At 41.2% G+C, this 72,089-nt stretch overlaps 1 protein-coding gene and 1 long non-coding RNA gene across 2 annotated transcripts; both read right to left on the reverse strand.

Moving 5' to 3' along the window:
- Nucleotides 1-11,605: 11,605 nt before the first annotated feature.
- Nucleotides 11,606-45,905, reverse strand: PASD1 (PAS domain containing repressor 1). The gene is made up of 14 exons (XM_084789757.1): nucleotides 45,868-45,905; nucleotides 43,303-43,359; nucleotides 42,736-42,920; nucleotides 41,360-41,445; nucleotides 31,285-31,374; nucleotides 30,765-30,864; nucleotides 29,715-29,864; nucleotides 28,474-28,604; nucleotides 27,530-27,603; nucleotides 25,825-25,912; nucleotides 25,449-25,569; nucleotides 14,989-15,114; nucleotides 14,707-14,886; nucleotides 11,606-11,760 (listed from the first exon to the last, which is right to left on the reverse strand). The coding sequence occupies exons 2-14, from the start codon at nucleotides 43,332-43,334 to the stop codon at nucleotides 11,642-11,644; spliced, it is 1,482 nt and encodes a 493-aa protein (XP_084645883.1). The 5' UTR covers nucleotides 43,335-43,359; nucleotides 45,868-45,905; the 3' UTR covers nucleotides 11,606-11,641.
- LOC311601829 lies at nucleotides 19,063-19,487 on the reverse strand. The gene is made up of 2 exons (XR_014780660.1): nucleotides 19,284-19,487; nucleotides 19,063-19,240 (listed from the first exon to the last, which is right to left on the reverse strand). It is a non-coding gene; the product is annotated as an uncharacterized lncRNA (long non-coding RNA).
- Nucleotides 45,906-72,089: the final 26,184 nt, after the last annotated feature.

The following is a 72,089-nucleotide window of genomic DNA, read 5'->3' on the forward strand; positions in this document are numbered from 1 at the left end:
TAGATTTAAAACATTTTAAGGAATCTGTCATCAGGTATGGACTACATTCTGCTTTGGTCAAAGAAATGTTTGGACTACTGGGCCACGCAGCATAGACTTGTCCCCCAAGATTGGAAAAGTTTGGTTTCAGTGGTATTTGAGACTGCGCAACAACTGCAATGGTTATCATGGTGGCGAAGGGAGGCAGGGATAATAGAACAAGAAATTAAGAGAAGGGAGATAAATGTTAGTAAAGAACAAATACTTGGTGAAGGGCAATATGCTGACTTAAGACAAAAAGTCCAATATGGTGATACAGTGATCGACCAAGGTTGTGCTGCAGCCTTAAGAGCTTGGGACACGGTGGAGGAACCTGTTAAGATAACCGTTCCCTTTCCTAGGATATTTCAGGTGCCTGGGGAAGCCTTCACGGAAGTTGTGCAGAGTTTGGGATCAGTGCTAGGTAGAGCAATAGCAGATGCTGACACCAAACAGGCATTGAAATTCATCATGGCATATGAGGATGCTAACATGGAATGTAAGAGGGCAATTGAACCCTTAAAGAAAAGAGGAGCTCCATTAGATGAGTGGGTAATAGAAACGGTTAATATTAGCTTTCCAAAACATCTAAAGAGTATAGAAGGTCAAGCTGTGGCCAGAGGTCCAAGATACCATAACACCCAGTGCTTTAAGTGCGGCAGACCTGGTCACGTACAAAGAAACTGTAAGGTTAAAAGTTTCAGACCTCAAAATAGCAGGTGCACTCAATTTGGAGTAAATGATGCTCGTAGGGCAGAACAAGGAGCATCTGGCCATGATGATTATGAGGTGCTGAGACTTCCAGGGTATTGTAGCTGATGTGAGAAAGGAAAATCGTTAGGCTAGAGATTGTCAATGCAAAAGAGATGTGCAAGGTAATATCTTACTGGCAGGAAATGGCAGGAGGGCCCCCATTGGCTGGGGGCCCCATCACCAACAATATAAGCTGAATTCCATTGGCCAGTCCAGAAGTAATGGACTCGTAGGAAAACAGGAGTTAGGTATTAGTGATCTAATACCTGCTGCTGAAGGCAGCGCAGCCTTGGATCTGGCCTCAGATATATCTATTACATTATCTCCACAGGTTGACTGTTACAAACTGAGTACTGGTGTTTAGGGCCCTTTGCCTTTAGGGACAGTAGGAATGGTTCTGGGAAGAAGTGGGCTGACTTCTCAAGGTCTTATTGTGTGTCCCAGCATTGTAGATGTCGATTGCAAAGAGAAGATAAAAATCATGGCACGTGTAAAGAAGGAGATGCGAATTAATGCAGGGGACAGAATTGCTCAGCTATTACTGTTTCCCTACATTAAGGGCAAAGCTGCTCCAGTAGAGCGAACAGGTGCATTCAGAAGTACAGGGAAATGTGTGTTCTGGCAAACAATGGTTAATCATCAGAGACCTGAATTGATAATACAAATGAATGGTGTAGAATTACAAGGTTTGGTGGATTCCGGCGCGGACATCACGCTTATTTCAAACAAGTGTTGGAATCCAATTTGGCCACTTCAGAAGGTTTATATAGAAATTATAGTGATTGTTAAATCATCTCAAATACAACAAAGCTTATGGTGGTTTAAGTGTGTGGGACCAGAAGGGCAGACAGGGAAGCTGAGACCCTATGTGGCTCACATACCTGTAAATCTATGGGGAAGGGATCTCTTACAACAGTGGGGTACTCAGATTAATATTCCTGCAATTACAGATATAAACAATGATGAAGCTAGGGGTGAAATGGCGCAGGCTTCTGGGGAAGGTATTAAAATGAGTAATCAGGAGCAAACGCAAGCCATGGCCATTTGTCATGACCCCTCCAGTGGATTCTGTGTGACAAATACCACACGGCCTGAGGCCACGACCCCTGAGAAGGGGAGAGTCTCCTGGACTGGGGCTGATTTTTCTGCCATAAGAAATTGAATCACAGTTCTTTTCCCTCATTGTGCTGCAATCTATTCTTTTTTCTTAACTCTACTTCACTCCCAAATCAGGACTTTTCAGGCATGAACGCTGCTATGAGACGACCTTAACTTGGGACTGCAGCCAGGGACCATCCAGGTCCAGAGGAGTTCTGCTTCACTTCCACTTATTAAGTGAAACATGACTGAAAATTAATCATTATTTAATAAGTGATGTTATGGCTTACAAAGAAATGGAGCACTTCTAAAATCTTCAGATAGTGGCACTCAGATGTCAGAAAAAGGGAACTGAAAGAAAAAACTGTCTTGGCACACAGGTGCTGGGCATAAGTTCCGTTAGGGAGAGAATACTGACCCTGAAAGGGAGCACACGCATATCGATACCAAGCCAGTAACTTAGAAGTGATGACGTCTTTGCTGTGTGTTCTGTACCCTGTACTGTTTCATTTAAAGTTGTAGTTCAAAATATGACAACACGGTAACTTTGCATTCTGTACCTGTACCGTGTGTGCTAGATTACTCACTGACTTCCACGAATCTGCTCTGTGGGAAGATGTAACCGCTAGCCCTCCTGCTTTTGAAATGAGTGTTTAAAACCTTAGACTGCTTGGCTGAAAAATACACTCAGATGCAGACTTGATCTTGAATTTTGCCTCTGTTTGTCACTGCCTTATCTCTGTCTACCCACACTTCGAGAACTCCCAATCCCAAGGCCCTATCCCTGACTGTGCCGGTCCGTGGCACCCACTGTCCAAACTCAGACAGGTTGACCAGGTCCATTGGCACAAAGAAATGAGGAAATTGACCAATTATTAATAGGAAATGCTCTCAAAGCCTCAAAATTTCATGAGGAACATCATGTTAAACTGTAAGGGTTTGAAGAAAAGTTTCCTTATCACTTGGCAACGAGAGAGAGAGAGAGAGAGAGACAGAGAGAGAGAGAGAGAGAGAGAGAGAGAGAGAGAGAGAGAGAGAGAGACAGAGAGAGAGACAGAGAGACAGAGACAGAGAGAGAGAGAGAGAGAGAGAGAGAGAGAGAGAGAGAGAGAGAGGGAATTAATAGGTGTCCTACATGTTCGTTGTATAATCAAAATCCTTTACCTGATGGAGTTAACCCTAGGGGTACAAAAAGGAATGAAATCTGGCAGATGGATGTGTTTCATTTTGCATAATTTGGAAAACTAAACTGTGTACATCATACTATCTATATCTATTCGGGATTTAGATGGGCAATTGCCCTAAGTTCTGAAAAGGCTGATTGTGTAATTACTCATTAATTGGAAATAACGGCAATTATGGGAATACCTACACAAATAAAAACTGACAATGCTCCTGCATATGTGTCCCTTAAGATGAAGAAATTCTTTACATGTTATAATGTTAAACATATTACTGGTATACCACACACTCCAACAGGGCAGGCAGTTGTTGAAAGAGCTAATCGTACTTTAAAAGAGATGCTTATTAAACAAAAAGGAAGGGTAAAGAACCCCGGGGACAGATTAAATAATGCTTTGTTGACTTTAAATTCTGAATGTTGGTGATGAAAGGACAACAGCAGCTGAGAGACATTGGGTTATAGAAAAAACCGAGGAATTAGGACTACCAATATACTATAAAGATTTACTAAGCATGGACGGGAAACATGCAAAACTTTGGAGGTGGGGCCGGGGTTATGTCTATATTTCTACAGGGAGTGAAAATATATGATTGCCGACAAAACTTATAAAGATTCTATCTGACCAGGAAAGACCTCTTATTACATAATACATGAATGCGTTCGTATAGCAAGGGAATAATAAGGCATACCTGGTACTTATGACTTTCTTTCTTACAGCTTGGATATTACAGCTCAAACAGATTTATAACATTGATGGCTTACACCTGCTCCAAAATAGGACAGACGTTTATCTTTAAATAATATGTACGCCTTGAATATTCCACATATATACACGTGTGTGTGTAAGTACTTATACTAATATCTGTGAAAGTTTGCTTATCTTCAGAGCAAAAACAAACAAACAAACAAACAAAAAAACCAAAGATAATTATGAGGACAAAGCAGGTAGCCCATGTGAAACAACTTCAAAGACTGCTTCAGCTACTATTTCCTGAAGAAACTACATGCATATTGACTTTAAAAAGGACTATCCCCAAGGATCGATCCAAAGGAGACTGAACAAAACAGATACAGCTAGCTTTTGCAGCACTTGGCCAATATCTTATTTTTCTAAGGGTATCCAAAAGATGTTTTTCCCCAAACAGCAAAAAGTAATTATGAGAGAATGATGCCCCCATTCCCAACAGGTGGGGTGGCAGTTTTTGGTAGGTTATCAATGTTCATTTTTTCCTAGGGGGATTAGTTATAAAGTAATAAAAGTTTCATTTAAGGATTTCTTTCTTCTATCCTTCTTTCTCCCTTATATTTCTATCTTATCTAACATTAGGGAATAAGGGGGGAAGAAGGGAAGATATAAGGGAAGAATATAAGGGAGGGTATAGATTTATAGAATAAATAGTAGATTAATGGATCTACTAGCCTCGAATAATTTATATTGGTATTCAAATATTTCACATTGCTATTGTGGATTGATGGAAATGTAAGATATTTTTCCTCTTTCAACATTTACTTCATGTATTTTATATAGCATATTAATGAAAGCTTAAATTGTATATTGTATGTTGGTAGAAACTTAAGATCATTTTGTTTGACAATTTAAAAATGTATTATATGTGTACAACTTATTTGAAAAGGTGAAAAATAACTGTTATAACTTGTTCAGGATGGTCAGAGATAGAAATTGTTAGTTGGTCACTTATAAATTTGACAAGATACTAAATTACTTAATTATAGAATAAGCTTTATTTAGTTTTTTGTATATCTTTTCAAAGGAATAGACAGATGATGGATAGAGTAGATAGATGGTCTTCAAACAATTCAGAGATCCACAGAGAATGGTATTTAATAATAAAGGGCTTTTATGACAGAGAGACACATCTGTTCCTGGCAGCATCTCCAGTCTAATCACGAGGACATCCTATTGGGACTCTAGGAGAGAGAAGCATGGGAGAATGGGGAATCAGAAGAATCCAGAGGGTCCTAGAAACCTACAAGAAGAACATTATGACAGATGTGCCGATCTGGGGCCAGGGGTCCTGCTCAAACTATGGTACCAGCCAAGGACAATACGGGCAGTAAACTTGGAACCCCTACCCAGATTTAGCCAATGAACAGGACATTCTTCACAGTTGAGTGGAGAGTGGGGTCTGACTTTGACACAAACTCTGGTGCCCCATATCTGACCACGTCCCCTGGATGGGGAGGCCTGGTGGCACTCAGAGGAAGGATAGCAGGCTACCAAGAAGAGACTTGATACCCTATGAGCATATACAGGGGGAGGAGGCCCCCCTCAGTCACAGTCATAGGGGAGGGGAGTAAGGGGGAAATGGGAGGGAGGGAGGAATGGGAGGATACAAGGGACGGGATAACCATTGAGGTGTAATAAGAATAAATTAATTAAATATAAAAAAGAGCTGTGAAAATTGGAAATAAATGACATGCAAGTATAAAACAAGCAAAAAAAACAACAACAACAAAAAAGAAAAGATAGTATCAGATAGCCACTGGTCTGAGGAACATTGGTTACCTCTGCTGCTGATGACAGAATGACCGTCCACTATGATCAAGCTTGATACTGAGAAATTAGCTGCCCAGCCTTGCAGGGATTAGGTGGGCCAGTCCTTCAGGATTCCTGCTTCAGAGCAATCTGTGAGATGATTTGGGCTGGCTGGCTGAAGGCAGGATGCCCCGACGATGGAGAGGAACTTGTGATAGTCCAGCAGCAGTCTGTCAGATGCCTTGGCCCAGTTGGCTGAAGACTGGGATGCCCCAACAATGGAGAGGAACTTGTGACTGTCCAGACACTCAGCTCTGTGTCCTGTCAATACTTTTGGAAGTAGCTTGCCTGCACTTCCTTTGTATTAGATAGTTTTTCCTTCTGGGGTCTCTGATGGGGTTGAAGACTAGATAGCCACAGTATTAATATAGGTTTAGTTTGAAAAACTAAAACTTTAGATATTAGGATAAGAATCAGTAGCATAGGATGGATAGTGGAATAATTCCTTAAAAATTGTTAACTACAAATGGGACTGACTGCTCCTTGTAAATGTGATTTACTGGATAAATCTTATTTTGTTGCCTATAGCTTATTTTATTTAATAGAAAGGGGGAGATGAAGGAGAGAGAAAAACATGTTTTTGTTTAGATCCCAAGTGGGGGATATGAAAAAGACTTATGAAAAGCAGGTGATACTTATGCCCTTAGAACTCGAACCACCATGTGGGGAAGATTGGTTATTAACCAGCTGAAAGACATGCTTGAACAAATTCTGAGAGGAGGTATAAATGTAGGCAAAAAACGAGAGGTGGGGCCTTTGGAGACTTGGGGATAGTTTTGGCTGTTCATCTCTGTGCCTCAAGATGCTCCTAGAGAGGACTGTTGGAGGGAAGGCTTCGGGGCTCTGGGCTCCATTTGAGGCTCCAGGTTCTGGTTACCCCAAGTCTGCAGAAGAAATCCTGTCGATTATGCCAGGAGAATCATTCCTCAGAAATGATATCCTTATGGTTTCATTGTTGTATTCTTTAATCTTCTTTTCCTGCTGTTTAGGTTAGCCGGGTTATCAGTGAGGTACTCTCGCTTAATAAGTTCATAATAAAATATATACGCCAAGACAAGGGAGCATACAGGGAGGAGTCAGGCAGATATCATGGTGACCGAGAGAAGAACATACTGTGACTAGAGGAGGGAACCAAAAGAGAAGACCCAATTGGACCAGGAAAATAGAAGGGAAGATGGAACCAATTAGGAGGCTCTGGTCTCCTATCATGCTCATCCTTTCACAGGATCAGGGCTTGCTCTGTGCCTTCATAGGAGGCAGGAAGGAGCTGAAGTTTGACTTAGAGATGACTAACGTACGTTTCTTCACCTTTCCTTGTTATTAGGATCCTGGAGAGCGTCAGAGAGCAGATGAAGTCCCTGCTGTCAGCCAACTGTCTTAATCTTACCTTGTAAAGCCAGGCGTCAACAAAGGGATGGTCCAGGTAAAAAGTCAAAGTATTGTCTTGATTCTCCACCCTAAACCCCAGATGGACATGGCTGGACACTGGCCGTTGGCAGGTGAAGTGTGTGGAACAGAAAATCAACACTAAACCAGAAAACCACACCACCTTTCTCAAGGAATTTACTGTGCACAAGTACCCTCCATACACAGGCTTGCCCAGCAGACGGCATACCCAAAGCCTCAGGTTTAAATCATCCCATGATACCAGCTCTTTCCTAAAACCTAGAGGCTATTTCCTTGCTGAAGTCCTACCCCACTCCCAATCAGGTGAATTTCCATCTCCTCTTCCACTGACCTGCCCCACAGGCTGGAACTTAGATTACACAAACACTTGAATTCGCTATTCTAAATACTGCAATTTGCCTGTCCCCTCTGCTGACCTCTGCCTCTCTGTATTTGACATGTTTTGATTCTCTAGGGTGGTGGGTTTTGTTTCATCACCAAGGTGACTATGTGGTTAATTACCCTTTGACTTTTGGGGTCAGGGCCTCCATCTGGGCAGGAAACATCAATGACTCCAGAAGTTTCACCCTTTCATCACCCCCATGTCTCTGCAGTGTCAGGACTTGTGTGTGCCATGGAGGAATGTCCAGAGGCTAACTGGACCCACCACTTTGTTGGTAGTATATTGAGCTGTCTCATCCACCAAGTTTCATTAGCTCCCCTGTTTTATCAGACTGCAGCTGTGCCAGGGGCCAGATCTCTACTGGTAAGAGTGTCTCACTCCAAGGACAAAGCCTAAACCTGTTTACTGGTTAAGGTTCACAAGCTTAGGATGAGTTTACACTTGAGCCAGAATACTGAGCAGAGGTGGAATGCTGTCTTGCCTGATCCTCTCAGCTTCTGTGCAGTGCTGCCAGGCAGTCTTCATTTCCCACTTGCTCATGTCTCAAGCAACAGATTTTCTTTGGGCAATATTTTCCCGGGCACAAGCCATTCCCCTTGAATATTTGTGGAAAGCCAGTTCAGTTGTGCAAGACCCTGAGTTCTGGGAGTTCTGGGGACATCTATGACCTTCTCCAACCTCTATCCATCATGGGAGCAGTTTAGAAGAGCGCTGATGCTCATCTTGCAGGTGCCGAACAGAGTCAGGAATGCTCTAGGAGAGCAAGGGGCTCTTCCCACCTGGGACTTTTCCCACCTGGGGTTCTTCCCACCTGGAGCCCTTCCCACCTGGGGCCCTTTCCACCTGCATTGTGGGCAAAGATGCAGAGACAAAAGAGAACTTTGTGCTGCTCATGATATTGGCGATGCACGAGGGCAGCAAGTTGCAGAACCTTTGTATCATACCCAATGGTTCACCAAAGCTGAAGGCAGAGTGCATGCTGAGAGGAAAGAAACAACTACAGAGGGAAGGAAAAGATAGGACCAATAAGGGGGGACTGGGATTGCATTGCATAACAATAGATGATCATGCAGCAGAGCCTTGCTTACTGTTCCTGCTGAAAAGCCTAATCATTTAACATCCCCTGTGGCATAGTCAATCCAAACCTAGCTCTGAATCTGAGAGTTGATTTTTAATTTGGTGTTTGAGAATGAATAACATGTACTTTGATCAGTCTGTCCTTCTCCCTCTCCCCTAACTCCACACATAAGTTTTCCTACCACCACTCTCTGCCCACTGAATCTCTTCAGTGCAGCCAGTATGTGCACGGGTGTGGAGTCATTCACTGGGACACAGACAGCCCATGAGAGAGTCTATATTGCCAGAAAAACAACCCTCAATCTCCTTCTCCCAGCAGCCATTTGTTGTCACTGATGACCCGAGCTTGAGGTTAAAGTGTTGGGGCCACTCCATGGTGATGTGTAATTTGGGTGGCAAGAGTAGTCCTAGGTCAGTTAGTGCAAGGTGAGGCTTCTAGCCACACACATTAATCCTTCATCAGGCGAGCAGGCTCTTGCTTCAGTTAGTCAGAAGTCAAGTGCCAGAGAGCCTGAGGTGAGGGTTATCAGTGGGGTGTACAAATAGCACAGACTGTCCTCTGACAGGCTTAGAATCCCAGCAGGTAGCAGGAGTGAGGGGCTCCCTGGGAGTGCATCAGGGACTCAGGAGCAAGGATTCAGATGCCTTGACATCACAGTGGGAGGGACAGTAATTAACTTGGAACATGTCTCCAGCTCAGTTAGGGTGAACACTACCCATAGACTACAACAGGTCAAAGCTACTTTCCCCTTCATTGTCTCCAAGACAGACTTCAAAACATTGCTCAATACACAGCCCTGGCTGTTAGCTGCTACTGTGGCATGAAAAGATGTGGAGGAAGGGTGTGGACTGAAGCTGATAGTCTTAATAATGCTCTCCCCTTTTTTTATTATAAAATGCATTTGGGACTAAGAATCTTTGTAAATGTTTGATGCCACAGAAAACTCATGATTATGCAGCTATAAATTTATGTATATATAATATTCCATTATATATAAGCCAAGCCTTGTCCTTTCTATGTGGAAATGAGGAAGTGTACAAGTTAAATTGACCATGTCTGGAAGTTCTGGTGTGTTTCATCATTTCCCCTCCATGAGCCACACTGAGATGTAACTCCAGAGCTCTCCCTGGTGGGTGAATTGAACTTGGCCTCGTGCTGAAAAGGTAAACTAGTTCAAACTGACTCTACCACCCCATGTCTCCTCACTGGGTTATAGTGAGGTGCTTTCAGCTTGGGGCCAGTTTATTGACGTTGTTGCTGGAGTGGAGAAACACAGGAGAGGGTACAGAGCCACATGCTTTGAATTTTAGAGCTAATGACTACAGTGTTGAGGATGGAGAAGGCAGGCTAGGTCCCAGTGCTTACTTTCCAGGCTCTTCAATCTAGAAGGTTTTGCAGCTGTTCCGTGGTGTGGAAGAGAGGGACAGGGCTCCTGGGCTGCAGCTGTTGACTCCTGTGCTCCCACTCTCTGGAGAACTTCTCTGTGCCTCCACTTACCCGCAGATGACAGAGGTTAAGCATATGGAGGAGGGGAAACAGCTAAACCAGGAAACTCTTGTGAGTGTCAGCATTTGACCAACTACCTAACAATGTGAGTGTAACTGTGCTCAGCCGTTACAGGGCTGCTCAAGGAGGTTAGCAGCTCAAGCAGTCATGCCCACAGGTGGCCTCAGGCCTCCTGGAATTCCCATGCCTCCCTAAGACATGCTCAATCTTACCTCTGTCCTCAGCAGTCCTGTGCTTTGTGAGGAAAGTGTTCTGCTCCCCAATGTCATACTCTCCAGCTGAAGACCAGATTGCTAAAACAATTTGCAAATGCAGAGCTTAGGCTGTGATTCTGAGAACTATGGATGCTGTCCAGGAAATTAGAGTGAACTCCAAAGTCACACTGGGACCAGGGTGCTTGAGTAGCTATCAAAAGCCCACATGCCACCACCATCCTTCTGTTGCCCTCAGGGCCATACCTCTTTAAGACCTCATCTCCAAATTCATCACATTAGAGGCTAAGGCTTCCAGTGAGTTTGGGGAGCATGCAAACACTTCTTTTATAACACTATGTTATAAACCATATGTCCGGAGGCATGTCAGAGTACTCTGGGTTGTTTCCTTTGCTTTCTTCCAATAGTAGTTCATTGCCCTTCCCAAAGACATGGGGTGATTTCTGGTAGAGCTATCCATGCCCCTGACCCCTCCCACTCCTCCCACTCTTCATACAGAGGGGAAATGCTCTTCTTGGTACAGGACCAACAAGCAAAATCACCTTTGTGGCCACAATGCTGGGGAGATGATCCCCGAACTGTACTGGCCAGCCAGTCTAGCCTAATTGTGAGCTCCAGGTGCAGTGGTAGACACTGTCCTTAAAAGTAAAGTAGGGATAACACACACACACACACAAAGACAAACCAACCAACCAAAAAGGCTGTAGGTGGGAAAGGGGCACCTATATTCATGGCCACACAGGAGGGTAGCAGCCATTGGACTCTGTAAGTGTAGCAAACAGGCTAATGTGCTAGGAACAGGTACTGCATGAAATGTTTCTCTCTAGAACATAGGCTCTTCATCAGGACATAAGTGTGGGTTTACCAATTCAGTAATATTGCTAGGACCTCAAAGTCAACCTCCCAAACACAAGACTTGTAGTACAATATAGTGTTTATTAAACAAAGTCATACCCTTTTTTGAACAGATATTAATTCTCAAGTTGGATGCCCAGAACACAGATTACAAAATGGGCATAGGACCACAGAAGAGATATTCAAATAAATCAAGATTAAGGCCCAAGGTTTGGGGGAAAGGGCATGATGGAACAGTATTTTTCTGCATTGCAAACCTCTGTGGCATTTCTTATTTTGGCAAAAAAATTAATACACTACAATTCTGCCCATTGAAAGCAGCTTGCTCCAGCAAAAGCACAGATGTATATACGTATACTTGATGTAGTGTGGGGCAAGCAGATAGAAATGAATAGTGGTTATCACACACTAATCTGGATCTAACAGTTTGCTTTTGCAGCATACTTTCCAAAAAACTTATCATGCTTAACAAACCACTACAAACTAAATTTGTGAAAAAAGAAAATAACCTACCCACCCTCTCCCATCCAGGGACTCTATATGTCCCTTTCCCACATAGACCATGGAGTATGTCTTCTGCCTCATCTTCTCCTTATAGGTGAGGATTGATGGTGTTCTCTTCAGTCAGAAAATATGCATACTTATCTTGACCAGGCTGCCAGGGTGCTGAAATTGTTGCCTGTTCTCCCTCAGGTAATGCGAAGCGACATGCTAAAAGAAAAAAAGAAGCCAGGAGAGTGGTAAACTGAAGTATTTTGTGGTGATAGGAGTATCCACTTATTTTAAGCCAGTGAGCCACTGACAAGTGTCATTGCATTATGGGCTTACAAGGTACTAGCAGAGGAGAAAGGGAGAGAGAGGGTGGTAGGGAGAGGGGGAGGGGGAGAGGGAGAGGGAGAGGGAGAGGGAGAGAGAGAGCTTGGAAAGTTAGGATTCCTGTACTATTCTTCCTTCCAGATGCCCCTTGGCTTAATGGCCGTCCTGAGAACCCAAAACTTCCTTTTAGTCTGCAGCATATGTGTCTGGCCCTCCATTCCCCAGCTTTTGTGAAGTCAGACCTAGCCAAAGTCTCAACTTTAGCCTTGGATTGAAGTCATTTCCGCACTTACACAGTGGAAGTAAAGGTGTCAGCTCCCACCAGGAAGTGGAGGAGGACAAGCACAAAGGCAGTGTTACAGGTATCAGTTGTAGAACTCTTTTTTGACTCTATTTTGAAGTGATTCAGGACCAAGTAAGTGGAACCAAATGGGGTGAATGAGGAAAATAGATTCAGGAGGAGTTGGGTTTCAAGCAGACAGCTGAAGACCAGGACAGGAGTGAGCAGAAAGGAAAGAGCCCAGTCAGAGTCATATGTCCACAGGATGAAACTCTTGCCCTTCCTACTCTAACTCTTTCCCAATGAGCTATCTGAAACCCTACGTTCACTGCCTGGACGATTAGATCAATTTGCTGACAACTCTGATTCTTAGAGTTCCACTCAAGAACATCATTGTATCGGTAATGACCACGAAAAGGGCTACCTTTTGGAGTCTACTTTGCTAGTGAGCCCGTCAGACCATTTGCCAATTTTGATCTCGGTATGTGATCATAGGGACTCAATTTCTGGTGACACTGATGGTTCACTTGGTCAAGGCATGTATATGAAAATGTTACACATTTAGCTATCTAGAATTTCTAAACATTTAAAATGAAAATACTTTTGATGTCTTGCTTCTTTGCCAGATTGAATGTTTCTGCTCCTTATAAGGCTAGCTGGGACTTTACATGAAGAGCTAAATCTGCTGGGTTATTTTTATCGGGACCGGTTTTATTCTGCAAGCATAGCCCCTAAAGATGGTCCCCAAGGTCTGTCTGCCCTGTCTAACATAAGGCAACTCCATAGGTACACTCACTCAGCAAAGGGAATTTTAAGAAAAAATTTCAATATGATGAGACATATCCAAGGTAGGTTCTAGACTGTATTGCAGTATTGCATAATTCATAATCTCAGTAAGGAATCTGGATTCAGTGTTGAGCTTGGCACTAAAGGGAGGTGTGGCTGGGGAAGACTGAAAGTCCGATTGTATTTAAGAACCATTTATGCAGCTCAGTCATACAAGGATCCTTGTAGTTGTTACTACTGCTCAGCAGTGAGTTCTACCATCACATGCATAGCTTCCTTCAAGTTGACAACGCTTTCACCTCTGCATTTCAAATACAGAGCACATTGCTGGGGCATTCCCCTTATGAAGCAGAGTCCCAGGTCCAAAAGAAAAAAAAAGCCATTGGGCATTTCAACTCTATCATACTGATTCCCTCTTAGGCTGTAGAGCCACGAGTTGACCTATACTAAACGATGATGCTCTGCAATGTGGTCCATGGCACTATTTCATAACTGTATGAGATTTCCTGAGTCCCCCAGGACATCCAACAGCTGCAAGGGGGAGCTAAGATAAGCAGTTAGCTGGAGTTGAGGGTTGCATAAGCAGGCAGTTTAACAGAATCCAAGGTAAGTTAGTTGGGACATCTTGACCTTAGGTTCCTAGAGTAGGATTGGGTAATTTATAAAAGTAACTTGATGTTTGAAAAAGCACCCCCCCCCCAGAAATGAAATGTACATTTAAATGAATCCCAAACTAATGGAAGTCTAGTCTCTATATGCATACAGGGCTATGGGGACTACTGACTGCTTTGGTAGCACACTAGTCACAGACATGCTTCTGAGTCACAGACTTCTGGACATCCAAAACACCTGCACAAGCAAGTGTATAGCATTGAGCCTGTATCGAGGTCTCCCTAGCATAGACATGTTTAATTCTCTAGAGCAACTCAACTGAAGCCTATGGAGTAGGCTAAGCTGAATAAACAAAGCCAATCAGACTTCCTAAACATTTGAAATATCCTTTCAGTTATAAACTTAAAATGAGCTTTCCATACCTCTTCTTCAGTATTTGTATCTTGAAAAGATCTGGGTATTCTCAAATAATAGACCTGTATCCTTATTCGTGGATTGTTCACTTGGGCAAACCTTCCCCCACCTTTCCCCCAAAAGTGGATGCTGTAATTGCAAAGATCTCCTTGGCTGCATTTGTAGGGACACAAAATTACTTGCAGTTAGTCCATGCCTTTCCTTAATACACTGAACACATGTGAACATGGAAAAGGAGTGCTCAGCAAGCCCACAGGGAACCTTAGATATCTAGAAGCTAAGATCTGGCTGGGCTCTCCTCAGCTCCTGTACACAGGCAGATTGAAGACCCGCTATTGACTGTTTTAAGAATTTAAGACTGTATCTACACTGAGAGTTTAATTATTCATATAAATTTCCTTCTAAATAGTTCAAGGAAATTTCATGGTACTCCAAAAATCCATGTAAGGCAAGAAGGCCTTTCAAAAACACGTTCTTGTCTATTAACAGGATGAGAACAAAAGGGGTGTGATTTGCTTTAGAGAACATCAAATGTGACTGTTTTTAAGGGTTCAATAGATTTTCTTGTGTGTCTGAAAAGCTAGGGCATTAGAAACAGTGATATGTTTTTGAAAAATAAAGATCATGCTTTCTATAAAGTAAACCTGAGCAAACAGAGTGAATTTAAACTTAACATCGTTAGAGGTAAAAAAAAAAATGCATTTGAGAGACCTTGAGATGTACCTCAATTACTCCAGAGGCCGACTGACCTTTGCGCAATGTGGGTTCCACCGCTACCTTTGGGCACACATGCATTTTTCTTGTGTTTAGCATTGTTGAGGCTCTCTCCGGTGCTTTTTGATGTCTTTGTCTTTGGTCCACAATGATTTCTAGGGTCTTATCATTTTTCTTGTCTTTGGTGTCTTCTATTATTTCCCAGCAATCTTCATCTGATGAAGTGTCAGAAATCACAATAATTTCATCATTAAAATATTCCTTAGAATTGGAGGTCTTTGCCTTTTCCAATGTTTTTTTCTCAGCCTCATCATTACCTTCTTGTTTTGAGAAGCCTTCTTCTTCCTTGCAATCCTTTAAAAGGAATTCTGGAGGCACTTTTAATTCCATATCGACAGGCTCTAGCTTGTACTTTGAATCTGTCATACACTTCTGACCAGAACCTGAGGAAGGAACAACCATAGAGGAGATTGGGACTAAAACAATAAAATGTGCCATCGTTATATAACAGGACATTGTGGTTTAATCTCATGTTTAAGGGTGAGAAGTGCTTGGAGAGATGGCTCAGAAGATAAGAGCACTGTCTGCTCCTCCAGAGGTTCTGAGTTCAATTCCAAGCAACCATATGGTGGCTCACACCCATCTGTACTGTAATCTGATGCCCTCTTCTGGCCTGCAGGCACACATGCAGATACAGTACTCATGCATAAAATAAATAAATGCAAATCTCAAAAAAAGAAGAATGAAATGTGCCAGGTACTAGGAATCATTTACTGAACAGTATTTTTAAAATTCATTTATATTTGAAAATGAAGGACAAGTATACCTGAATTTCTCTCTGCCCACCTCCCATTTTACACTGGTGCTTAAATCCAGCCCAATTAATAGTAACCTTTCATAGCAACATCCTTTGGTCTCTACCTCATGATGTAGGGTGTCCTCCAATTACTAAAGCTGAAATAAGTTACACATGACTCTAAGTCTCACAGCAAGGAATTTACCCAAACAAACTGAAAGTTCCATGCAAAGCCTCTGTGAAAATGTTTTTAGTAACATTATTCATAATGATCAAAAACTTCAAAGCAACCCAGATGTCTTTCTGCTGATGGAGGGATTAAAATTGGCAATATAGTCACAATGTGCAATAAAAAAGGTGAATCATTGTTTCCTGTGACATAAAATTTGGTAGCTGTACATTTCTAAGAAAAGAAGACAGATGGAAAAGACCTTACATTGGTAACAAGAATAAAACCAATGTTGTTTTGATTAGATAATGTGTGACATTAAGGGCATCACAATGAGATGGTTAGAATTTTTTGCTTTTGTCCATTTTCCCGTGTATTGCTCTTTCTATTCAAAATTTTTTTTTGTGTGACAACATCCACAAATGGCCTTGAACTCATGGCATAGATAATGGCCATGAACCCCTGATCCTTTTGCCTCTCCCTCCTGACTACTGCCTTGAAATTTTTCTCTAAGTCTAAAATTATTTCAAAATGAGAATTTTTTTTTTTACAAAATATAAGCATCAGGATCAGGCAGAGTGCCCCACCAGATACCTCCCAATTGCTCCATGCAGCTTTAGGATGCACACTTCACTGCAATGCTATGGATACAAGCAAATTGCACTTCAGTCATTCAGTTAGTTTTATGTATTCCATTTTAGTCATTTTGGAAAATTCTGGTTTCTTGACACTTTCAGTGCTCAGAGCTTTGACTAAACTTTTCTACTATCAATCACTTCCAAATCACTTTTGCATCTTAATAGTATATTTGCAATTTTCTGGTTCCAAATGAAAAAATAAAATAAATATCAGTAAGCCATAGCAAGTACTCCAGACGCTGCTAAATTTCAACTTTTGTTGCTGGTTATCTGGCTTTGCTCCTCTGACTGGAAAGGCTAGCTGTGGGATCTTATAAGGATTTCTAGGCACCATAGCTGATCTACTCCGAGGAGACCAGGGACGTGAATGGAGCCATAGACTGCTGGATTTTGAGAACTGTAGGTGAGTGGGGCCCCAAACTCTGCAGACTACCAGTGGGTCTAACACCAGGACAAGCAACAGCCCGAAGGTGCTAAACGCACTCCCCAAACTCTGAAATGGAATCTACAACCAAGCTGCAGCTGGCACATAAAACCCAAACTCGCCATTTGGGGAGGGGATTTTCTGGAGCCCCCAGCCTGAGGAGTCTCAGTGAATAGGGTGAAACTACCATTGAACCTCTCCGTCCACACCACGCCAAACTGTGGAGGTCACCTGCCTAGCCCGAGTGGAAACACAGGTGGCGGGTCTCACCAAAAACAGCTAGAACTGGCTATAGCTCGCGGACCGCATCCTGGGCCCAATTTGAAGCCAGACACAAAGGACTGACCCTGCAAACAGGGGCGGTTAGAAATCAGCATGGACTGCTCCCACAGCCCAGTGGGACAGCCGACGTTATCGGGAGCCGTGGGTCTTGCTTGCAGGGTCTAACTGCTGACCTAAAGCGACCTGGGAACATTCTGGCTTTCACAGGCAGAAAGAGAAGATACAGGGGATTCCCGCCAGCAGTCTGAATTGCCATTGTCGCCAGCTGCCCGCCCAGGCTGCCAGCACTGACCTGGCACTCCCCAAACAACAGAACTAGCTGGGTCCAATCTTGCAGGCACGGCAGGACCTCCCATGATATAGAGAGCTGTGGGTCGTGCTTGCAGGGTCTAACTGCTGATTTAAAGCAATCTGGGAGTGTCCTGGCATACAGGGGCATGGAAATTGCTGCCTCCTTGGATACTGCCAGTGGCCTGAAACCATACTGTCTCAGGCCCACCAGGCACTGATCCTGTAATCTCCAACAGGCAGATCCTAGCTGGGTCAGCTCCTGCAAACCCAGCAAGAACTCCCAAATTCATAGGAGAGGCTGGACGCTCCTACAGAGTATAGAGGCAGAGCTAAAAGACAGCTACAACCCAGAAGATCTGATCCACCTTGGGTCTTGGATACAAAGCGATAGGAAGGACAGGCAACTGGGATCAACCTACACAACCAGAGAGCTTGTGTGCTGTCCTTACTCTAGATCCCAAAACTGCTGATCTGAATTACAGCAATAAGGTGAAAAGGCCCAACTAGAAACCTACTTTGCAAGACTCAGCCTAGAGCCTAAGGTGTTGAGAAAAATCTCCAGGAGTAGAATCTGAATCACCTGCCTGATCCAGGGAAATACCCCCTGATCCCCACAGGCAAGGGCACCCTACCTATAATCAGGCATCAACTATCCACTCCCAAACAGGGAAGGTCACTACAGACCACCTCTCCACATCAGAGTCACCAAAAGGACAAGAGGACAATGAAAGAACGCCAACAAAACCCAAAACAGGATGGCATCCCAAGATCCCAGCAATCCCAATGAAAACAACCTGGGGAACCCAATAACAATTGATATACAAGAAAACGACCTCAAGTCCTTAGTAAGATGATAATGGAAGAAACAAATAAAATCTGTAAACAAATGCAGGAGGAGGAAAACAATAAAGCTGAAGACTTAAAAGAGTCATATAAAGAGGCATTTGAAGAATTTCAGAAAAATATAAATAACCAGATGAAGGAAATCATTAAAACAGTTCAAGACCTGAAGATAAAAATGGAAGCTATCATAAAGGAACACACGGAAGAAAAACGTGATCGAGAAGCATCAGGAAAAAAAAGCAAGCATGTCAGAGGTGGCCTTATCTAACAGATTGCAAGAAATGGAAGAACGAATATCGGGACTTGAAGATACAATTGCAGAACTGGAAACACCCATCAAGGGAAATTCTAAATCTGAAAAATACCTGACACAGAACATTCAAGAAATCAAGGACACCATGAAAAGACGAAACTTGAGAATAATAGGGATAGAGGAAAGAGAAGGCAACCAACTCCACAGCCCAGAAAATATCTTTAATAGAATAATAGAAGAAAATTTCCCCAATTTGAAGAAGGAGATGCATATAAGCATATAAGAGGCATACAGAACACCTAATAGAATAGACTTGAAAATTTAAATCTTCCTGCCACATAATAATAACAACACAAAATATACAGAACAAAGAAAAATATAAAAAGCAGCAAGAGAAAAAGGCCAAGTCACATACGAAGGCAAACCTATCACAATTACTCCTGACTTCTCAGCAGAGACCATGAAAGCCAGAAGGGCCTGGACAGAGGTTCTGCAATCCCTAAGAGAACACAGATACCAGGCAAGATTATTATACTCACCGAAATTATCAATAGCTATTGATGGAGAAAACAAGATATTCCATGACAAAAACAAATTCAAACAGTACCTAGCCACAAATCCGGCTTTACAGAAGTTACTGCAAGGAAAACTCCACCCCAAAGGGTCAAACTACAACCAAAGCTACATAGGAAATATGTTGGCTCAGTTTATTAACAATTAAACTTTATTATACAACCCAACTAGCATATACAAGAAGGAAAAAAAAGGTTAAAGGGACAGAAGATTAAAACCTCTTGGAATCCGTTCGGCAGGACGGGTCCTTAGGTGTCTCAGTCCCACGAGCTGGTCCGGTCCTTTCCTCTCTCTCCGCGCCTTCCCCTTCTCTCCTTCTACCTCTTCTTTTTCTCTCCCCCACCTTCCCAGTCATATGCAAAGGGCGGTCCCTTCTCCCTTCAAGGGTCAATTAGGAAAACAATAGCCACGGTGGGGTTCCTAGGTAGGCTTCCTGAATTCCAAGCCCAGGAAGGCTCCAAACAGTCTCTCACAAGGTATTCATGGTGTGCCCCAAGGGTAAAGCCCGCCAAGACTGCTTCCACCTGAGACAAAGCTTAATCTTTCCCACAGAAATAGGTAACAATACCATCGCAAAATCACAACCTCACAAAATCTCGACTGTTACAAATACCAAAAATGAAGGGACTTAGCAATCACTGGTCATTAATATCTCTCAATGTCAATGGTCTCAATTCTCCAATAAAAAGACACAGACTAACTGAGTGGATGCATAAACATGACCCAACATTCTTCTGCATTCAAGAAACACATCTCAACCGCAAGGACAGACATTGCCCCAGAGTAAAAGGTTGGGGAAAAATATTCCAAGCAAATGGTCACAAGAAACAAGCTGGGGTAGCCATTCTAATATCTAATAAAATAGACTTTCAACCAAAATTAATCAAAAGGGATGAGGACAGACACTTCGTACTTGTCAAAGTTAAAGTCAATCAAGAAAACATCACGATTTTGAACATCTATGCTCCTAATACAAGGGCTCGCACATTTGTAAAAGAGTTATTAACAAGGCTTGAACCACTCATCGATACCCACACATTAATAGTGGGAGACTTCAACACCCCACTTTCACTCAAGGATAGGTCCTTGAATCAAAAACTAAGCTGGGAAATAACTTCATTAATCAATGTCATGAATCATATGGATCTAACAGATATCTATGGAACTTTCCACCCAAACGCAAAGGAGTATACCTTTTTCTCAGCACCCCATGGAACGTTCTCTAAAATTGATCACATAGTTGGTCAGGAAGCAAACCTCAACATATACAAGAAGATTGAAATAATACCTTGTATCTTATCAGATCACCATGGTCTAAGGCTGGATTTCAACAACAACATAAATAACAAAAAGCATACTAACACGTGGAAACTAAACAACTTTCTACTTAAGGACACATGGGTCATGGAAGAAATAAGGGAAGAAATTAAAGACTTCCTGAAATTCAATGTGTAATAAACATGTCAGGGCTTGTTTCAAAGCCCAGTGTAGGAAGCAGCTACATGTCAGGGCTTGTTTCAAAGCCCAGCGTAGAAAATAGCTGACAGCCCAAAAAGCTGACGTCTGACCAGATGTGTGAGTGATAGATAAAACCTTAGTAGTAAGTTCTGACCTAGGAGCAGCCAGGACTGCAAGTTAGTGATAAGAGTGCCGCAGAAAGCTAGATGTGTGAATTAGAGAGGGTAAGGTTAAAGTAAGTATAAAAACCCTGAGAAGAAGCAGCCAGCTATCTTCGCTCTCTTCGCTCTCTTCGCTCGCTAGCTCTCTCTCTCGCTGCCACCATGATCACTTGAAATGCTGCCAGCCAATGGGGCGCTCCCCGCCGGACGGAGCAGACAGACATGCTGTCAGATAACAACCCGAGAACCGATTCAAGTCGCAGCAGCGAACCTGTTCGACAGAACTTCGCAATATCAGGTCGTATACCCTAATGGCATAAGCCCCCCAGAACATTGATATTATAAGATGCTAAATGCTACTCCTATTAGAATTAAGATAGTTTTAAGAGTGTAATGAAATGGTATTGGTGGCTTGGCCTTGGAGCCTTAGCCGCTGCCCTTTGCTGTAGTTGCCTTTGTATTGCTAATAAACCTCTCTTGCTAAATCGTACCACTTGCTCTTGGCCTGACTCTTTTGTTCCGGATTCTGAGTGTAAACTCTCTGCTCGCGACACAATGAAAATGATGGAACAACATACTCAAATTTGTGGGACACATTGAAAGCAGTGCTAAGAGGAAAATTCATAGCACTAAGTGCCTTTAAAAAGAAAATGGAAACACCCCACATAAACAACTTAACAACACATCTGGAAGCTTTAGAAAAAAAGAAGCAGAAACACCCAAGAGGAGTAGACTCCTGGAAATAATCAAACTCAGGGCTGAAATCAATGAATTAGAAACAAAGAGAATAATCCAAAGAATCAACAAAACCAAGAGCTGGTTCTTTGAGAAAAAACAAGATAGACAAACCGTTAGCCAATCTAACTAAAAGACAGAGAAACACTATCCAAATAAACAAAATCAGAAATGAAAAGGGAGACATAACAACAGATACCGAAGAAATACAAAGAATCATAAGAACCTACTTTAAAGGAATTTATGCCACAAATTTTTAAAATCTAAAGGAAATGGACAATTTTCTCGATGATTCCATTTGCCAAAATTGAGCCAAGACCAGATAAACAAATTAAATAGCCCTATTTTGCCTATAGAAATAGAAGCAACCATTGATAGTCTCCCAACCAAAAAAAGCCCAGGGCCAGATGGTTTCAGCGCAGAATTCTACCAGTCCTTCAAAGAGGAGCTAATACCGATATGATTCAAGCTATTCGGAGCTATTCCAAAAGATAGAAATGGATGGAACATTACCAAACTCCTTCTATGAGGCCACAGTCACATTGATACCTAAACCCCACAAAGACCCAACCAAAAAAAGATAATTTCAGGCCAGTTTCTCTTATGAACATTGATGCAAAAATACTCAACAAAATACTCGCAAAGCGAATACAACAGCATATCAAAGACATCATTCACCATGACCAAGTAGGCTTCATTCCAGGCATGCAGGGATGGTTTAACATATGGAAATCCATCAATGTAATCCACCATATAAACAAACTGAAAGAGAAAAACCACATGATCATCTCTCTAGATGCAGAAAAAGCATTTGACAAAATTCAACACCCATTTATGTTTAAAGTTCTGGAGAGATCAGGAATACAAGGCACTTATCTAAACATAATAAAGGCTATGTACAGCAAACCAATAGCCAACATTAAAATAAATGGAGAGATACTCAAGGAAATCCCTCTAAAATCGGGGACCAGACAAGGCTGCCCACTTTCCCCATATCTCTTCAATATAGTTCTTGAAGTTCTAGCCAGAGCAATAAGACATCAAAAGGAGATCATGGAGATCCAAATGGGGAAGGAAAAAGTCAAATTATCCCTATTTGCAGATGATATGATAGTATATATAAGTGACCCTCAAAATTCCACCAGAGAACTCAGCTGATAAACACCTTCAGCAAATTGGCAGGATACAAAATAAACTCAAAAAAGTCAGTAGCTTTCCTATATACAAATGACAAACAGGCAGAGGAAGAAATTAGGAAAACTGCTCCCTTCATGATAGCCACAAGCAATATAAAATATCTAAGAATAACCCTAACCAAGCAAGTGAAAGACTTATTTGAAAAAACTTTAAATCTCTGAAGAAAGAGATTGAAAATGACTTCAGAAAATGGTGGGATCTACCTTGTTCGTGGATCGGGAGAATCAACATAGTAAAAATGGCCATCTTACCAAAAGCAATTTACAGATTCAATGCAATCCCTATCAGAATACCTACAAAATATTTTGAAGATATTGAAAGAGCAATTCTCAACTTCATATGGAGAAACAAAAAATCCAGAATAGCAAAAACAATTCTATACAATAAAAGATCCTCTGGAGGAATCTCCATACCTTATCTCAAGCTGTACTATAGAGCAACAGTAATTAAAACAGCATGGTACTGGCACAGCAATAGGCTAGTGGATCAATGGAATTGAACTGAAGACCCAGAGATGAATCCACACACATTTGCTCACTTGATTTTTGACAAAGAAGCCAAATCCATTCAATGGAAAAATGACAGCATCTTCAACAAATGATGCTGGCCTAACTGGATGTCTACATGTAGAAAAATGCAATTAGACCCTTATTTGTCACCATGCACAAAACTCAAGTCCAAGTGGATTAAAGACCTCAACTTAAAACCAGAGACATTAATTCAGTTAGAGGAAATTTGGGAAGAGCCTGGGACACATAGGCACAGGAAACAACTTCCTGAACAATACACCAACAGCCCAGGCCTTAATGTCAACAATTAATAAATGGGACCTCATGAGACTGAGAAGGTTCTGTAAGGCAGGTGACACTGTCAAGAGAACAAAGCCACAGCCTACAGACTGGGAAAAGATCTTCACCAACCCTTCATCTGACAAAGGTTTAATATCCAAAATATATAAAGAACTCAAGTAATTAAACACCACAAAACCAAACAACCCAATTGCGAAATGGGGCTTGGAACTTGACAGAAAATTCTCAACAGAGGAATATCAAATGGCCGAGAAACACTTAAAGAAATGTTCATCCTCGTTAGTCATCTGAGAAATGCAAATCAAAATGACACTGAGATTCCACCTTACACTCATCAGAATGGCTAAGATCAAAAACTCAAATGCTACCACATGTTGGCGAGGATGTGGAGAGAGAGGAACACTCCTTCATTGCTGGTGGGAATGCAAACTAGTATTTGGAAAGCTTTGGAAAGCTATCTGGCATTTTCTCAGAAAAATGGGAATAGGGCTTCCTCAAGACCCAGCTATGCCACTCCTTGGAATATATCCAGAAAATGTCCTAACACACAACAGGGACATATGTTCAACCATGTTCAAAGCTGCTTTATACATGATAGCCAGAACATGGAAACAGCCTAAGTGTCCCTCAGTAGAAGAATGGACTAAGAAACTATGGTACATTTACACTATGGAGTACTACTCAGCTATTAAAAACAAGGAATTTCTGAAATTTGTGGACAAATGGATTGACCTAGAAATTATCATAATGAGTGAGTTCACCCAGAAGCAAAAAGAGACAAACGGTATATACTCACTTATATCAAAACACTAGTCCAAGGGATACATCCCATGAAAAACTTTACTTACCAAGAAAGTGGGTCAGAGGAGAGGACATCCTATTGAGACTAGGCGAGCGTAGCATGGAAGAATGGGGAAATAGTAGGACCCACAGGGTCCTGGAAACCTACAAGAAGAACTTTATGACAGGCAGATCTGGGTCCTGGGGGCCTCCTCAAACTAAGGCACCAGCCAAGGAGAAATAGGCAGTAAACTTCGAACTCCTACCAAGAGCTAGCCGACGAACATGATATTCTCCACCGTTGAGTGGAGAGTGAGATCTGACTCTCACACGGACTCTGGTGCGCCTTTTCTGACCACGTCCCCTGGATGGGGAGGCCTGGCGGCACTCAGAGGAAGGATAGCAAGTTACCAAGAAGAGACTCGATATTCTTAGAGCATATATAGGGGGAGGAGGTCTCCCTCAATCACAGACATAGGGGAGGGGAGAAGGGGGGAAGTGGGAGGGAGGGAGGGAAGAATGGGAGGAAACAGGGGAAGGGCTAACAATCAAGATGTACTATGAACAAATTAATAAAAAATATTTTTAAAAAGTTAAACATACATTTGAAACTGAGGAAAAAAGAAAGATGAACCATAATAAGTGAAAATGTCACAATATAAGTTATGTGAAGTAAGATCCATGTCTCAGATGTTCCAGGTTTTATACAATTATATAATTAGGACTTTGTTATAGAAACACATAAAAGGAGCAGCAGTATTTTGGAGGGATTAACCACCTTCACTGCTACTTCCATTACATTTTCCTGGCAACACACATGCCTATAATTCTGCCATCCCAGCACTCTGGTGTGGAGGTAAAAGCCCCGCTCTGACTTCTAGGACAGGGTGAACAATACATCAAGAATCTTTCTCAAAACATCAACAAAACTAACAACAAAAGCATGTTGTTGCAGTCAGACACACTACATGGACATAAACAATAAAATGTTATTTATTCAAAGACAGATCTATGACGTTTGCAGTATTAAAATCAAAAGCAAGAGAATAATACAAATTCAACAGAAAAGAGGAGAGTCTGCACATTTCTAAGTGACATTTCTAAAATGTGTAAGACCAGTGATTGCTTGAATCTGTGAGAAGATATTTACTTGTATTTCTCTGAATCCTCATATCAAAAGATTTACCAAAAATGAGCAAAGTTGGACACGACGCCTGTGATTTCCCAGTGTTATAAACAGAACATTATTTTAAACCTCCTAACCACCTTGAAGGTCATCTGATTTATTTCATCCACTTCCAAGTAGCTCATTGTACCTACTCGATGTCAGGGGTGTAAAACCCGTGGAAGAAAGGCTTGTCCTCGTACCTGTGCTCTTGCTTGTAGTCGCACTTATGTTACTGCTTGTGCTCAATGGAGCTGATGTCCTGCTCTGAACTGTTCCACGTCGCCTTTGCCGAGGGGCGGGAAAAACAGCTACAATCTCAACCTGAGTTTCCAAAAGAAGAGAATACATTTCACTAGTGAGATAGAATAAGACACAAATAATAGGAAACACAGGCAGATCCCCAAACACTTTAAACATAATTTATAACATATTCAAAGCAATTGAAAAGCCAAAACTCTGTGTGTGTGTGTGTGTGTGTGTGTGTGTGTGTGTGTGTTTGCAACAAACATCAAGTATATAGCAACATTAGAGGGATAAAGGTTCATAGTTCTACTCAATGGCTGTCAGTGTACATACGTCCGAGTCAGAATCAGGAAGTTTCATATTTGAAGAGTCAGTCTGGCAAATTCTTTCCAATCCATTGCTCTTGCATTGTGTTTCAAGCCTTAATAAAACCATAAAGAAGTAATTATCAAAATGTGTGTTGTGTATTGGCCAGGAATCTTGCTCTTTGTTGGATAGCTTTCATTGTACTAGACAGGGTTATATAAGCGGATGGAGGGAGAAAAAAAGTCATTGACAATTTTGCCAGCTGTGAACACTGTCATCAACAATAATGACTGGCATGGCAAAATATGCCCATGTTTACAACAGTTGCATCAATGCTACATGGCAACCGAGCAATTCCTGAATGGATTGATGGCCACACCACGGGAGGAAACATATGTCTGGTATTATAAATCTGATCAAGAACACAAAGCTGGGGAGTTCACCTGCCTTAAGGGTGAATCTACTTGCCATTACCTTGCTAAATGGGCATAGTGTCAACATGCTCTCTAAATTAATGTCTTTATGCAATTCTTCTTTATGCCCATAGATTAGTGCAGTTCTCAGATCTCATCAGAGAAGTTCATTTATGCAGTGTTCAGTGGTTAAAATTGAAACTCACAACTAGTCAAGCTGTAGAGAATTAAGTGTTATTGGCGTGTGTAGATATACATGGTACATCTGTAAGAGCACCTTCCACACAAGGCTTAGGGAGTATCGCAGAAGGTAGGGCAGGAAGGCTGTAGGAATCAGAGATCAGGGAGATAACAGTGTCATGTGGACCATGACGGGAACACTGCACTCAGGAGCTCATAATAGTGGCGTGGCCACATGAGACCCACAGAAGCCCTACCTCCTGTAATACTGCTCCAAAAGAGTGTTTGTTCTAATTGACCTCTTTAGAACAATATAGAAATATGATCCAATGAGAAGCCACTGTTAGAACCCAATCTCTGCTCTGAACATAGTAAAGACATTCACAAACAGAAAGAATTCTAGCTCAAGGACTAGAACTAGCCATTCAGATGTTTGTCTTGATAAATCACTGAGTACTGTATTTATTTTCATACTCCATTAATTTTACATTTTAATATATTATCTATGTTCTTCTTTATGGATTAAGCTTAATATCCAAATGGTATAAAGAGAACACATCATTTTTTTTTTTACATAATGAGAAAGACCAAGGACAACCTATTTTAAGTGAAGTAAATGGTTTCAGAAGGCCTACTCAGGTTACATATGCTCAAGGTAAGGTTTTGTCAACTAGCTCATATTTTATTTGCTTTCTCAGTGTCTCTACTTGTTAATATGTATTTCTTTATTCAGTGTGTGTGTGTGTGTGTGTGTGTGTGTGTGTGTGTGTGTGTGTGCACGTGTGCGTGTGTGTGTGCGATGTGTTCATGTATGCTACTTGTGTGAAGGACAGAGGAAAACATTCAGGAACCTGGCCATTCTTTCTACTATGTGGGTTCTAAGAGTTGGGCTCACAATCTCAGATGTACTGTGTATGTGTTTTTTTCCTTGGTCCATTATTGGACCAATCTAGAAAATAATGCAACAGACACCAGTTACATGGTTCCTTAAATACATGAAAATACACAAATTTGGAAACCAGCAAATTAGTTATCTTAGATTCATTTGAAATCCTTAGTTGATCATGTATTATATGCAATTTCTTTAGTAAAAAAATGTGTTTCAGCTCTGCATTACTTACAGCCATGATACCTCTTACCTGCGGCACTTCACAGGAATGTCATCATCCGAGTCAATAACTATAACATTGGATTGAATTTCAGTGGGGTGTTCCTGCAGAAAGATTAGCATATCCATTTCCATTGTTGCCATCATCATGTTGGCATCTTTGGGAGTCAAACCCACAGTCAAGCCCCAGCCTAATTTCCACTCAAATGTATCTGCATACTAAAATATACTTGACATTTATAGCATCCATTACATATTCTAGTTACAACTAATCCACAGGTCAGTGTGAGGAAGACACCAGGTTTACAGGTATAAAAACAAAGTATACACAAAATGATTTATCCCAAGCCTAGTAGATCCAGAAGAGGAATTTCATTTTCAATCAAGTTCACCGCTCACGATTTTATGCCATCATACTGTAAAGACTCTTCTGACTGCTGTCCTTCTGTTCTCATCTTTTATAAAATACCCACCCCCACCAGTATAGGAACAGTGTCCTAGAGGACCAGAGAGAAAAACTGGAGTAAATCACAAGTAGACGTCCTGGTGCCTTGATGAAGGCTAGCGGAATATGGACCGGCCAAGTAAGATTCGTTTTCTCTTTCTCAGAAGAGGAAGCGGGTCTTGGGACTGAGTCCTACATCTTTGAAGTCTACGTTCTCGTGGAAGATGATGGACAACTTCCTTCAGTTTTCGCCTCTATACAACATTCATCACTGTTTTCAATATGGAGAGGCGGTTTATTCTAAAGCCTGTCCATGGTGTTCTACTTATGTCTGTATCTGCTGGTAGTGCCCTCATTCGTGATTCCATCCATGTCACTGTAATCAGTCCAGATTCCTGCTATTCACCTCCTAAACAAATATATAATTGCTCTTTCCTCACTGACTACTGAGTCTTTCTGCACTGATATCCAGCTGCTGAAAGCAAAAATGATGTGTCCTTCAAAGTGGGGGCGGCATAAAACATACTCACCGATTCAGGTAGCTTACAAAGGACAGCAATGGTTCCCACAAGATAGTACTGTTGCTTCCATAATATCCTTGGAACTGATGACCGAATGTTTCTGCTGTTAGGACCATAGTTCCCAAAAAACACAAATGACTCTAAAGATAACAGAAACAATGACAATTAAATTAAAAGGTATATTGGATAAAAAAGGAGGCAGATAACTGCCACATCACAATGCTGTTTGCCAACCCAATGGCATTTTTCAAGATTCTGAGCCATGGCATTTTTCTTGTCTTCTTTCCTTTACAACCAAGCTCCACAGATTCCCCAGATGGTCCTCACCAAAATATGACAATCAAATGTAAACTTGTGCTGATATCAATGTCTTTTGCTGTTGCTGTATTGATTGTTGCAGAGGTCTCTAAAAGAAGTGTGTGTGCATGTGTGTGTGTGTGTGTGTGTGTGTGTGTGTGTGTGTGTGTGAATGTACATGCATCTGTCCAAATGTTTTAAAGATATTTCACCTTTAATTTCCAAAAAAATATTTAAACTAGCATTTGGGTACATGAAGCACAAGCTATACCTTACCTCTGATTACCTTGGATGTTTTATGGCTGTGAAGCAGTTAGCTTTATATATGTCAATTTCTCTGCCTGCATGTCCTTAAAGCTCAAAAATCAAACACCAGGCCCTATAGCATACATGACATCAATGTGGAAATGGTATAGGTTTTATCTAGTGAAAATATTAGAGAGATGACTTCTTTCCCCAGGTCAGTGTACAGAACTTTAGTGTCTATATTTTATGTATTGGTTCTTGACAGGATGTTAGAATTCTAGACCCCAAGTGTCTATATTTTGTATATTGGTCCTTGATAGGATGCTAGAATTCTAGATGCCTCTCACCAGCTAATTCAATCTGTGGTATGATATACAAACTACAAAATCCATTTGTAACTTTGGGTGTTCATGGGGTTGCCTTTAAGGTTGGAAATTCATTAAAATTTTTTGATTAAGTTTTAAAAATATTTTGCTTTCTAAGATGAGACAGCCATCATTTACCAATGTAATCTACCATATTTCTATATGGAACTACCTTATAAAGTCACTATTATTTTTTAATGCCTAATAGGCATAGTCATAAATTGTGAGTGTGTGGATATCAGATGTTTTGTAAATGCCAATAATACAAGAACATGTATGATAGCAATCAGGGAACTCATCACACATGATTATCATGTAGATATCATGGGATGGATTGCTTACCATCATAAGAATCCTGGAGGTACAAGATAAATTTCACATAGTCATATATTTCTTTCTCTTCATAGTCACCTCTGTCAGCATCTCGTTGTTGGGCATTCTGATATGCATTTCCTTTTCTGACACTACAGCAAAATTCAATGAGTTTTCCAACTAAGGAGAGCAAGAGGCAAAGTTATGTAGTCTGGTGGATTATTTCAGACAATGAAAGTCTTCCGTAGTTAAAAGAACAGTCTAAAGAACACAACTTTCTTCCCATGGGCACTGGTACTCACAGAGCTATCATTGTTGTATCTGTAGACTAGTATACTGGTATTTATATAGCACTACTAAAATCAGAGAGTATTGCCATAATTAGGGCTTAGGATAAAGAACAAGACAGAGTGGAGGATGATTTTTTCATAAAATAATTTTCTTGCTTCTTTGATAATTTCATATATGCATGTGATATATTTTGATCAAGTTTATGTCCCATGCCTCCCAAACCCTCCCAGATCCAGTTTCACATCTACTAATAACCCTTTGGGGGACAAATGACCTTTTCACGGAGTCACCTAAGACCATTGAAAAACACAGATATTTACATTAGGATTCACAGCAGTAGAAAAATTAGTTATGAAGTACTGGTGAAAATAATGTTATGGTCGGAGGTCACCACTGCATGGGAGAACTGTATTAAAGGGTCACAGCATTAGGAAGATTGAGAACCACTAGGATAGCGCATGCTCAGCCAGCCAGGGACCATGTCATTGAAGAAAACCTACTCACCTTCCCCCAGTATCCACGAAATGTCACTAGCTCCTTGGCTGAGAGTGAGGGTCCATGAACTACTCCCAACTCCTCCAGAGGAGATAGTTTTTAAATGTAAGAAATGGTGTGATTGAAATTATAGGCTATAAACTTAAATGAATATATGATCATGAGCTACATTAACTGATGTTTTTGACAAAAATTGCTAAGGGGTAAGAGAGAAAGAAATTATTCAACTGAGTGTTACTGCTCACTCAAAAATCCAAAATTAAATTGAAACAAAACAAAGCCATGTATACATACCTGCATTTGCCAAAGGAAGATGGAGAATGATCTTCTGAGATATTTCGTCCTTTTGTTCATCAAGAATAATATCTAATAAAGTCTTTCCCACAATATCTTCCTGGAGAGAGTGAGAGAGAACAGCCTTTGCTTCCTATACTAATACTATTAGTCTGCCCTGTGAACCTAGCTCTGCCCTTGCCCACCTATGGCTATAGGTAGGTGCTATGCTTCAACCCACTTGCATTGCCCTCTAGTAACTGCTCCATGCTACAGCCCATTCTGGCCACAGTTTTCCTGTGCATTATCTACCTCAAACAGTTGAAGCCTTTCCTATCCATCTCAGAGACCACCAACACTGTAATCATCACCATGTACTGTTTCCAGAATTTGTTTTTATTGACTTAACACTGAAACCAGTGGAGAAGATGATGAAATATGGGCATAGTTAGACACCAATGGGTTATATGAGGCTAAAAGGAAATAACCCGTAAACAGGAAACCATAATGACCTGCTTCTCCAGAATCTGGAAGAACTTACTGGACGGTGGCCAAGAAGAGGTAACACATTTTGTGATATAAAAACCACTTTTCCGTCTATGGTCATGACAATCCAAATATTTTCAAATGACTAATAAAGACAGAATATTAACACAATTAAATAGTGGAACAATAATAAAATGATAGCTTTATTTCTAAGTGCATAAATAATTATAACAGAACATTGAAAAAGTTTTCCATTTCTTACATATCATTAAAGTGGGCATGTACTTAATTAAAATTCTATTATTCTTCCACCTACACAGAATCTACTTAACTTTAAGCATGAGGTATTTATCAAGTGATATGTCACTTAGACAAACAAATTTCAGTGTGCACCCAATTAACACTAAACATTGGAATATTCAAACACGCAAAGTTCATTTACTATATAAACACAGATAACATGGGTTTTTGAAGTTTGATCTGATCTGAGATGTGAAACATAAGCAAATGCTCTCCAAACAAAGTTATCAAAAAAATATGAATTTGAGAGGATCCAAGATTGTGGCGAACAGCATAGGATGTGTTTAGAAACTCCAGTAAATGATTCAGGAAATTGCACGGAATTCTAAACCAGGAACACCAAGCTCCCCACCCCACTCCAGTGGGAGTACTCCACAGTTCGAAAGGACCAAAATACAGAAAACCTGCATACCCCTGCACATGGGAGGAGCGCGGATTCTCTTGGACCAGAGTGGTGGTGGCAGTGGTGGCAGCGGCGGCGGCAGCTGATATTTGCAGCTGGGAACCCTCCAGCAGAGGCGAGTGGCATAGTAACTGGTGGGAATTGCTTCAGGAGAGGGGACTCAGTGCAAGATTTGGGCCCCGCCACCCTAACTGAACTCAGTGCACAGTTTGGGCCACATGACCCAAGCTCAACTGGGTACACGGCTCATGCCCAGAGACCCAAACTGGACTCGGAGTGTTGTTCAGCCACTGAGACCCTAGTAGAGCAGAGTTCCTAGCTGAGTTTCGAGAGCAGTTCGGTCCCTGAGACTCTAGCTGAGTTCAGTGTGTGGTTTAGGCCCAGAGTCCCTGGCTGAACATGGGGGGCAATTTGGACCCAGAGTCCCTAGCTGAACTTGACAGGAGGTTTGGACCCAGAGAATCTAGCTGGACTTGGCAGACAGTTTGGGCCCAAAGTCCCTGGCTGAACTTGGCGGGTGATGCAGGCTCTGAGACTCTGGCTGAGCTCGGGGCATGGTTTTGGCCCAGTCCCTAGCTGAGCTTGGTGGGCTGTTTGGGCCCAGAGACTATAGCTGAGTTCAGTGTGCGGACCAAGCCCCGAGACTCTAGCTGAACTCAGCAAGCTAATTGTGAGGTTTGGGGCCGAGATCCTGGTTGGACTCAGTGATAACTGGAGTAAGTGCGTGGATTAGGCCGAGAGACCCGTTTGAGTTCAGAGACCTGTTTGGGTCCAGAGACGTGAACTGGACTCGGTGTGTGTGGGGTTTGGGCCCTGTGACACTAACCTGGACTCTGCAAGCGGTCTGTGTCCCAAAACGCTGCTGGGAACCACAGACCAGCAGAGCATCAAAGCTCTGGGAATGAGGAAATCTCGGGTAGACAGGGAGTAGAGACCCCCTTTGGCCAACCTGCTTCAGTCCCTGGAAAGCTCCATTGCTACAAGGGGACCCAGAAGGCTGTGGACACTTTGGCCTTACCCAGTGCACAGTCAGAGACCCAAGACAGGTCTCTGTGGTACAGAGGAGCTGGAGATCACTGGCTGTGAGAGACCCAAACTACAGGGCTAGCCTCCTGCCATCCAGACCAGTGAAGCATCAGAGATTCCAGCCTAGGGAAATCATGAGAAAGCAGGTGAATCTATCCCCAGACTCCCTCCACCCAACTCTAGAAGCTACCTGCGAGAAACAGAGATGGCAAGATGCCTATAGGACAGCATAAAATCATACACAAAAAACCCCCCCAAACAATATGGCGTCTCCAGATCCCAGTGATCCCAATTAAAACAACCCAGAGAACTCAAACACAATGGAAATACAAGAAAATGACCTCAAATCCTTAGTAATGAGGATGATAATGGAGGAAACAAATAAAATTCATAATCAAATGCAGGAAGATGCAGCCAAACAGGTGTAAGACATAAAAGAGGCCTGTAGAGAGGCACTGGAAAAATTTTCAGGAAAATACAAAAAAAAAAAAAAAAATGAAGGAAATCAATAAAACGGTTCAAGCTCTGAAGGTCTATAAAGAGTCAATGGAAGAAACTCAGGAATATACAATCAGATGAAAGAAATCAATGAAACAGTTCAAGATCTGAAGATGAAAATAGATTCAATTATAAACACACAGACAGAAGAAAAACAGGAACATTAGTGTTCAGAGAGGAAGGCGAGCAGCACAGAGGCAAGCCTTTCTAACAGAATCCAAGAGATGGAGGAACGAATCTCAGGTCTAGAGGATACAATCATAGATCTTGAAGCAACCATTAAAGAAAATGCTAAATCTGGAAAAATCCTGACACAAAACATCCAAGAAATCAAGGACACCATGAAAAGAAGAAATCTGAGGATAGTAGACATTGAGGAAAGAGAAGATGCCATACTCCAAGGCCCAGAAAATAGTCTCAACAAAATCATAGAAGAAAACATCCACAATCTGAAGAAAGAGATGCCTATAAACATACAAGAGGCCTACAGAACACCAAACGGAATAGAACAGAAAAGGAAAACTTCCCATTACATAGTAATCAAAACACAAAATATACAAAACAAAGAAAGAATATTAAAAGCCGCAAGGGAAAAGGGCCAAATTACATTTAATGGCAAACCTATCAGAATTACACCCGACTTCTCAGCAGAGACCATCAAAGCCAGAAGGGCCTGGACAGAGATCCTGCAAACCCTAAGAGACCACAGATGTCAGGCCAGACTACTTTACCCAGCAAAACTATAAATAACCATTGACAGAGAAAACAAAATATTCCATGACAAAAACAAATTCAAACAGTATCTATCCACAAATCCAGCTTTACAGAAGGTACTAGAAGGAAAACTCCACCTCAAAGGGACAAGCAACAACCAAAACTACACAGGAAATAGATAAGGACACCACTGCAAAAACGTAACCACACAAGTGCTCTACTGGAACCAACATCAAAATTAAGACTCTTAACAGTCACTGGTCATTAATATCTCTCAACATCAATGGTCTCAATTCTCCAATAAAAAGACACAGACTAACTGAATGGGTGCATAAGCAGGATCCAACATTCTTCTGCATTCAAGAAACACATCTCATCCATAATGATAGGCATTACCTCAGGATAAAAGATTGGAAAAAAATATTCCAAGCAAATGGTCACAAGAAGCAAGCAGGGGTAGCCATTTTAATTTCTAACAAAATAGACTTTCAACCAAAATTAATTAAAAGTGATGAGGAAGGACACTTCATACTCATCAAAGGGAAACTCAACAAAGATGACATCACAATTCCGAATATCTATGCTCCCAATACAAGGGCACCCACATTTGTAAAAGATCTATCAATGAAGCTTAAACCACACATTGATCCCCACACAATAATAGTGGATGACTTCAACACCCCACTCTCCCTGAAGGATGGGTCATTGAAACAGAAACTAAACTGAGAAATAGCATCATTAACCAATGCCATGAATCAAATGGATCTAACACATATCTACAGAACTTTTCACCCAAACAAAAAGGAATATACCTTTTCTCTGCACTCCCATGGAACTTTCTCCAAAATTGATCACATCGTAGGTCACAAAGCAAGCCTCAACAGATACAAGAGGATTGAAATATTGCCGAAATAAAAAAAAGCCTACACATACATGGAACCTAAACAACTCTCTACTTAATGACACCTGGGTCAGGGAAGAAAGAAAGAAAGAAATTAAGGACTTCCTGAAATTCAATGAAAATGAAGAAGCAACATACCCAAATTTGTGGGGTACATTGAAAGCAGTGCTAAGAGGAAAATTCATAGCACTACATGCCTTTAAAAAGAAATTGGAAACATCCCACATAAGTAACTTAATAACACAGCTGCAAACCCTGGGAAAAAAAGAAGCAGAAACACCCAAGAGGAGTAGATGACTGGAAATAATCAAACTCAGGGCTGAAATTAATACATTAAAAACTAAGAAAACAGTTCAAAGGATCAACAAAATCAAGAGCTTGTTCTTTGAGAAAATTAACAAAATAGACAAACTGTTAGCCAAACTAACTAAAAGGCAGTATCCAAATCAACAAAATCAGAAATGAAAAGGGAGACATAACAACAGACACTGAAGAAATACAAATAATCATAAGATACTACTTCAAAGGCATATATGCCACAAAATTTGAAAATCTAAGGGAAACGGATGATTTTCTTGATCAATTCCACTTGCCAAAATTGAGTGAAGAACAGATTAAACAAGCTAAATAGTCTCATTTCTCCTATAGAAATAGAAGCAATTATTGATAGTCTCCCAACCAAAAAAAAGCCCAGGGCCAGATGGTTTCAGTGCAGAATTCTACCAGACCTTCAAGGATGTGCTAATACCGATATTCTACAAGCTACTCCAAAAGATAGAAATGGATGGAACATTTCCAAATTCGTTCTATGAGGCCATAGTCACATTGATACCTAAACCTCACAAAGACTCAACAAAGAAAGAGAATTTCAGACCAATTTCTCTTATGAAAATTGATGTGAAAATACTAAATAAAATACTTGCAAAATGAATACAAGAACACATCAAAGATAACCTTCACCATGACCAGGTAGGCTTCAATCCAGGCATGCAGGGATGATTTAATATATGGAAATCCACCAATGTAATCCACCATATAAACAAACTGAAAATAAAAAAACACATGATCATCTCCTTAGATGCAGAGAAAGCATTTGATAAAATCCATGTTTAAAGTTTTGGAGAGATCAGGGATACAAGGCACATACCTCAACATAATAAAGGCTATACACAGCAAGCCAATAGCCAAAATCAAATTAAATGGTGAAATACTTAAGGAAATTCCTCTAAAATCAGGAAAAAGGCAAGGCTGCCCACTCTCTCCATATCTCTTCAATATAGTACTGGAAGCTCTAGCCAGAGCAATAAGACAACAAAAGGAGATCAAGAGGATCCAAATGGGAAAGGAGGAAGTCAAATTATCCCTATTTGCAGATGATATGATAGTGTACATAAGTGACCCTCAAAATTCCACCAGAGAACTCCTACAGCTGATAAACACCTTCAGCAAATTGGCTGGATACAAAATTAACTCAAAAAAGTCAGTAGACTTTCTATATACGAATGACAATCATGCAGGGGAAGAAATTAGGAAAACTACACCATTCACATTAGCCACAGCAATATAAAAATTTAGGAGTTACACTAACCAAGCAAGTAAAGGACTTGTTTGAAAAAATTTTCAAAATTCTGAAGAAAGTGATTGAAGATGACACGAGAAAATGGAATGATCTTCCTTGCTCATGGATCGGGAGAATTAACATGGTAAAAATGGCCATCTTACCAAAAGCAATTTACACATTCAATGCAATCCCTATCAAAATACCTACACAATTTTTTAAAGACATTGAAAGTTCAATTCTCAACTTCATGTGCAAAAAACCCAGAATAGCTAAAAAAAAATCTTGTACAATAAAAGATCTTCCAGAGGAATCTCCATAACTGATCTCAAGCTGTACTATAAAGCAACAGTAATTACAACAGTGTGGTACTGGCACAGCAAAAGGCTGCTTGATAAGTGGAATTGAATAGAAGACCCAGATATGAATCCACACACATATGGTCACTTGATTTTTGATAAAGAAGTCAAATCTATTCCATGAAAAAAGGATAGCATCTTCAACAAATGGTGCTGGTCCAACTGGATGTCTATGTGTAAAAAATGCAATTAGACCTATATTTGTCACCATGCACAAAACTCAAGTCCAAGTGGATTAAAGACCTCAACATAAAACCAGAGACACTAAGTCACTTAGAAGGAAAAGTGGGGAACAGCCTGGAACACATTGGCACAGGAGACAACTTCCTGAATAGAACACCAACAGCCCAGGCCTTAAGGTCAACAATTAATGAATGGGACCTCATGAGGCTGAGGAGCTTCTGTAAGGCAGAAGACACTGTCAACAGAACAAAGCCACAGCCTACAGACTGGGAAAAGATCTTCACCAACCCTACATCTGACAAAGGTCTAATATCTAAAATATATAAAGAACTCAAGAAATTAAACACCACCACACCAAATAACCCAATTGAGAAATGGGGCTCAGAACCAAACAGAGAATTCTCAACAGAGGAATAGCAAATGGCTGAGAAACACTTAAAGAAATGCTAAACCTGCTTAGTCATCAGAGAAATGCAAATCAAAACAACTCTGAGATTCCATCTTACACCCATCAGAATGGCTAAGATCAAAAATTCAAGCGAAACCACATGCTGGCGAGGATGTGGAGAGAGAGGAACACTCACTCCTTCCTTGCTGGTGGGAATGCAAACTAGTACAGCCACTTTGGAAATCTATCTGGTGCTATCTCAGAAAAATGGGAATAGGGCTTCCTCAAGACCCAGCTATTCCACTCCTTGGAATATACCCAGAAGATGCTCCAGCACACAACAAGAAAATTTGCTCAACCATGTTCATAGCAGCCTTATTCATAATAGCCAGAACAGGGAAACAGCCTAAATGTCCCTCAATAGAAGAATGGATAAAGAAACTGTAGTACATTTACACTATGGACTACTACTCAGCTATTAAAAACAAGGAAGTCTCGAAATTTGTGGACAAATGGATTGAACTAGCAATGATCATAATGAATGAGTTAACCCAGAAGCAGAAAGAGTCAAATGGTACATACTCACTTACATCTGCACACTAGCCCAAGGGGCATGTCCCACGAAAGTCTTCACTAACCAGGAAACTGGGACAGAGGGGAGGACATCCTATTGGGACTCTAGATGAGAGAAGCATGGGAGAATGGCAAAGTTGAAGGATCCAAAGGATCCTAGAAATCTACAAGAAGAAAATTATGATAGGCAGATTTGGGCCAGAGGTCCCCCTCAAACTATTGCACCAGCCGAGGACAATACAGGCCATAGACTTCAAACACCTACCCAGATCTAGCCAATGGACAGTATATTCTCCACAGTTGCGTGGAGAGTGGGGTCTGGCTTTCACACGTACTCTGGTGCCTCATATTTGACCACATCCCCTGAATGGTGAGGCCTGGTGCCACTCAGAGGAAGGATAGCAGGCTACCAAGAAGAGACTTGATACCTATGAGCATATACAAAGGAAAGAGGTCTCCCTCAGTCACAGTCATAGGGGAAGGGAGTAAGTGGAAAATGTGAGGGAGGGACGAATGGGAGGATACAAGGGATGAGATAATAATTTAGATGTAATATGAATAAATTAATAAAAATATTTTTAAAAAGAAATATGAATTTGAGGGCTGAGACTATAGCTCTGTGATAGGACATTTCCCTAGTGTGTGTGAGGCCCTGGGATCCATCTTTAGCATAAAAGGAGAAGAAAACATCAACTTATAAGTTAAATTACATGGTAATGCACAACCAGAGAGTTTGGCATGTGGTTATGTTGGTAGAGTGCTTGCCAGGTGCAAAAGGACCTGGTTTCTAATCCCAGTAACAGAAAACAAACAAACAAAAAAAACAACAAAAACCAAACAACCAAACCAACAAACACAACCTAAAGTAAGTATAAAGATAAGAACTGAAAAGACTCTGACTAGAAATTTTAGGAAGATTTTTCAGGGAACGTCACTGAAAGATTAAAATGAGGAAGCTTTGGGAATTCATATGACCAGTCCTCAAAATATTACAGGATACCATAGACTCTAATGGTTTTTCTCCATATAACTGAGAAATAAAGCAGAACCTCAAATAACTGTGTTTATCAATGTTCTTGGCAGCATTATTCACAATAGCAAAAAGGTGGAGGCAATCTACTATGGTTTGGATATGGCCAGTCCTGCAAGCACTCATGCCTTGAAAGCTTGGCCCCCATTGCACACTGTGAGAGGTGGTAGGGTCTGTAAGAGGAGAAGCAGAGTGGTAGGTCACTAGGGATACTGCTTACCACGCTTTGGCTTTCTGTCTTACAGTATGGTTGTTCTCTCACTTGCTACCTCCACTGTAAATCCAGCTCCACCATGAAGCCATCTCACAAGTGATACAACCAAGTGGCCATCCACGAAGGACGCAGAATTTTGAATTTGCACTAAATAAACCTCATTTCTTAGAAAGCAGCTATGCTCACCACTATACCACCAATGCCACATCAAGCTTTTTGTCTTTATAGAGTAACCAAACTTAGCAGTTTTATTTACCGCAGAGAAGGCTTAACATATACTCCAAGCAACTGACAAATAAAAGGCTCTGAAAAATGTAGCATAACATGTAGTTAAATCTTATTCAGCCTTCACAGAGAATTCTGTCACCAGTGACAACAGTGGACCACATAATTATTTTAGTGAGTGAAATAAGCCACTCCAGAAAAGAAGCATGTTTTATTTTATGACATCTGTAAAGTAATTAAGTTTGTAAAGAGAAAGAATAGAAGTGAAGAGCAAGACATAAAAATAGTAAACACTTTTTAATAAGAAAGTAAAAATCAGTTCTTTGAAAAGAGAAATCCTGGTGATAAGCCCCTGATAAAGTGAATTGCATGATGAAAACCACAATATTTTAAAACAAGTTTATTTTATGTGTATGAGTGATTTTTCCCTTACATACATGTCTGTCCAATCCCCTGGGACTAGAGTTACAGAGAGTTGTGAGCTGTTGCATGAGTGCTGGGAATTAAGCTCAGATCTTCTGCAAGAGCAGCAGTGCTCCTTTTTTATTTTTTATTTTTCTCAGACAGGGTTTCTCTGTATGGCCTTGGCTGTCCTGGACTTGCTTGGTAGACCAGGCTGGCCTCAAACTCACAGCGATGTGCCTGTCTCTGCCTCACTAGTGCTGGTATTAAAGGGGTGCGCTACCACACCCAGATAGAAGCCAGTGCTCTTAACTGATCATTAACAAACAATCTTAAGAAAAAAAGTAGACATCATTACAGAATCTTCAGCCATAATAAATATGACATTATCATCAATTTTATGCCAGTGAAAGTGAAGTTGATCTGATAAATAAATTCTTAGGAAATAGCTTACCAAAGATGATTCATGAAAGTAGAAAATTTGGATCATACCATAATCACTATGGAACTGAAGCATTGAAATATCCACTTATTACCTGCTGTGGTGTCAAATTGGATTGAGTGTATCCTCACTCAAAGGTTAGCACAAATGGAGATATTTGTAGTACAGAAATAGCAACTGACCAGCTCCCAGATTCATTATGTGTTAATCAAAAATTTATGCTACTTTTATTGATGTCAGGGTATTGAATCCAGAATTCATCACGTGATAGGAAAGTGCTGCAACTGACATATACCCCCTGTCTCAACTGAAATTAAAAACAAACAAACAAACAAAAACCAAACCAGAACTCCACCTTCTTTTCATGGCTCAAAAATAATGGCACAAGCTGTACCTCAATCCAGAAGCCTTAATTTTTTTATTTTTTCTGCTTAATGTCAGCTGTTCTCATACTTACAGAATGTTTGTGGCATGAAAAACTTCTCTAAAAAAAGGTTTTCCAGGGAAGTTACTCGCACTTGACAGAAGCTAAAAGGTGGCAGAGGAAGCATCTCCCCCTGCACTTGTGCCTATAACCATCCCCGTAGTGTATAGTCACCTTCTATAATGGTTCAAATATGCACTGGGTTTTATAACACGTGTTGAAAAATTTCAAATGATACATTTTGAGGCCTCTACACAACACAAATTTCAGTATATAATACATATCAATCTTTTTAAAAAAATAAAAGTTCTTAAAAGGATGAAAGATGTCCCTACTTGGTTTAGGTTTTCAGCTAAGAGTGTGCATTCTTGTAATACTTGTTGTATTACTTGAAGGCCTGTGGTCTTCCAGCTATGCTTTGAGATGTGCTGTAGTGCATCTTGTATTATATGCAATCTACACATAGAGTACGCAACAAAAGCACCCTTACCCTAAGAGTCATTTTGTGGTACTCGTCATAGGTACTGAAGATGGGAACTTTATTTTCTTCAAAATTGGTCCTTACATTTGACATTCCTTTTCAAAAAAGAAATGAGAGATGTTATATTAAGATAATGAGCAGTTGATATTACAGTTCTCAAAGTTATAATTTAGAAAAAAATTATTAGTTTTCAAATGGAGGTGAGGGGTTGTGTATTCCGTAGCTTCTAGTGGAAGTCAGAAGAGAACTTTGAGAAGTTGGTTCTGTACTTTCTGAGGACTGAACTCAGGTCATCAGGCTTGCATGGCATGTGCACTTAACCATTGAGATAACTTACCAAGGCAAAGTTATAATTAGTATCATAGGAAAGACTTAAACTGTGGAATACCAATTCTGATTTAAAATGGTGGCATTGTAAAATCACCCAACAATGTGCAATTTTCCATTTGGTTCTATCAAAACTCAGTATCCATAATATGCCAGACAAGGTTATCAACTTTACATAGATCCATACTACCCATCCCTAACTAAAAGCTGGAATTCTACTCTTCATTTCTGGACAAAGGCCTTACACTGGGGGGGGGGGGAATCTTCAGGCCATTCCCAGGTCTGCTCAGTAAACTCCACACCTCATCTTGTCCTCTGTTCCTCTTCACAGACCGACCACCTCTCCTCCTTGACCTGAGTCAGTAAAGAAATTCAGTAACACAGCCTCCCATCTCAATTTTTTATGTCAGTAAGAATTAGCTCCTCTACTCACAAGAAAAAGAAAGAGTCAGGGTGTACAACCTTTGTGCTGGGGGATTCTGACTTTAGGTCAAGAGTCTCACAGCATGCCCTCAGAGTGCATTCAAGTGCCTTCAGTAAAGAGGCAATGAGAACAGGGTGTGTAGGCTTGGTGCGGTAGGATGGACAATGTAGCAGCTATGGCCTTGCTGAAGAGGATTGAAGAAGAAATGCAATGTGATGGAGTGGACACAGGACCTAGAAGGTATTTTAGGATGTTTAGCCACAAAGAGGGCATAGAAATAGGGAAAGTCCTAGAGGAATAATGCAGTCAAGAAAATAATTGCTTCATCTAAATAATTGCTTCATCTAAGATTAGGAGAGTGTGATTACATGTTTATGGACATAAATCCATCACATGTCCTTAGCTATATGTGTCCCATGATATAAGGATTGTCTTAAAGGTCCACCTATGCTTCTAGTAAGTTCCACTCTTGCACTCTTGAACATACTCCACTCCTACAAAAAAGCCTAACAAATAGTATGACCAAAGGCTCCTCCAACTAATCCTCCCTCCCCTACACCACTCAAAGCATGGTAGGGGTTGTGATGCTCTCAAGTCAGCAATGGTACAAGGAAGAAATGGGTCAAAGTCAAACCTTGATGAACAGGCTCAGAGGCAATAATGGCCTGACATCTTGCATGTATCTCCCTGGCTCTAGAGAGTCTGTGTCCGAGGACACTATCAAGTTTGTATTCAAGCTCATCCGTCAGTTTTTTAATTTTCAGCAGCAAATTGTAAGTATCTTCAACTGTTGGCTTCCGGTGTGGACTTAAGACACACCTAATTAACAGAGAAGTAAAGAGTGAGCGTTATGAACAGTAGGGATGAGGCTAATTATTCATATGTGACCCAATAGGATGACTAAGATGAGAGAAAGACAGGCGGTTTCATTAATTAAACATGCAGTGCCTTCACTATGCACAATAACTACTGTGGCAGGATATGTCAGAAAATGGCCTTAATCCCAATACTCAGGTGGGAAGGCAGAAGGATTGTGGGTTTGAGGCAAGTCAGGCTAAATACCATGAACTGGTCTCTGAAATAAATAATAAATAAACAAGCAAACAAATAAATTCTATTTCCATTAAAACAATGAAATGAAAGTTAATGTTATAACCCATTGACTATGATACTCTTTGCCAACTGCATTTTGAATTCCTACCTCCTCATATCTCCTTGCTGACTTTTCTCCATTTTTTCAGTCAGGTAAATGTAGAATCTAAAACCAAGTAAGACCAATATTTTACTAGGCAATCATCTTTCTGCAATCTGTAGCATCTCCCTGTGCTATATTAATCACCTATCTACATTCTACTTCGATTTATCCTGTTTTCTCTCATCTACATCCTATCTTCTAAATGTCCTCCCTCTCCCATCTGCCATCCATCTTTCCATCATCTACTGTCTATCGTTTATTTTGTACATATCATTATCTATATTTTATCATCCACTCTACCTCTAGCTTAAGTCTTCTATCTCCTATTATCTACTTGTCTATTTGCTTTCAAATCTTTCTAAACTCTATCATCTGTCTACGTGTATCCATCCTCTATTTTCTATCAGCTATCTATGTATGCCTCACAGTATATAAAATCTACTTTCTAATTATCCTCTATCACTGTATTTTCTATCAACAACCTATCCCATCCCCAACTAACCTTTCAGCTATTATCACCTATCTACAATCTATCATCTCTCTATCCTGTGTTTACATTCTATGTATCATTTATACCCCTGCTATCCCGTGCCTAATTTATACCTATCTATGATTGATGATCTACCAATACTGTATCCCTTTCAGATCTATTATTTCATCTATCATCATCAAAATTCTGCCTCTTCTAAGTCTATGTTCCATTTAGTACCTTCCATTTATCTACTGTTTATGTTCTACTGATCCTGTATCTGTCATCCATCCGTCTATCACCTACCATCACTATATCCTGTGTCTATCTTCAAATTTTCTATACTTTATCATCTATCCATCCTGTGTTACATTGAATCTATCATCTGTCCTGTAGCTGTCCTGTGTCAGTCTATCTACCTATATACCTTGTACCTACCCTGTGTTTGTATTTGCATCTAGCCTGTAGTTACTGTGTGTCTATGGTCCATCAATGGATCACCTATACTGCAGCTGTTCTGATTCTATCTTCCATGTATGGATCACCTATCCTATAGCTATCCTGTGGCCTTGTTCCATCTATCAAAATCATCTATCAGTCTTCTATCCTCTGTATACCCTGTGTCTACTTATATCATATTTCCTCTACCTATAATGTGTCTGTATAAGATTCCTGTCATCTTACTGTCCTGCAGCTCTATCCATCTATCACAATCCTCTAACCACCCCATGCCTGTCCCTGTCTTCCATCTATCCCTCAAGCTGTCCTGTGCTTGTATACCATCCAAGTATCATTTATCATTAGCTACCTTTTATCTCTCATCCACCTCTCTCTCATGTATCTAACTTCCATCAAAGTATCATCTTTCCTTTACCTATCCTTTGATTATCTCCTATCTACCTGTCTTCTATCCTCTAGTTATTCTGTGCCTGTTAACCACTCATGTATCAGTATCCTATAACTACCCTGAATTTCTCTTCTACCTCACATCTAATTTGTAGCTATTGTATATATATTTTCCATCTTTTTATCATATTTCATTTGCTTAGCCACTGTCTAGCTTCCATATATATATGTGTGTGTGTGTGTGTTCTATCCTCTAGATAGTCTCTGTTTGTCTTCAACCTGTCTATCCTTTATCCTCTAGCTATCCTGTGCCTACCATCCATCCATCTATCTAATGTCCAGTTAGCCTATGTTTGTTACCCATCTATTTATCCATCATCTATCTTCTCGCTGTCCTGTGTCTGTATACTACTGAAGTGTCATTTGTCTTCTAGCTACCATAAATCTCTGTTATCTATCTATTTATCTATCTATCATCAATCCTCTAGCTTTCCTCCGGCATAGCTTTCCTATCACCTATTCTTTATTTTTCTCCATATATTTATCATCTATTCTCTACATATTGTATATTCATCTTCCATTCTCTCTCTCTCTCTCTCTCTCTCTCTCTCTCTCTCTCTCTCTCTCTCTCTCTCTCTCTCTCTCCTATCCTTACCTATTCTGGGTCTATCATCTGATATCTTTATATTTATTTATCTCATATCTCTCCTCTGTCACATATCTAGATAACTTTAATTTATCTTTCTTTTATACCTCCATTGTTAAATATATTATATATTATTTTATCTAGTTCTTCATCTTCTATGTCATATACTTTACCATTTATTGTTTATAATCTATCATCCTTCTTATAGTAATGATGTATTATTTATCACATAGCATTCACCATCCTTCACATATTTTTTGTACTGTATAACTCTTGTGATAAAACTTGTCAGTATTTAAAAATACAGCCAGTCTGGCCCCTTTTGCCAGTGTATCCCATTATATTGTTAACTGTGGTATAAATAGTATTACTCAAGAACAGGAAAGACATTTCATAAGCATCAAGTTAGACAATTAAGCTTACATAAGGTATATACTTAACTACATAGCTTTAGACTAGACTAAAAACATATAACTGAAATATGAAATTATGAAATCCACAGTTTACGGTTGGTGAGTTCCCAATCCCTATATCAATGATTGGTACAAGATTAGGCAAAAAATAACTCAGTATTGCCCTTACAACAGAGATCTAACTGAGTAAATCTTACTTTATCACCCAGTTGAAGTAAAGTGGTCTTGTGTCTACTGTATCCAGGCAATTCTAGAATGCACACTGATTAGGAGATTGGCTGAGAACATAAAAGCCACTGACTATGATTGGTCCTAAGAGGCGAGGCTGTGATTGGTCAAAGCACAAGTTTAAATGACTGTAGTTACTGTCAAAAGCAAGGCTATGATTGGCCTAAAACATAAACTTCAATGACTATGGTTGGTTCTGAGAGGCAGTGTTGTCATTTTTTCAAACAAAATCCTTAGTGAATGTGATTGGTGGTTAGTGGTGAGGCTGTGATAGGTCTAAAATGTAAGCCCCAATGACAGTGGCTGGTTCTACAAGGCATAGCAGTTGGGCTCAATGAGTCTATAGGGAAATATTCAGCAGTTGCTGCTTTCCTGATTTGATCTTTCAAATCTATCTATATCTCTATATGCTATATTTTGATTACTTTTATTTTATTAAATGTTTCCCCTGCATGTATGTATACCCTGTGCATGTCTGACACCTATAGAGATCAGAAGAATGTGTTGTACCTCATTGAATTTGAGTTACAAATAGTTGTAAGCCACTATAATGGGTACTGCGAACCAAACTCAGGTCCTGTGCTGGAGCAACAAATGTTCACAACCACAGAACATCTCTCTCTCCTCCCCGAGTTATATTTTGTTGCCTCTCTGCATAGTTCCACACAGAAAAGACCACTGTCCCAGGACACCAGAAGAGTTCCACAGAGCAGACAAGTCTTTAGGTTAGAAATGTTCCCAGTCTTTGGCTAAGAGCTCTAAAGCTAACTTGTGTTAATGGCTAAGAAATACCCCCACTTCTTATGCCATAACTGCTGCCAAAGGATGACACATTTTAATATCCAAGCCTGCCTTGGATCTACAAGTCTAACTACAGAGCAGGACTGAACATTCTCTACTTCCTAGGCTCAGACAATAACTGGAAGGCTCAGTAGGCCAAGAGTCTCAATACCAGAGGCCTGCACAAGAGCTGCCATACTGTAGGGTATCACCTCCTGTTGCTCAGATTACCCTGGATATTTTTCATTTTTGTTTTATTTGCTTTAACATGGGATACCATGTAACCTAGCTGCCCCCTCAACTCACTTTAGGTCCTTAAACTACTGATCCTCCTGCCTCCAGTTCACAAGGACTAGGATTAGAGACCTCTGCCACCATATAAAATTCCTTCATGCCTAACATGAACATAGATCATCCATATCACCATCCCAATATTTTGTAATAAATTTGTGAAGTTTTTTCCATTCATCTATCTGTGGAAAATAAAGAGTCCCAAATCCTGCACAATAATTTACCTTTGTTTCCTACATATCAAGAGATTTTACAAAGCTCCAGTACTCAAGATGGTTGACAACAATGAAGACATGTAAAATATAATGAAACAAAAGTGAAAAGACAGGAGAAGATCCATACATAAAATAAAATTTTATTTATAATAGAAAGATTGTAATTCTGAGTTTTCTACAATTAAAAGAGAGACAAAGTTTATGGTTATATTTTTTTCTGCATCCTGGACTAAACAGCCTTCCCATAATAGATAATTTACTATGAGATCACACTAACATAAGGCACGTTTCTCCCAAATAGTTGACAATAATCTATAGTCCCCAAATCATTACTGAATTACGTGTAATCATCAAAATTGTCAACAGTGGAAATAGTTCTCTGTTGAAATGGGCTGGCTTTGTTCTCATTTACTTTGTTTTTCAATCCTAAGAATTAAACTCAGGACCTTGCATATGCTAGTCAAGTGTTCTACCAGATTTTCATCTTCAACCCTTTGTTTCCACTAACTTTAAGGCTGGACATATGGCTAGGTTGGTAAAGTATTTGCCATCTGTGATCATTAGGAGCTAAGTTCTGATCCCCAGCACCCTCATAGAAAATCCAGGTATGAATATCTGCAGGCTTAATACTAGCACTGAGAAGCCATTTAGTGAGCTCTAGGTTCAGTGAAAGATTCTGTCTCAAAAAACTAAGGTGGAGCATGATTGAAGACAAGTAATCTTTGAACTCCACTCTCATGTGCACACAGGTAAAAATGCACACACATACATATTTACAAAAAGAAATGGAAACATAATCTGTATATATCCAGATTTGCATATATAAATAGTTTTACTCCTTAGATAGTATGGTAGCTAGATAGGTTTAATTAATGACTAGATTTCTGCAGTAGAGAATCATTTGTGTACTTTCCATTATGCCAATGATATAAGCATCTGAATATTTAAGTTGAGATAATGTTTAGTCAAAAGAATCATGAAGTCAGAAAGTTTGAAACAGACTAATCAAAACAAGTAATTTACTGATTATGTCTGGGTTCCTGCCACTAATGTTCCTGACACATGCAGCAGGGGACATAGAACTTGTGCCAGTGCAAACATTTTAGGACTACAGGACACCAAAAGTGTGATCTTGAATTAGATTCAAAGTGAGCACATCTTGAGAATAAGCCCTAGCCCCATTTAGTTTTTGGTGAGGCATGCAATGTGTTACACCTTCCACCTTCTCTGGACTATAACTAACAGCAAAATGGGTCCCACTCCAGGCAGCTCTAAGTGTGTGGGAGAAAATAGGTGAGCAGCATCAGAGACACAAATCTATGAGCACTGCATACAAATCTATGAAAGTAGGAAAGAGTCTCAGTTCAAGAAATTTACTTACATTCCTCATGGCCCATGATCTCTAAAGCTTCTGCAAAATTGAGTCAGTCCTTGAACTCTCCCTTGGCTTGTTTTGAGGCTTTATGAGATGGAGTCTTCTGTAGGAAATGTTTACCATTGTGGATATCTTCAGCTCACTAATGAGTAACCATTTCTTGGGACTCAGAGTCCAAACACTCCCTTTTCGTCTCCCTCTCTAGATAACACTTGGTATAGGAAGAAGCTCACCTTTGCTAACACTGGCATATTTGAGAGGGATCTGGATGAGATTCAGACACTCATTTCTGTTGGGCAAATGCTCTACCACTGAGCTTCGGGCCCAGAACCTTTCCTGTGTTTTCAATCAATGTAGAGGCTACTGAACATGTTTGTCAAGAACTTGTTATTAGTCTTGGCTTCGGAGTCATTTGTACTTGACTCCACTTTCCAACTCTTCCTCTTTGGGTTAACTTTGGTGAATTTCTTACCCTCTGTAGGTCTTAATTCTCCACTTAATCTTTGATGTATATAAAACCTCTAGAATTGCAGCAGCTCTTCAAGGAGGTATAACTTGAGTCTGCAGCAGTCTAAAGTCATGAGGATTGGCAAGAAGATAAAATTATCTCTGAAGTGAAAGTGACAGAGAGGTTTTGTGAAAAGACTGAGTGAATCTGTCTCTACAGAGACAGTCAGCTGAATAAATTACATTGTTAGTTGGTGATATCTCCTGTCTGGCTACAGGGCTACATTATTATAATGAGTTCTGTGCACTTATAATGAGCAATGTATGCCTCTCTGGTGTAATGACTTGCAACAGTGGTCCTGCCTCACCTCCAAGAGCAATCAACAGTAGTAACAAAAGAGGAGGTTGAAAAGACAAACATTTCCCTGAATTTTGCTGGCACCAAGTAGGGTAAGGATACATAAAGGATCTGACCCAAGAATTTAACTGAAGTATTGAACCATGATGTGCTACATAAAGAATCTGGAGTATGGGTACAGGAAGGTTCCCTGAGAAAATTGTACAGTTGTCAGAGGAGTGGATAAAATGTTGAGGCCAAGAACAAGGGTGTTAAAAGACAAGCAATACAGCAATCAGATTCTCTGAGCAAAGCATAGAAAATAAAGTTGAATCATGTGTATGAGAGAGATACAGAGACACAGACACAGAGAGAGAGACAGAAACAGAGACAGACAGAGATAGAGACTGTTTTCCCTCTCTGAAGAAGATGCCAATGGTTACTAGTCAGTGCTTTCTGACCTAAGGTGACTTGCCCTTGCTCCAGGGTAGCCTGATTCCTAGGCAGATGTTGTTATTGCTTCAATGAAAGCCACTATGCTCAGCCAAACTGACAATAGAGCTCTATGGACTCAATGGGCAATAATGGCCAAAATGTTTTTAAAATGTTTACATTGAATTGGAAAGAAAGGCAAAGAAGATCTGAAGAAAAGCAGAATACACAGATGGATATTACTCTAGTTACAGTATTTATTTAAAAACCCTTAAGTATTTAGTTATTGCAGAAGATACTCACCACACAAAATTCCAAAATTCTCTGTGCATTCTCAAAGATCAATTCTTTGGATTAAGACAGACATGCTTATATTTTTACAAACCTCTGCTCAAGTAAACAAAAATCAAATCTCTGTGTGATTCTGGAATTGTTTTACATTTGTAAGGAAAATTCAGGATATCATTCCACCCACTTTAATGAAGCCATCTTCTGCTATTCGTATAAGGCTTAATCAGTGAGAAAAAGTAAAATACTTACTGTTCTCAAGTAGACACAAACAATGTTGGTTTTGGGGGTTTGTTTGTTTGTTTGTTTGTTTGTTTGTTTGTTTTTCAAGGCAGGGTTTCTCTGTGTAGCCTTGGTGGTCCTAGATTCACTTTGTAGACCTGGCAGGCCTTGAACTCAAAGTGATCCTCCTGCCTCTGCCTCCCAAGTGCTGAGATTAAAGGCATACACGACCATGCCCACCTTAATACAATGTGAAAACTACATCAAACCAACTCTGGAAAGTTCAATTTATTTCCAGAAAAAAATTTATTCAAAAGTTATAGCTCACAAGACTGTATTTCAGCATTTACTTATCTTGAGGTACAATAACTTAGCAGTGAAGAAAGCCACCTGCAGCCAAGTCTGATGACAAATATTACCTTCCTCATTTCACACATAAGGAAAATGGAGTCCAGAGATCTCAGCTCCTTTCCTAAGATCACTGAGTCAGCGGCAAATGGCAGTACCCATGTGTCAATCCCTGTGCTATCTTTTCATATCTTAACCCTTTTCCTACATAAGCCAAAGATGTAGGAAGCTACTAAGTGCAGCCGGACATGTCCCACACTGTCTTTTACCCACATTCCTTACATCCCTTCAATTTCCATCTGTAACCTCTGTAGTTCTCTTAGAAAAAGCAGGAAAATTTTCTGTTTCTTCTGTTTCTGTGTCTCTTCCCCATCAACAAATATCTCTGATGTCCTGTAACAATTACATTCCTGTCCAATAGCTTTTCTGCAACTGATGATCATGTTCTGGAAACTCATCAAAAATCATAAATGTGTGACAACATATCTGTGAACATACAAATGTCTTTCATTGGAAAAATGGTGGGGGGTTATTTCCATCATGATGAAAGCCTGGTCACTTGACAATGATAGCAGAAACACAGGACTTGAATATCTGAGAATCACTGATCTATAGCAAAGAGTGACACTCCATTGAATTTCAAGATTCTACACAGTGTTGAGGCTAAAGTGCAGCAGCACTGTGAGCTTTGTAGGAGGCAAAAGTCTGAAAGCGCATTCCATACTGACTTTGGATTCTACTGTTGCCTCCCCACTCTATTGGTTGTGTTTCAAGCATTTCCTATTCTTCTCTACAGTCCAGAGCTCTCCAAGAGTCCTTGTGTCCATGGCATTCAAGGACACAATAACCAGAATTTTGTCCTTGACTGTCTTGGGTAGTCAAACGCTTACACAGAGAAAGTTCACTCTCTAATCTTTCACTTCCTAGTTCCAACCCATTTTAGCTGCTCATGGGTTCTGTGCAAAACTGGGACAGCTGGCTTCTATATTTATTATTTCTTTCCAAGCTCAATTAGCAGACATTTTCCTTCTCCACCACTTTCTTCCCCTCATTTCCCATCCTCAGGAAGTTCTGATGTGCCAATATCAATTCTCCAAAAGAAAGCGGCTACAGTTTTTACCAAAATGCATCAAGAGAAGCTCAAAATGCATTTTTCTTTTTTTAATTTGTTTTAATTTATTTTATTAATTAGTCACTTTACATCCTGGTCATAGCCCCCTCCTCTCCTCCTCCTCCCTCCTTTTTCCTCCTATTCCTCCCCCCACCCCTGAGAAAAGGAAGCCCTTCCCTGTCCACTCAGCCCAGCATATCAAGTTGCATCAGAACTGAGTGCATCCTCTTCCCCTCTGGCCTGGCAAGATCTAATTCAACTTGTAAGAAAAGGGAGGAAAGGACAAAGATCAACAGTAGAACATCTTCTAGCCCCACATCCTGCTTCTTTTCACCAGATAGTTCTTTAAAAAGCAGAGGCTCAACTGTAAATACAAATGCATGCTGCCCACTCATATTGTTCTTCAAGTAGAATGTAAACCAAAATATCATCCATTCGTTCACCATTTTTCTTTCAGTTTCAATAAGCTGGTCTTGGAGACACTCTGTAACTCAGGAAGATCTTTTGAACTAATAATCTTCCTGCTGTAGTCTCCCCAAAGTTAGGATTACAAATGAATGCCATTATGTTGGTCTCTCATTTGACATCTTATAGGTATTTTCTAAGTTGGACTCTAGAGAAGTCTCAGAAGAATAAAAAAAAACATGAATTTGATCTTACAAACACTTGATCAGAACACAAATGTTTTTAAAAGAATTATTTATTTATTTATTGCATATACAGTGTTGTGTCTGCATGTACACCTGCATGTGAGAAGAGGGCACCAGATTTCATTATCCATGGCTGTGACCCACCATGTGGTTGCTGGAAATTGAACTCAGGACATCTGAAAGAGCAGCCAGTGCTCTTCACCTCTGAGCCATCTTTCATTTCTCAATCAATTCTAGAACAAAGTTACACATCAAGTGATGCAAAAACTGAAAGGAAGAATGTCAGTGGAGAGCAGAGGCAGAGCAGGGATAAAACACAGAAGTCAAAGCTGATGTGTTCATAACAGCACAACACAATTATTAAACCAACTGAACAGTTTTTATGAGGGACTTGTCTCAAGAATCAAACACAGAGCTTCTCAAAATTAATTCACACAGTATTCTACCACCAGACTAGGTAATGACATGTTTTTCTTAAATGTGGTCCAATAATGCCTAGGGCTTCTTAGCTAGTACAAAACTTAGGCTTCTATTCATAAAATTGTTGAGAAAGTAGATGGTAAACCTTCACAGAGCAAACTGTTATTAAAGAAAAACTATTTTGCTATTTCATATTTCAACAGAATTTCTGGTCCAACCCTCTAACAAAGTCAACAGCAAACACAGTGAAAAATAGTAAACCAAGGCCTCCCCAAATACACTTAAGTCTTTTTTGCCTGCCTGTCTCTACTATATATTCTAGACTCACTTTCTCCTAATGATTTTTATTAAAGGTGTAGATAAATGAAGGGAGGAAAGGAGGAAGTAGTGTTTTTTTTTTATTGAACCACTGATATTTGCAAATGGAGGCAAGTCAGGACCATCCATCCTTCTGGTACTCTTGATGCCCATTTCACCTACAATTTTCAATTATTCAGAGTTGCATTTTTGTCCTTGGAATCTACAGATCTCTATAAGACTTTGAAAACCTCAATTACTGTTCATGTAAAACTTTGTTTTTTGTATGTGTGTTTATTTCTCCACTTCAGCTTATTAGACCTAATTCAAATAATCGACAAAAATTATTCAAAACACCACAGCTAAGTGAAGAAGAGGTTTATGCTAAGAACGAAACCTTTAATGATAAATGGTATTAACATTTTGCATGAAATTGTCCATGCTAGCTCTACTTTATATGTAATATAAACAGATCCCGAGTTTAAAAATTAACAAAACTATAGTCCTGTTCCTCACAAAGAAAACACTCTGAAACATGATGCTAAGACTTTCAAAGTTGTGTGGATTAGGGGAAATTATTTTTTAATGTTTCCTTTTTTAACAAAAACTAAGAAGCTAAGTAGATGGAAAGAAGCCAACCAGTGGAATTCTTTTTTTTTTTTTTTTTTTTTTTTTTTAATACATTTTTATTAATTTATACATATTACATCTCAGTTGTTAGCCCATCCCATGTATCCTCCCATCCCTCCCTTCCTCCCACTTCCCCCCCCTACTCCCCTCCCCTATGTCTGTGTCTGAGGGGGATCTCCTCCCCCTGAATATGCTCATACGGTATCAAGTCTCTCCTTGGTGACCTATTATCTTTCCTCTGAGTGCCACCAGGCATCTCCATCCAAGGGACATGATCAAATATGGGGCACCAGAGTTTGTGTGAGAGTTAGATCTTCTTCTCCACTCAACAGTGGAGAATGTCCATCGGCTAGTCCGGGTAGGGGTTCAAGGTTTTTACTGCCTATTTTTTCCTTGGCTGTTGCCACAGTTTGCGGAGGACCCCAGGGCCCAGACTCGCCTGTAGTTTTCCAGGACCCACTGGATCCTTCCATTTCCTCTTTCTCCCAGGCTTCTCACACCTAAAGATTCAATAGGATGTCCTCCCCTCTTACCCATTATTCTGGTAGGTACAGTTTTTCATGGGGACGTACACCTTGGGCTAGTGTCTCGATATAAGTGAGTATATACCATTTAGCTCTTTTTGCTTCTGTGTGAACTCACTCATTATGACAATTTCTAGTTCAATCCATTTGTCCACAAATTTTGGAAATTCCTTGTTTTTAATAGCTGAGTAGTATTCCATAGTGTAAATGTACCACAGTTTCTTTATCCATTCTTCTGTTGATGGACACGTAGGTTGTTTCCAAGTTCTGGCTATTATGAATAAGGCAGCTATGAACATGGTTGAGCATATGTCCCTGTTGTGTGGTATTACATCCTCTGGGTATATTCCAAGGAGTGGAATAGCTGGGTCTTGAGGAAGCCCTATTCCCATTTTTCTGAGAAAGCACCAGATAGCTTTCCAAAGTGGTTGTACTAGTTTGCATTCCCACCAGCAATGCAGGAGTGTTCCTCTTTCTCCACACCCTCGCCAGCATGAGGTGTCAGTTGAGTTATTGATCTTAGCCATTCTGATGGGTGTAAGATGGAATCTCAGTGTCGTTTTGATTTGCATTTCTCTGATGACTAAGGAGGTCGAGCATTTCTTTAAGTGTTTCTCAGCCATTTGATATTCCTCTGTTGAGAATTCTCTGTTTAGCTCTGCGCCCCATTTCTCTATTGGGTTATTTGGTTTGGTGGTGTTTAATTTCTTAAGTTCTTTATATATTTTGGATATTAGACCTTTGTCAGATGAAGAGTCGGTGATGATCTTTTCCCAGTCTGTAGGCTGTCGCTTTGTTCTCTTGACAGTGTCACCAGCCTTGGAATTCTTAGACAAGAAGAATATTAGCACAGAAGAAAGGTAAATAAGGCGAATATAATCAAAACCAAATGGATACACATATGAAATGCCATAGTGAAACCCATTGTTAAACTAGAGGCAGGGGCTTTGTGGGACCCTTCTGTTAAAGTCAAAGTCTGGCGTTTCCAGACAGCCTCTGAGCTCAGTATAAGATGAGCAATGCCCTTTCTCAGCTGGGTCCCTCTCTGCCTGATCAGAGGACCCCCAGATCCTCTAAGAAGTGTCACATGGCCCTCAAGGAGATTACAAACCCAACCCTTTCTTGATAAAAAACCTTTTCAATGTGACCTGGTGATTCCTGGAAAAGCAAACCTTATGCTAATGAGATGTCTTGGCTTTCAACTAATGACCGGTAACCATACCTGGCATAGAATAATTAAGTACTGTGTTCCCCTTGTTCCCCTTCTTATGATAGGGCTGTGCTAATGAAATATCTCTGGTGCTCCTAGCCTCGGTAAATCAAACACGTTCACCCTCAAAACCCCTCCCACTTCCCAAGGTTTATAAGTCCCTGTTTCACATAAAAAAGCCAGCATCATTACTTTCATCAAAGGCCATCTGATACTCATCATTTATTCTAGGGAAGGAAGGGCTCCTCTTCTTCCTGAAGAATTCATTGCTGGAACGCCAGGGCTTGGCTTCTGATATGTCAGTCACATGCTACTGGACACCACCATGAGCTTCCTCCATTCATCAGCATTTCAGCACTGAACACTGCCATCATCTCTGTAGTGCCCTCTACCCACTACAATACTGGTCTGAAGGAGCAGTCAGTCAGCTGTTCTCAAAGCAGCCATTTTTTCTGCCCAGACATCCTTCCTCTGCCTCTCTCAGTTTCAGAGATCTGAGCAAGCTTCTGTTACTGGCTGCTCACAAAATAGCCACAGACTATACTGGGCCTTTGTTGCTCCCCCCACCCCTCTACCCTCCACTCCCAACTCCCACCTGCTTCCTGGAGAGTATACAACAAAGCCCAGGCTTCTCCAGAACGCAGAACAACAGGCTCACAGCTATAATAGACTTAGGAGGATCAGCACAAGTTTGAGATTCTCTCGAACTACACAGTCAATTTCAGGTCAATTTGGACTTCAGAGGGAAAAGTCACTCTCAAAATGAGAAGGAAGAGGAAGAAAGGAAGGAAACTTTTTGTTTTTTACAACTAATATAATGCAAAGACCCATCCATTTGTCCACAAATTTCGAGATTTCCTTGTTTTTATTAGCTGAGTAGTATTCCATAGTGTAGATATACCACAGTTTCTTTATCCATTCTTCAACTGAGGGACATTTAGGCTGTTTCCATGTTCTGGCTATTATGAATAAGGCTGCTATGAACATGGTTGAGCAAATTTTCTTGTTGTGTGCTGGAGCATTTTCTGGGTATATTCCAAAGAATAGAATAGCTGGGTCTTGCGGAAGCCCTGTTCCCAGTTTTCTGAGATAGCACCAGATATAAATGATTAATATGAGTGAGTTAACCCAGAAGCAGAAAGACTAACATAGCATATACTCACTTATAATTGGGCACCAGCCCAAAAGGCACATCCCACGAAAGTCTCCACTTACCATGAGATTGGGATAGATGTGAGAACATCCTACCGAGACTCTAGGTAAGAGAAATATAGGAGAATGGGGAAATAGAAGGATCCAGAGAGTCCTAGAAATCTACAAGAAGAACATCGTGATGGGTGGATCGGGGCCTCTGGGGGTCTGCTCAAACTACTGCACTAACCAAGGACAATACAATAGTAAACATCGAATCCCCATTCTGAGCTACCAAATGGGCAGGACATTCTCCACAGTCTGACTCTGACATGAACTCTGGTGCCCCGTATTTGACCACCTCCCCTTGGTGGAGAGGCCTTGTGGCACTCAAAGAAAGAATAAGCAGGCTACCAAGATGAGACTTGATAGCCCGTGACTATATAGTGGGGGAGGAGGTCCCCCTCAGTCATAGACCTAAGGGAGGCGAATAGGGTGAAAGTGGGAGGAAGGGAGGAACAGGAGGATATAAATGATGGGATAACAATTTAATTGTAATCTGAATAAATTAATAAAATTAAAATAAAAAAATAAGAACAACAACAAAAAAAAAGAATTACAAAGAAATGTAAGTAGATTTGTCCAGCAACCTGGAATATCATTTTCTACAGTGGAAAATGATGTGTGTGATACTCACTCCTCTTAACACTTCCTGTTCAAAGAGATGAAAACAGATTTTCCAAATATGGCAAGCCAACAGGACTCAGATGGAAAGAAGAGGAAGAAATATCCAGCAAATGGTGTGTCCATGAAAATAACATCTAACTGTCAAGGGGAGGCTCTGCCAACAAATTCATCCTTGACCTTGGGCATTGTTTTACTACTATTTTTGCAACAAAGAAAATACTTAACTAAAGAAGACTAATTCTCCAACCTAGAGGTGATGCAGGGAGTTTCTGCTGCTCCCCAATCATCCTCAGCCAAGTCAATACATCAGGGGAATATGACATGAAGATACTCATCATGGCCAGGTGTTGTTGTTGGTGGTGGTGGTGGTTGTGGTGTGTGTGGGAGGATTGTTTTCAGTACTGGGGATGGAAGCCAGGGCTTTAACATATGTACTCTACCCCAGAACTGTATCCTTGGTCCCATTTTCCCTTTTTCTTTAGAAACAGGCTCTGATTAAGTTTCTCAGGCAAGCTTTGAACTTGTGGTCCTCTTTGTAATTCTCCTGAGTAGCTGGTTTTATAGACAGGCCCATGCAACTAGGCATGGTTATTCTAAAAGCTTGATACTATGCATTGGTTGTGGGGGTTCATACCTGTAATCCCAGAGCCATGGGAAACTAAAAAAGTTAAAAATGTAGTTGTTGCAGACAGAATACACTCATAAGAGAGGATGAGTTCTGAGTGCACTCTGAAGGAAGCAAACTAATAGAAAAGACACAAAGTCTCGTGTCATTACAGGGAGCTCACCAGAGATGAGCACTCAGACAGACACAGCATAGAGCCAATTGAAAGTCTTTATTCCAACCAGCTGGGACCACACCAAAGTGTTCAAGGACATAAGTGTGTCCCTGAGATTTCAAAAGCAGTAAGCCTTGTCTGGGGCATCTTGCCTAGCAGCTGTGGGAGCATGAAGAAGGCTTCCCAGGGTATGTAGTTGGAAGCGAGCAGTTTTAAGGGAAACTAAGATAAGTGGTTAGCTGGAGGGTATTCCTCACAGACAGTTAAGATAAATGGTTAGTTGAAAGAGGTTCCACAACAACAGGCAGTTTTAACAAAAGCTAAGTTAGCTACGATATCCTGATGCTTAGTTCCTAGAATAGAGTTGGATACTTTTCCATATAATTTTCATCAAGGAGATCAGATTTTGGAATAGCCTCAGCAAGAAACACAAAATGGAGTAACCTCTACCTTGTCACATTCCCTACTGTTTCTATGGGCATGAGTCCAGTCATTGACTCATTCTAGTCTAGCAGAGACATAGTTGGTCCTAAGGACCAGTAGCTTATGGCTTTATGGGGAGTTTTCTCTATTTTTCTCTTATTTGCTACTTTGTGTGAGTTCTTCTTTTAACTGTCTTCTAACAGCCACAGAGCCAATGTTCCTATGGCTGTTGCCCCAGCAATACTGGCTCCAGTCAGGAGTGGAACATGGGTGGGTGTGGCTCACTTTTCTAGTTGCAGCCTGGGCTGCATGTTAAAGTATGATCTTCCTTCTTCCCCATTACTTAAATACACCTGGGAAAGATTTGCACTAGGAAACATAGAAAAGACTTAATGTTTTGTAATGCCTTGGAGGAAGCACATTTAGTTAAAGCAGTTATGCAGGCCTACCAAGTGGTTTCAGTGGGGGGCATAATGCATTGCTAATAATAAGAATTGACCTGAAGCATGGAATAGCAAATATTGGAGTAAAATGAGGCTTCTAGGTCAAAGTCTTAGAGACAAGGCAGGTTCTCCCAATGTCAGCTTAGGCTATTTCCAGTTATAATTTTTTACTTACTGGTAGACTGTTTATCCCTACCCCTATACAGTAGAGGGTTCAGGAAAAAAAAAACAGCAATCCTGACAAATTCCTAATGAGGAGTGATTAGACAAATAGTGATTAGACAAAGAGTGAATGGTAGAGAATATAGAAAGATTCTAGTCCCTGGTGCTATTGAAACCTAGGAAAGTAACGCTTTTGGCACTGGTTGTAGTCAATCTCGTGGGAAGGAGCAGTAGTCAATGTGGTGGTTTAAAGAAAAATGGTCTCCATAGGCCTATAAGGAGTGGCGCTATTGGGAAATGTGGCCTTGTTGGAGTAGGTGCGGTTTTGTTGGAGGAAGTGTGTCACTAGGGATGGGCTTTAGAGTCTCAGATGCTCAAGCCAGGCCCAGTGTCTGACTCTGTTCTTGATGTCTGCAAATCTGGATATAGAACCCTTAGCTACCTCTCCAGCGCTATGTCTGCCTGTGTGCCCCCATGCTTCCTACCATGACGATAATGGACTATATCTGTGATCTGTAAGCCAGACACAAGTAAATGTTTCCTTGTAAAAATTGCTGTGACCATGGTGCCTCTTCAGAGCAATAGAAGCTCTAACTAAAGCAGTCAGGGTTTTTCTCCTCTGGATAGGTAGGAGGTATCTGTTGGGACCTGGGTCTCTGTTGACGCCAGGGAGATGGTCTCCTCTGAATGCTAAACTGATTCCCTGGGTCTCTTTTGGCAGTAAGATAGAGTCTTATTTCCCAGGTTCTTCCAGTGTCCCATGGAACATAGTTATCCCTGTATTGTCTGTAATATCTCAGTCTTATGGTTATGGGTTTACAGTTTTCTATCATACAGTGTTTAGGGGTTACCTCTATTTCTATGTGTATATAATTGTCAGAATGCTTCCAGGAACCCTAAATTTTACAACTTCACTTAGCGCAATAGAAATTCCCCCCATTATGTGGACCTTGATAATATGGGGGTCCGTTCACAGGCTATGCACCTAACTAGGTTTCCTATATATCTCCCTCAAAAGATAAGTCCTTACAACCATCCCTGATGTAGTATAACCAAGTTCCAAAACTGAATATAAAAAAACAAAGGTCAATAGGGGGCCCCAAAGCTAGGGGCAGTCCAAACTTAGAAATCATTTCCTGAAGAAGTTTCCTGATAACTATTGGAAATTTCTGATTGGGTGGGGTATGCCTCCACCCATCATGAGAAGGTGTCTACAAATACCGGCAAATATTTGTAGCCAAGTTCAGCTCTCAATGTTTCCCAGGCTCATTTACTGGAGTTCAGATTCCCTGTGGGATCTTCCTTCCTCCTTTAGGGTTTACCTGAGCACAGGTGGCACAGCTAAAAGAGTACCTGGCTTTGAGGAGTTCAGCAGTTTGTGTGTCCTCTAGGTGAGTAGCTTGGTGAAGATATGAAACCAGTTGCCTCTCCAGACTCACTGTCATTATCCGAAAGTGGCCACTATCCTTGTTTACCCTGTGTGGCCAATTCTCTTTTTGCTCTGTCAATCTCTCCTGGTCTGTATTCTGAGTGGTCTGGTAAGCTGGGCTTTGGCAGGCCCACCAAAACATGGAGAGACCCTACTGGTTCCAGATCACTTCCTCGGCAATCAAGTTAGCCTCTTTGTTAATTCTGCCTTCTAGAGAATCCCGTTTGGTATGCTTTGCAATGGGCAATGGCTACTGTCTAGCTAAGATGTCCTCCCTGTTCTTTCTCTCTTCCTGCTGAGGTTAGCATTCCTCTCTCCCCATGGCAAAAGCATTTCTGTTATCAGTGTGTATAGTGATAGCCTTGTCTTTTCCCCAGCAAGGTGCTTGAGTCAGAGCCTAAAGCTCAGCTCAAAGGCTGTGTGTGCTCAGAGAGTCCTATCTTGAGTTACCGACACTGTCACTATATACCTGATGATGTCTTCGACAAAATTGCTCCCATCTGTGAACAATACCTTGTTTGATGTCACCTATGTGATATCAGTCAGCTCATTCCTGATGTACTGCCAGGTTTGCTTCTGGCCCCCAGAGCATCCGGGCTCCCTTGTGCACAGATGCTGGACTTGAAAGAATGAAGCTTAGCCGGGCGGGTGGGTTAGCAGGATCTCAGTTCCTCTGTGAGTGTATGGGGGAGGGGAGAAAAGCCTTCCCTGATACAGTGTTCAGTGAATCAGCTCTTTTTTATTGGGAATAGAAGGGCTATAGAAACCTTGGAGAAGTGGGTAGAGGTATTTGGGGTGAGTGTCTATCATTGGTTGTGTCTGAGGTGCTGGGAATGTTTCATTTGCATGGAGAGGAATTCCAGGTGCTAGCTGGACGTGCCCTTGTAGGGAAAGAGGAAGCTTTAACCTGAATCCTGGCCACCAGAGTACATGACTACCTCAAGGGTGACAGCAGCGGGGGGGTGGGGGGGGGGTTACAAGGCTTCAGTGTGCACCTGGAGATACAGGCCCAGAACAGCACGAGAATAATTCTTTCTCCTGCCATTCTCAAGATAAGATTTTAAGGGTTTGGACATGTCTCAACTTTTTCTTGCTCTGGGCTGTCTCCCAATGAGTGTGACTCACATGCCCCACAATGGACTAGATCAGATCACTTACCTCCAGGCAGTCTTGCTCGAGGTTCAGTTACCTCCAGACAGCTCTTTGGGGTCATTGTCCAGGAGAAGACTAGCAATATTGAGGGCATATCTTAAGGAGCTGAATGCAGGTTGATGCAGAAGCATGGCTTGGTGTTGAGTCACCCAGTGATTAGACATCCATCTCTTGAGTGTCTCCCTCAAGAGGGTTTCAAAAGAGAATGGAACTGCCAAGAACAGTTTGAGCCTTAAAGTTAATTTGTCAGCTTCTTTTACCAGCAGGGTGGTGGACGCTCTGGCCATTATACATACTGGCTAGCTGGCTACAACTGGGCCAAGTCTCTTGGGCATATATGCCACTGGTCTTTTCCAGGGTCCCAGGGTCTGCATGAGTACTCCATCGACAATTCTTCTGGCCTCATCCATATGCAAGTGGAATGGCTTAGTAATGTCAGGGAGATCCAGGTAAACGCTAAGGCCTCTTGGCAAGACTTCAGAGGCCTTCTACTCAATCTCAGTACATTCCAAATATTACATATCCCTCATGCCCATATAGAAGGCTTTGGCTATCTCAGAAAACCGCATTATTCAGAGACAGCAGCATCCAACCACCTCTAGGAATTCTCATAACTCTCATTTTGGATGTGGGGAGGGGATTTGGAGGATGGCTGAAATATGGGTCAAGGAAAAGCATCTGCTTTCCTTTGTCTAGGTTGGAGGCTAGGTATGTGACCCAAAGGACACAAAGCTGAACTCCTTTGATTAAGACTGTGTACCCCAGAACTTGGAAGGTTTCTAAAAGGCCTTCTGTTACATGTCTACATTTTTTCTCCATAGTCAAAGATATGAAAAGATCATCTACATACTTGGAGAAGGGTGCTTTATGAATGTTTTTGTCTGAATTCCAACAGATCTGCACCCAGGGTTTCATAAAACAATGTTGGTGAGTTTTTCAACCCCTGAATCAACTGATTCCATGTTATTTGGCTGATTTATCCACCATCTGGGTCAGTCCATTGAAAGGTAAATAGGGGTTGGCTGACTGGGGCCAGCAGGAGGCAAAAGCAAGTATCTTTTAGATCCAGGACAGTATAGATATTCCTTTTGGGATGCAACAAAATTATGAGAGTATAAGGGTTTGGCACTATGAGGTTGAGGGTTTCCATCCATTTGTTGACTTCTTAAAATCTTGTACTTATCAGAAGTCTCAGTGTTGAGCCTCAGGAATAAGGGAGTGGTCCATGGTAGTGGCAGGGGACAAAAATTCCTGCCTCCCTCAGTCAGTTGATGGGTTTAACAATCCCTTGCATGGTGTCCTGACTTACAAGGTGCTGTTTGATCTACATGGGTGTTACATGTTACTTATTAACTGAACTATGATGGATGGCTAGTATGCTGCTAAGCCTGGTGGGTTCCCCTTGGTCCAAACATCAGAGTACCTTGCTTTGAGTTCCTTCAGGTAGTCTGAGGCTAGATCTTCCTTCCTGGCAGCCAAGAACTCTTATAAGAAGTACTCCTTGCACAGAAGATAGGTGACCAGAATATTGGTAGAGACTTAGCCTGAGTCCAAAGTTAGACTAGACAAGTTCCCCCTGAAAGAGGTGGTAGCTATGCATTATTGTACTAAGTCCCTTTTAATCAGTGGGTATGGACAGTACAGCATAAGCAGAAAGAATGAGCCATAGTTCCTTGTCTTAGATCTATGGTCAGATAGGTTTTCCATAGAAAGTCAGCAGTTTAGCCTGTTTCTCCTAGGACTGTTGTCTTCCTCGAGGTATGAGGTCCAAGGTTTCTGTCAAGACAGAGTGGGCTAGCCCAGTGCCTATTAGAAAGTTAATGGGTTCCCCCCATCCTCACTGTCATCTTGGGCTCCTGGGGGCTAACTGTTATGGAGACCTGGCCTGTCTATGGGTGCTAATAATCAAGGTCAGGTCCTCTTGGAAGTATACCAAAGCCTCTTAGCCACTAAAGTGCCTCTCTAGCACAGAAGTTTCTTATTTTTAAGACTGTTAAATTCATAAAGTAGATAAACAATTCAAATATAACTTTATGACCAAAAATTTACCAATCTACTTTAATTGTTGTGAAAACTCTGAAAGAATAGCTATTTTATTTATATGTTCATTTTAGTTATCTTTTTATTTAAGACAGGGGCTCTTGTAACCAAAACTAATTTCAAACTCACTAGTTAGGAAACTATAACTCTGAACTCTTCATCTTGTCTCTACCTCCTGTTAAGTCTGAAATTGCCACACAAAGACCACCACTCATTTATACGATCAGCAAGAGTACTTTTATTTCTTGAAAGCAAAATTCCTGCATGCAGGGGTCAGCCACTTTACAAAATGGCAACACACATTGGAGTGGAGCTCACAGGCTCCTTTTAAAGCCAGAAAGGGGAATTTCAGTGTTAAGTAACCTTTAACCTGATTGGAGGGCAGGAAGGCAGTTACAAGGGTTGGTCTTTGATTGGCTGGGGCCCAGGTGTCCACCAGACTATATTTTTGTGTCATGAACTTTTAACCACAAGACTAAATAGGAGTGTTAAGCACATGTGGCCAGTCTTAAGATTTCTCCATATCTTGTGGTTATCTCCTAGTTGTCCTTTTCCAATCTTGACTGTTCCTTGTGTGGGGGACTTTTATGGTCTTCTCCTGGAACTGGTCGGGGTCAGACCTGGGCTTATAGTGGAGACGAAGTTCAAAACGGAATCAAAAATTATTCTTTCACTCCCTCCTTGAGATTAGGCCATGGCCAAATCATATCCCCAAGTGAGTTTCTGCCTACTGGGTGATGGGGTTGAGATGCTCATATTGAGATCACAAGACTTAGTCCATGAGGGAGATTGTGTCTGGGCAATGTTTTCATTTTTAAGACAGGTTTTAGGACAGGCATTGCTGGGGCTACTGGTCCTATAGCTACAAGGGGAGGTCTGGCCAGAACAATTTGGTTTTGGATCTGAGAGTCCCCTATGGTCTATAGACATGTGTAATCTTAAACCCCAAATCTTTCTGGCCTCCCACCCTCTGTTTGTTCATCCCTTCTCCATCATTGAGATGGAGATGAGGTTTCTTTTTCCCAATGATATTTGGTTTTTTGTTCTGATGGTCTGGATAAGACCCTGACTAGTATGTACACATGGGGCATTGGTTTCATATCCAACTTATAGCAAAAGAAACTTTCTATCCCACTACAAGTTCCTTGGCCTAACTATAGGGCTTTAGTTAAAGCTATGAGTTCAGCTTTTTGGGCTGATGTAACTAGAGCCAGAGCTTCTACCCACACAGTTATGTCCTTGGAGGTCACTGCAATCCCCACATATCAGATGCTGTCTTTGACAAATCTGCTACCATCTGGGTACCATATTAATTCTGTATTTTCAATGGCATGTCCTTAAGGTGCAGGTTTATCCATTGTAGGTGGCTCAGGATCTCTGAGCAGTAATGTAAGGGACCATACAGGTCCAGGTCAGGGAGCAGAGTTGTCTGGTTAAAGGTGCTGCTGTTAGTGAACTGGATTCAGGGAGGGTTCAAGAGTAGAGCCTGGTAAAGGGTTAACCTGGCATTAGTCAGCCCTCTGTCTGGCAGATGATTGAGGATTCCTTCTATGGCATGAGGCTTAGGCACCTTAAGGGTCTGGCCCAGAGTTAGCTTGTCTGAATCTTTGACCAACTAGGAGGTAGCAGCTATTATTCGGATGCACGGAGGCCATCCAGTCTGTACTGGGTCTAGTGCTTTTGACAAATAGACCACTGGTCTCTTCCAGGGCTCAAGAGACTGGGTACAGACCCTTTATTTTTGTCCACATACAAGTGGAACAGTTTGATGACATCTGGCAAGGCCAGTGCTGGAGCCTCTAATAAGGCAGCTTCGACTTTGTCTAATGCCTCTTTCATTTGTTCAGCCCATTCCAATGGAGCCTTCCTTCCCTAGGTTGCCTCATACAGAGGGTGGGCCAATTCAGCAAACTCAGGGAGGGATCCAGAGTCTACAAAATTCAGCCAACCCCAGGAACTCCCTTACCTCCCATGATTGGTAGGCCATGGGATCCTTAAAGTAGTTTTTTTTTCTTTTGACAGCCATCTTTCCTCCTTTTGAGTATGTATCCTAGGTAGGTTGGCAGAACTGAGCTTTCTTGGCAGACACTGAGTAGTTCCTAGGTGGCAATTTCTCAGGCCTCCTGGGCATCGGCAGCCATCAGCAAGTGGTCTACATACTGCATCAGACTGGTATTTGAGTGGGCCTGCCTGTACTCACCCAAATCTCATGGAAAGCCTCGTCAAAGATGGTGAGGGAGTTTTGAATGCTTGGAGGAGCCGAGTCCAGGCCAGCTGCCCATTGTATCCTTCATCTGGGTGTAGCCATTCAAAGGCAAAGAAGGGCTGGCTATTTTCTGCCAGCAGTAGGCTGAAAAACACATCCTTAATATCCAGGGTGGTATAGCAAACCCATTCAGGGGAAAGGGTGCTGAGGAGGGAGTATGGGGGGAACAGTGGGATAGATATCCTCAACTTACTCGTTCACCTCTCAGAGGTCTTGCACCTTCCTAAAATCAGTAGAGTTGGGCTTTTTGGCCCATAGTAGGGGAGTATTCCAGGTTGACTGGCAAGGAACCCAGATGCCTAAGTCCCTTAAGCATTTTATGGGAAGCAGGGGAGAGCCCCAACTTGGCTTCCCTGGGCATTGGGTATTGTTTGACACAGGCTGGTATTGCATTGGCCTTCAGCTGCACCAGCACGGGGGTTGGTGTTTGGCCAGTCCAGATCCCCTTGCTTCCACTCAGGCTTCTAGGATCTCTTAGATCCAATGTTGGAGCAGGCTCCCCTGCTTTCCTCTTTCCCCTAGAGTTGGATGGTCTTTGAATAATTGGATTCATCAACCAGGGCCATGGTGAGGACTTGCATGGCCTTTCCTTCCCAATCGGTCACAGAGACTCATTGTACTGAAGTGGATATGGGCTCCTACTTTAGTCAGTAAACCCTTCCCAGAAAGGGGTGTGCACATTTGGGGATGACCATCAAAGAGTGGGACACCCATCCCTTCCCAAGTTGACCAGTCTTCAGGTAGTCCATGAATATCAGTCCATCCCCTTTGTCCTTGTACCCAGGTTTGTCTTTGGGACAATGGACCCAGGGGTTGTTTTAAGATGGAGTTTTGTGCCTGCCATGTCCATCAGAAATTTCATGGGCCTCCCCTCTACTTTTAGGGTTACCCAAGGCTTTAGGAGGGGCACTGAGCCTGTCTCCCCTAATTGGCCATTTCCTCTAGCTCCTAAACCTTAACCCCTGAGGGTTGTTTCCACTGGGGACATTGATTTCTCCAGGGTCCTGTTTTCTTACAGTTAAGCACATTGATCGTTCTGTAATCCTAGACTAATCTTTCCTTCTCTTTTATTTGCATTGTCATATGCCATTTTTCTCAGTTGTTGTTTTCTTTCATTACATTCTGTTGATATTGCCAAGAGGATCTTAGCTAGCCCCTCTGTCTATCTTCCAGAGTGTGTGCCCTCGGTAGGTTACCTTCTCAGCCACTGCCATGAGTTCTACCAATTTCTTACCTTAGAAACCTTCCAGTCTCTGCAATTTATGTCGGATGTCCTGTGCTGACTGATTCACAAATGCCCAGCTGACAGCTGAGCGATTATCTAGTGCTTCTGGGTCCAGGGGAGTGTGTAAGTTCTCTAGGCTTCCATGAGTGTCTCCAGGAAAGCCCCTGGAGAATTATCCTCCCTCTGCTGTACCTGGCTCACATTGGAAGCTGCTGGGAGAACCCCCATTAGAGTCTGGCAGTTGACCTTTAATCTCTCCCTACCTGCTACCTTGTTGAAGTCCCAGTCAGGCCGAGACAAGACAAAGGGGACCCCTCATTAATGTGATTGGTATTTGTAGTTGGTCTCCCATCTGGGCCCAGAACCAATTTCCGGGATTGGTCACGATCCTTTCCCTCTCTCCTCAGTAGTGAAGAGGACCAGGAGCAACTGATAACAATCATCCCACATCAGCTGATGGGTGAAGAGAACAGAGTCTAACAAATCAATAAGTTTTGCAGGCTTTTCAGAAAATTCAGAGTTTTATAATTTCCAACTGTAGAGGTCATTAGTGGAGAAAGGCCAATGATCAAGCCTTACCTTCCCTGCGCATTGGCGGGGAAGGGGCAACTGCCACAAGGCAAGCATAGTAGAATCAGCCATGGCAGGCTGATCTTACCGAGAAGGAGCCTGGTGCATGTGTGTGGTGGGCTTGCTGACCCGCCTGGGGCGTTTCCTTCTGCCGATCCCTCCCCTGCTCCCATGTTCCCAGATGGCTGGTAAGCTGGGAGTGAAGAGAAAATTTCCTGTTCAAGATTTCCTGAGGAGGAGGCAGAACAGCATAGAGAGGAGCAGATGGCTTCAAGCCTTCTCCATTTTTCTTTCCTTTCTTTGCTACAGCAACTACCACACTAGAGGGAGGAATGAAAGGTTTTAGGCAGGGAGGAGGGTTTTCCCCCCAAGGCCTGCCATGAGGTTATGTAGACAACCTGATTTGAGTGGCCTGGCCTCCCATAGACTATGTTCTTAACCCTAGAGATGGTGCGGAGGTCGTGGGCTCCTTCTTCCAGCCATCCCACGTTGAAGGTGGGCTATTTGTTTCTGTAAAAAGCTTGACACACTTCCAACTTGTTTCTGTATTGTGAAGCTTACAGAAAGTAAAGCACTTCTCATGAAAAACTTCGAGAATCTTCATGTTCTTGGACTTTATGAATTTAAGGTAATCATACCATCCCTTTGTATAGGAAGTCAAATCCCTATTTCTTCTTTAAAGCTTTTATGCTTGAAGAGCTGGGTATGCTGTGCCTTACACCACTGTTCCTACCTAGGTGTTTGAAGATGGCCCTTTGGGTGAATGAGAGGCAAAATTTGCTCATGTTGAATGTGGCCAAGAGTACACTGACAATTGGGATTAGGTTGTCATTGACTAAATGAGAGCGTTTAAGAATACCCACAAAGAAGGGGCATGTCCCACGAAAGCCTTCACTTACCAGGAAACTGAGACAGAGGAGAGGACATTCTAGTGGGATTCTAGATGATAGAATCATGGGAGAAAGGCAAAGTAGAAGGACCCAGAGGGTCCTAGAAGCCTACAAGTAGAACATTATGATAGGCAGATTTGGGCACAGGGGTCCCGCTCAAACTAAGGCACCAGCCAAGGACAATACAGGCGATAAACCTTAAACCCCTACCCAGATCTAGCCAATGGACGGAACACTCTCCACAGTAGAGTGGAGAGTGGGATGTGACTCTCTCACATACTCTGGTGCCTCACCTTTGACCATGTCCCCTGGAGGGGGAGACCTGATGGCACTCAGAAGAAGGACAGCAGGTTACCAAGAAGAGACTTGATACCCTATGATCATATAGAGGGGGAGGTAATCCCCCTCAGGAACAGTCATAGGGGAGGGGAGTAAGGGGAAAATGGGAGGGAGGGAAGAATGGGAGGATACAAGGGAGGGGATAACCATTGAGATGTAACAAGAATAAATTAATAAAGGAAAAAATAAAATAAAATAAAATAAAAAGAATACCCACAAAGAGTCATTTAAAGCCTCGAATCCCAGCACTCAGAAAGTAGAGGCAGGCAGATCTCTATGAATTTTAGGCCATCCTGGTCTGCATAGTGAGCTCCAGGACAGCCAGGGCTACATAGAAAAACACTTTCTCAAAAACAACAACAATAACACTCAACAAACGAAAGTCCCATTACCAACTGAGGAGATACTGACATTTGCTAGCTTCTGAAAAAGGGAGAATCTGTTTCCTTTTAGGCTTAATAAAACCAACACACACTGGAATTCTCAAAACATTAATTAAAATATTTTTACAAAATAATGCCAGGAATGTGGTGATAGATTCTTGCCAGCATAAGTTAGGCCCTGGGTTCAATACTCAGTTTGGGCAATAAATAAATAAGTAACCAGGAATGTTTTGAAATGGCTTAAATTTACTTAGAGAATAAAACATATATTTGTTATTTGATACAAGAAAACAACTTAGTTACTAGTTCATGCCTCCAATTTCAAGACCTAAAATTGGAGCAAAGCATCCCAATACAATTGCTAATAATTTCTAATGGAGTGGTTTAGCTGGGGAGAACTGCAGGACTATTGGAAATCAGCACAATCCTTGAAGTCAGAGTTCTTGGAATCCAATCCAGCTATGCAGTAACTGTGTGTCATTAGGAAAGTCATGCAACATTGGTGTAAGAGGCTTTCTGCTCTTATGTTCTCATCCCTTAACAGCATTCTCTTTGGAGAACCAGAAGCTGGAAATAATAACACACTGATTGTTAATCTGAATTTCACCTGAGAAAAACCAATTCCACCACTTAGAGCCAAATTTGAAGCAAGCTTTAATTAAGTACTGACCAGGATGATCTTTGGTCAGGACCACCACCTGGAATTCCCAGCTGAGTGAATATTTATAACAATCAGCTTAATTGTATCCAGATAGGTATTATCATTTATTTATTGTATTAATGATATAAAAGCCAAAAGTAATTAGCAGAATCTGGAGGACCAAAAGCCATCTGATGGTTGAAATCAGAGTTACTATCTAGGAGGAGCCTGGAAATGGATGGAGCACCAGTAATTTATTTCATCTTAGGTCCCCTCTTTGTAATATTTTTTAGTACAGCCATATTATAATCTGAAATTGTTTGTACAAAAATAACAATTTTCTCTTAAAGCCATATAATAATAGTTCTTTATTTTGCATAAATCAGGCCAAAGAGACTTAGTATATTGTAGAATTTTTCAATTAATGAATCTACCAATTGATAAATCTGGCCCACTCTCCTGGTGCACCAATTGGCATTACAGGAAGCCATTTTGTCCCTTATGCCAGGGAGTTTCCTTTTGACTTAGCATTTCAGCCAAGGGACTACATACTCTCTTCTACAACTACTTCCAGCTAAAACTAGAATGTCATTGTCAGGGCCCAGAAACACTGAAAGGCTAGTCAAAGCCTGGTCAATGGAGCATTCATCAGAAGCATCTGGTTCACTGAGCCAGCTGAAGACAGTAAGTAATTACATCAGCTACACAAGTTTACACCAGCTTTCAGCAAGGTCTAGAACTCAGCACTTTGAAGTCCAGAAGTGATCCTAGGATAGTGTCTATCAGCTTACTGGGAGGGAGCATCTCCTCCACCTACAGACAAAAGCCCACAGAGAAGAAAGGGGGAGGAGAGGAAAAGGGAGGGACTAGGAGGAAAAGAGGAAAAGAGGGAAGGGAAGCTGTATATATTTATACAAAAAGGAGGCCTCCATTTAAAAACCTATACATTTTTGAGCATGGCTATTCACTAGCAGTGGATAGGGGTTCACTAAAGAAGGTGGTATGGAGAGCCTAGCTCCAGATTTGGAGGTGGAATGGTTTTTCTTATCTCACTGTAGGACTGTAGGGCTCCAAATGTTAATACTGAAGTTCACCAGAGAAAATTCAGTTCTACTATTTTGAGCCAAATTTGAAGCAAGCTTTAAATACTGACCAAGATGGGTTGTGGTCATGATGACTCTCTGGAATTTCCAGCTGTGGCCTTGAAACATATTTTATAGAGGCTAGTTAAGGATTTAAGGACAAACCCATACAGCCACCATATTTTTCCATATGGCTTTGTTATTTTCCAAGAACTATAACTCTCAGCATTCCAGGAAGTTACCTGGTCCTTGGCTGGGTGGGGCTTACAGGTTAACTTACACAATTGATGTTCTGGTAAGAGCCTCAAATGAACATTGGAATTCAAAGTATACCTTAAAATGGAAACAAGCTCGAAACAACAATACCAACAAATGGTGTCAGGTGTGGTTCCACAGAGCTATAATATAGGAAGAGCAGTAAGTTTGAAGCCAGTTTTGTCTACACAGCTTTGTCTACACAGCAAGTTCCAGAGCAGCCAAGATAGTATAGTGAAACTTGCCTCAACAACAAAATATAAAGTACCATTAATACTTTCTGGAACAATTAAGGTGGTTACCTACTGTTATAATCAGGAGGAAGGAGCTAAAAAGAAAGAATAAAAGTAACTGTAACATTGTAGTTTACTCTAGCTGGTCTCAGACTAGTACCAATGATTCTGGTTGAAGCCTTCTGGCATTTATGAACTCTATATCCTCCCAAGATGCTCATTAAGGTGGATAATTCCTCTACCGACATCCTCGGATGATAGAGGTGGTAAGCTTAAAAAAAATGCTTCTCCAAATGGATTGGAGAGAGAAAAAAAATCTTCTACTAGCTTTTGGGCATAAATTGCCATCCCAGGCACTCTTCTGTTTTCTAGACCCTGAGACACTAGCTGAGTGTTTCCAGTGGGGTTCAAATGATGGGTTTGCACTGATCTTAAAGGGTCTTCAGAGTTTCCAGGTGGAGAACCAACTTGCAATCAACATCGGC

Source organism: Acomys minous (assembly GCF_964271855.1).
Source record: "Acomys minous genome assembly, chromosome: 7".
Taxonomy (NCBI): domain Eukaryota; kingdom Metazoa; phylum Chordata; class Mammalia; order Rodentia; family Muridae; genus Acomys; species Acomys minous.

Excerpts from the sequence above, each read along its gene's own strand:
- PASD1 (XM_084789757.1), bottom strand. The coding sequence starts at position 43,334 with ATGGAGAAAAGTCAGCAAGGAGATATGAGGAG. Across the intron at positions 30,865-31,284 it reads CTCTTCTTGGCCACCGTCCA|GAAGATATTGTGGGAAAGAC; the intron begins GTAAGTTCTTCC and ends CACTCTCTCCAG. Across the intron at positions 25,570-25,824 it reads TTCCTGATTCTGACTCGGAC|GTTGAGATTGTAGCTGTTTT; the intron begins GTATGTACACTG and ends TTGGAAACTCAG.